Here is a 72,089-nt window from a genome sequence, read left to right as displayed (position 1 = left end):
ATGGATGGATTTAGCTATCTGGCGAGCTGCACGAGCAAAGCGTGGAGAAACGCAATGGAAAAAAAGCGTGGAAAAAAATATTCCTCCTTTTTATAGAGCAAAATGCAATCATGACGTCGATTGCATCAGCCCTATACGTGGCAATTCGTGAATGGATGATGATGTAAGCACTACCACATGGCATTCGATCCTAAATCATGTGCCATCAACCCTATTATTTGACCTATATAAAGATGTCTTTTGATAATTTCCATACTGTCTAGGACCACGGTGCGAGTCTTTTTTTTCTACTTTTCTCTGCGCTCAAAAATTTCTCGCTTTCCATACCGTCCGGGTGCGAGTCGATTTTTTCCACTATATGCCATGGCCCATACTGTCCACCGTGCGATAGCTGCATTCACACTCCGTTGTAGCGATGGAGGTTAAGAGTTCTGACTTGTAGTGATGGAGATTAAGAGTTCTGACTTGTACAATGCATTCACACTTCGTTGTAGCGATGGAGGTTAAGAGTTCTGACTTGTACAATGCTACAGATGAAGTGGATGATGTATTGCTGGAGGAGATTAAGGATGAGCCTAGCACCACACAGAGCATCTCTTTGATCTGCTGAGGAGGGATGACAAGAGAAATCCCTTTTGCATGCAGAGCCTATGTTCCTTTTAGTGTCTAGAGGATATTATCAAGGACATGGCAAAGACATCGCTGGAGAGAGTGGACAGAGTATTGTAGGTTGGTCGGTGGAGGGATCGTCTCAGATGGGTCCATTACGTTGGTCCACATGTCAAGCTTTGCAGTCACCTCGTCTCAGATTTCAAGCATGTCGAAGTGGTGAGACACTTACTTAGATGATCAACATATCAAGATTTGTGTTGACATGTGCCTAGTGCATGGCAATAAATGCAAGTAACTGCTAGAATATCATTTTGGGTTTGTTGCCTACCTCTTTCTTCATGCTGATAAGGAGGATTACACAAAAGAGGAGCTCAAAGGAAGGAATGATAAATCATAACAGTCCTTTATTTCAAGTGCTCAGTCTGCAAAAGAAGAGGTCATGGACCTTGTGTCCGAGAAGGAGGAGCAACTCCTCAGCATAAATTTTGATATGGTTTAAGGCCTCCACCATCATTGATGAAGGAACGCCATCCATCCATGGGGAGTGATGACGTCCAATTTTGTGCTACCTTCCTTCCTAATTAATGGGAAGTATTACCTCCTCCTCTCCCACATTCAAAAACTCTACAATTTTAGGGAGGATTATTGTCTTGCTATAATAGCAGATGATTGTGAAGCTGCATCTGGTGTTCTCAATGTAGAGAATGAGCATAAGGATGAATTTCTCACATTGGACATGGAAGTGTTAGAAGACTTCATAGAGACCCCAGAAGCAATGTCCTTGTGCTTTAAAAAAGCTAAGGAGAATGAAGCTTCTCTTCCTTCAGAGGAAGAATTTCAAGCCCTTCAACAGGATATGGGCATTTCTGAGTTTGGCAGGGAACCTCTTCCTGAACTTGACCAAGAAAACGAAGAGGGCTCCATCAACCTTTGGGATGCAGCCAAGTTGGAGGAGGATTAGAACCACAAGGTTAATTATTGCTTAAGTTTGCTTGAATTAATTATTTCTTTACTTTGTCTGGTTTAATTCTTAAAACTTTGGCGTGTTTGACAAAATTGGAGTGATGACATCCAATTTTGTCATCCCTGGGCTACTCTTGTATCGACAAAAATATCTTTATTATATATCATAGCAAGTACTCCAGGGATGCAGAGATTCCACTCCTTACACTAAAAGCCCTATCTAGGTATATAGGGTATGCATTTATACCTTATAATATACATAAAGTCATGCTTATAGAGAAGTGTGCTGCCATCCGTATCTTTGGATATGGCCCAGGTTTTTGACCTTCTCGAGCAGGTTATTTCCTGTGTTATTCAAGCTATGCCCTAGGCGCAGGAGTGGAGGATATAAAGTCACTCAAGGGCTATAGTCGTAAGAGGTTTTTGCGTTATATTTTCACTGTAAATCTTCAATATAATAAAATGGTACAATTATTTTTTATTTTCAACTCAAAAAGCTTTACAAATTTATTCTAAATGTTGTCTACGTCCTAAGTCAAAAATGTTTACTTTATTCAAAATACTTTCAATTTCAAAGTGCTGTTTCTACTTCCAAATTCTTCCTATGCAGGTCTTCGTGAAGATGTCCATGCAGCTGGTCCTGTGTGCCAGCTTTCCACTTTAGTGATCTTCTTTGTTTGGCATTATTTCGTGCTTCCCTTGCTAGATTACTCATACGTGCCCTTTCCATGGATAATTATCTCCCAAAAATGTATTTGTAAAACCAGTTGAACATTTCCTTGAGGTAATTTGTACGAGTCTTCCCTCCTCCATGTCGGGTGTTTTTAAAATATACTCCTCTAGCTCGATAGTGAGATTTCACCATTCCTTGTGTGCTCCACATGTCCAGAGAACCATGCTCATTCATGAAGTATGCACCATGACCATAAAGAATGTGCTGCACAAAAATTAAGACATAGTCAGTAGTTATTCATACTCGTTTCTTAATATCCAGTAGGAAGGAGCAAATGTGTTAACCATGTAGTGCGTAATGTTGGTTTCACCCCATGTATCAACCATGGACTTCGTAAAATTATAAAGCTTGTCTTGAAATTTTTGTCGCTTCTCTGTGGTTGTCCTACTTTTGGTCAAAAGTTTCACCATCTTATTGAAGTCTGACCAAACCTTCTCGTGTAGAATTACAAGGCTTGAATTAGTGCAGTCAAATGTTGTACATTTGCATAAATCCTTCCACAAGTTCCAAGGCTTGGTTGAGTCCTTTGCATTTTTTGGCTTCTCCAAAAAACGTCTTGCTTTATTTCCATTCATGGACACTTATTGTGCAACCTCATGATTCATGCCAGAGGTCTTTTTGTTAATAGTAATCTGCACATTGCCACCATGGCACTCAATTGAGTTGAGTAGTTGCTCTACTTTATGAAGAGCTTCTTCTTGTCGTTTATTGCCTTGCATGGTAAATGCATAATCTGTGTGACACAAGCAAACGGTCAAACACATGCATGAATGCATGCAGTGTACAGAAGTGGACATTCTTCAATTCAAATGGAATTATAGGATTCCATTCAGGGTATCTCAAATGCTTGTTAGCACAGCTAGCATGTTGGCAGACAAGACACCTCCAACCCAATTGCCAGCATCATCATCCATGGGGTTGTGCTCAATATCTTGATTCTCAAGCATCCTCTTCTTTCCCGACTTTTTTTTGTTTTCCCTCACCATTCTCATGCACCCCACGGATAAGGATTTGGGGTGTTAGCACCTTCTGGACACCCAAGCAAGCACTTTATTGTCTTTAGGTCACCCCCCAAATGCCAATCTACTACATAAGTACCCTTGCCCTCTACCTCAAGTTTTTCTCCCTGAATCTGTGCTTTGATGACAGTGGTAATCCAGGGTATCCTATCAAACATGCAAGCCAGAACTTCATGTCTCTTTTGGTACTTCTCTCTTTCTCAGATTGGACACTATATGAGGGTAAGTCTAGCTTGCAAATCCTCTCCCTATCAAGAGTTTGGTTGATCTCAGTATTCCCCCCTCAAATGTGTCTTCACTGAAAAGACAATAACTTTGAACTTTTTGCATATGCCATAGCCTCATTCATGAGCGTAATACTCATTCACTCTATCCTGTTTCCTTTCACAATCTGACACTCATCCATTTTCAACACAAAGCTAACTTTGTCATCTTGCATGACAAACAAAATTAAATAAGCTTTGATTTTTCATAGACTTTTTTAACTAGTTTGCAAGATATATAAAAGTTACTTACAATTATTAGGTAATCCATAGAATAAGATCATAACTTTTTAAAGACGTTGTAGATCAACAAATATATTGTTGAACTCATTGTAAGGAACCACAATATTACCATTGTTGCCTTGCTTTTTCCCCCAAGCTCTAATGGTCAGCACATCATTGACATAGTAGCACTCTCCAATCTTACAAACAAATGTGTACATTTATGAAATGATTGTGCAAGAATGCACATGAGACATTTGCTAATGCTTTGGCATGTCCTAGTGAGACCCACATGTCCAAACTCTTCAAATCGTGATGACTCACCTGTATACACATTGGGTATACTCATCCGAGTATTCAAACCCATGTCGATTTCATATGTAATATCAAAAACAGGGCTGCTATAAACTACATCCCCATGCCTCTATTGCCACCTAGACCATGGTTGTAGATGTATGCAGACACCTCGGTTTTGCCTAGGGTTTGTTGTGGTTAGAGTTGAATATATCTAATAGAATCTTGTGATGCCATCTTGCCGATAGCACTCCTATTTTGGTTGTGTGGACCTAGTGAAAGTGACAACTTTGTGTGATGTACACTACCTGTAGCTTACCCTGTTGCTCACTGTTTTGACCTATCCCAGTAGGACCCACACTCTTCAAGTCATGATGACTCACCTGTATACACAGTGGATGTACTCATACCATTATAAAAAACCATATGTGGATGTCATCTGTAATGTCAACAACATCAAAAATAGGGTTGTTGTAAACTGCAACCCCGATGTCTCTGCTATGCTACCAAACCATGGCTGTAGACGGGTCTAGACACCTTTGTTTTGCCTAGGGTTTGACCTAGTGTTGATAGCCCAATAGTGTACAACTTTGCATGTTGTACACTACTTGTAGCCTTCCCTGCTACTTAATATTTTGGCATGTCCTAGTGGGACCCACATGACCAAACTCTGCACAACTTTATGCCTCACATGTATACACATTGGGTATACTCATTTGAGTATCAAAACCCATGTTGATGTCATCCATCTATAACATCAAAAACATAAAAAACAAAGCTGATGTAAACTGCAGTCCCCATGCCTTTGCTTTGCCACGTAGGCCATGGCTGTAGATGGGTCTAGACACCTTGGTTTTGCCTAGGGTTTGTTGTTGAGAATCACGGATATCAAGTGCATGAGCAAGATGATTAGTACTAATCCTACACTAATCTAATGTGATTAGAGTGAATTAATCTACGGTGGGTGTAGTCTAAGCTTACTCTCATGAGATGATGAGTATGTGTAATAGACTCAAGCACAATCAAGTTTTAAGATTAAGACTTGTACTCGTAAAGAGGCTTGATATGTGTACAAGTGATATGCATGAGCAAGATAATTAGTATTAATCCTACACTAATCTAATATAATTAGAGTGAATTAATGTACGGTGGGTGTAGACTAAGCTTACTCTCATTATGATGAGTATGTGCAATAGACTCAAGCACAATTAGGTTTTAAGATTAAGACTTGTACTCGTAAAGAGGCTTGATATGTGTACAAGTGATATGATTTCATTGCTTGAAATGGCACCCTTTTATATGAGGAGGTACACCCTTGGGCGGCTTGTACATCAATGTGGGATATATCCCTTTGCTCATGTGGCTTCATGATATGCTTTGCACTTTTGTTTTTTGTGCCCTTTGGCACCATATTTCTCAACATCCCCCCTTTGTGCCAAATCTTTGGGCTACTCAAGGTGGTTGGGTGCAAGGTTTTACAACATATTTTCACCCTCCCTTGATGGTGACTTGACCTATCTTTGAGGCCTAGAGGTCATCTCTAAGAGTGAGGTCCCCCCCTTGATAGAGACTTGACATATCTTTAAGGTCTAGATGTCTCTTCTAATAAGAGTAGCCTAGTTACAACAATCGTTACCCCCCCCTTGGTGCTCAAATGGCTACTCTTAAGTGTTCAGGTAGATAAATATAACAAAGGATTTTTTGGCCTACTCATTTGGTGGCATTTACAATATATGATTTAGGTTAGGGTAGTGGTTGGTAGCTCGATGTTGCTTAGTGTTGCTGATCTCCTTGCTTTTGCTTGATGAAGACCCCTTGTTGCATCCTTTGATCTTCATGTCAATGACGTGGCCTTTTTCTTGTTTATGTTGTTGGATGCTTGTTGGCTCTTTCTCTTTGATCTTTGGCTTGACTCTTGGTTCTTTGAAAGCTTCTTTGGTGTGGAGTTCATTCTTCTTGGTTCCACTTTGATGCTTCCTTTGATGCTTATAGTGTGGATACCATGATGTGTGCCATGGCCACCTCATGCACTCGTGCTTTGATCATGCTTAGATTTGATGTAAATGTGTCTTTTATTTTCTTTTGATGTTTATGCACATGTATTTTTCCATGATGAATCTCCCAAGGATTTAACCCTTCTCCAAATGATGCCTCAAAGTGTTAAAAATTTACAATTTTGAGAAGGTCTTACCCCAATGAGCTTGTGCTTTTCTTCATTCGCCGTGTTTAATCTTGTACAAGGTTGGCAAAGTGCTATGAATTTTCTTGTAATGATGATGTCAAGCTAATGAAGATGATTTAGATGCAAACTATGCACTAAAAATGAACTGAATGTAGTAAAAAATGCTCAAATTGAGCCTTAGCTACTCAACTTACTCCCTACCTCTTCCTTGTGATCTTTGGTACCATGTTTTTCAACATTTGTCATGGTAATAGTCCAATATATCTACTAGACGCTTGTGATGTCATCCTAGCAATTGCACTCCTATTTTGGTTGTGCAGACCTGGTGTGAAAATAACAACTTTGCGGGCTATACACTACTTGTAACTTACTATGTTGCTCACTATTTTCACCTATCCCAATGGAACCCACATGTCCAAACTCTTTAGGTAATGATGGCTCACCTGTATACACATTCAATGTACTCACCCCAATATCTACTTTGGATGTCATTTGTAATATTAAAAACAAGGCAGTCGATCCATGTCGGTATCTACTGGCATAGGTTCGTAGCTATCGACATGCATTGGGAACACCCGACATGAATTGGGAGCTCCTGGTGCATGCCGATAGCTATCGGAATGCATCGGGAGCTCTCGATCATCTACCCGTGATTCCAAAGGACCAACCTTTCTTCCTAGATGTTGATTCTTCATATTACGATCTGGACCACACAAGGGATGGGACTTCTAACTAATTGTTGGAGAGATGACTTGTAGGAGTTGGGTGGCCTAGAGGGGCCCGCTTTTGGTGCTATAGCTGACCAGCTCATCCCGTCATGGGTTGGCTGACCAGGCCATGTGCTAGTGGCCGACTAGGATAGACCTAGTCATGGGCCCATTTTGGGGGCTGTCAGTGTCTTTCTACTCCTTGACCACTGCCCCTTGCCCATATATATACAGGGAACTTGTCCCCCCACACATTCTGTACCATCTAGCTTGTTCATATAGCACCACTTTTCCTCTCTTACACATGCATTTTTCTCCCCTCGTATTTTTGTCTCATTTCCACCTCACTCCACATTCCGACATGGTATTAGAGCCCAAATTGCTTTGAAGATTTGAAGACGGTGAGAGCTTGTGGGGATGTTGTATTTGGTGCTTATTAGAGTGTGTTTGGGCCGTACGAGACATGGAGAAGTGGGTAGAAGGCGGGCATCATTGTTGGATAGCCACCTTGCAAGAAATTGCAGCCTCTTCTTCAAATTTTTTTCCACCCAATCTCCCTTCACAAGGCCACGTGAACCCTCGAGATGGAAGATTTTCTCAAGATGGTAGAGAAACCTATGAAGATCCCTACCCTCCTAACGTTCCCTGTGCACTGATAGTTAGATGGGAACAACTATGTCCCAAGGTTGGAGATTTGCCACACAACAGCAAATGGCTCCACATTTTTTTTGGGTACCAAAGTGGTTATTGGATACCATTCCAGAGTCTCGTCGTGGGATGGAGTATCCTTCCAAGGGGGCCGTAGAGGATGGACCTTGAAGATCACATAGAGTTTGTTACAAAATTCAGCCACCCAGAGGAGCATTTATAGGTAAATTATTCCTTGATGTCTCTTATCATTTTGGAGAACAAGGAGCCTACTTCACTTAAGGAAGCTCTCTTTCCCAAGAGACTTGGAGTAGGAAAGCCATGCACTTGGAACTAGAGGCCATAGAGAAGGTTCATGGGAATTGGGAGTTGGTTCCAAGATCGTCGAAATGATCAGTCATTTTGGTGCCAAGCGGGTCTACAAAACCAAGTATAAGGACGATGGGTCCGTGGACAAGCCATTAGGAAAAAAGGGAGCTCATTTTGGGGCCCTGTAAGACATTCGCTATTTTCTCATTTATTTGTCTCCTAAAAGACATGATAAATAGTAAAATATGGAAACGTGGTTCAATACTGTCAGTAAGGACTACACATCTATCACTTTAAAAAAGAATAAGATAATATTTTACATAACTAACAAGATATTGCATTAAATACATTCTTAGATTTCTTTGTTTCCCGTAGATTCTGCATCTCTTTTGACGACGTGTTTAAGCCTCTCATAAAGAGTCCATCACTCAACTTGGTGATTGCTTGTTTTTTTGAATATTTGGATAGATACCACCACACTTCAACAATTTGAGTTACAAAAAGCATATGAGATTAACTGGCAAAGATGCAACCTCAGAAGCTCAAGGAATGGCCGACGCTAGTGAAGAACAATCTCACAAGAAGTGATTCCACCATCTTCATATTGACTTAAAGGAACAATATGCTCCAGCACAGAAACGAAAGGGTGCACTGTTGAATGCTCAGCAATGGGAAAACATGAGAAGAGAAGGCTTGCAACACATTGACTTATGGTGCGATGGTGGCATATACCCAAAATGTCAAGTGAAAGACTCTACACCTTCGTTTGTCAATCCAACTACACTACTAAGGTTCGTGGTGGGCGATGGACAAAATGGACTTCTTGGTTATATTTTGGCACAGTCTCTCTTGGCAGAAACGTATAAAACATTGTATGTACAAGAAAGGGTGGCCAAAATACAGGAGAGAGCCATTCATGTAAACTTAGAAAAGCAGTTGTTGCAGAATGAAATAGAAGAGCATTCGAAGACTAAGAAAGAGTTGACAAGAGCAAGAAGAAAGAGGACAGTACTAGGAGACAGAAATCAAGGTAGGAAAATAAAAAACATTGCAAATTTGAAGGCTGGCACTGGTGGATGCAAGCGAAGAAACCAGCAAAGCATGGTTAATTTGAATATTTTTCTTTTGTATTATCAAAAGCGCTTTCAAATGAATATGTCTATTTCTTCCATTCATGCAACACAAGAACTGAGGTATTCAATCATATAGCCATCATTGTGTTATTATTGTAGGAAACTATTGGAGCTTGCGAAAGAAAACATGGATCCCAATCTTCTTCTTGTAAAGCAAATGAAAGGATTACTTTCTACTGGTGTTGCAAAAGGTTTGATTGAGGGGAAAGGGTTCAAAACAATCAAACGCAATGTTGTAGAGAACTTTATATCCAATAATAAAGTTGATGCCAATACAATTCAAGAGGCTCTTGATGTTAGTGGAGTTAGCCGGAAAGGATATAGTTCTTTTTAATGCGATATCCTCAAATTTAAAAGATCAAAGGATTAAACGTGTTTTACTACCAAACCCAGCAACTGTGTGGAAGTTAAGAGGCCTTTTGAATGAAAATATAGATGATTATATTGGACAATATATCCATATAGAAGACATCTATCATGGTGGCAAGGGAAGCACTGTGTATAATCCTTGGAACAATATATTTGTTGACCTTCAACAACTTCAAAAACGATGCGTTTGACACTCGGTACCTTCAAAAAGCATTTGTATGCCTTCATTGTTAATGATGTTTGGTATTTATTGATTGTTAATAATGTTTTATATTAAAAAATTAATTGGCCGCCATATTAGTAAGCATGACCAAAGTTTTTGATGTCTTGAAAATATGGCCTTGTCCCTTTTATGGGACCCTTCAAAATCCATATTAGCAAGCCTCGATAAAGTTTCTGATGTCTGGTATTATTTGTATAAATATGCTATTGCTTTTCAAATTATTGCTCTCCCTTGTGAATTACTTGTTTCCATTTCAGTAAGTATTTATTTATCTTTAATGATGTCTTCTAGTAGCAAAGGACTAAATGGACATTGGAAATCATCAATACAGGCGAGTCTCTAAATTAAGTAGTATTGATTGAATCTATTGATGCTTGCTAATAGGGCCCTTGCCCCTAAAGGGGACCCCTCAATTGCCATATTAGCAAGCATCAATAGAACCATGAGCTTGCTGACCCATTGATAGATCACATGTAAACATAACACCAAAGCATTGATTGGGTCTCAAAACACACCAAGGTTTACAAACTGCTATAATTGTATACTTGTCCATTTATGATTTACAAATATCTTTGAATTCCTCCATTGCATATGTTTGACTGGCTGCGCTAGAATTATCTAAAATTTGTCTTCTTCTTTGCTTCTGGGCTAGAATGAAAGCAAGCTTGACTTTGGAGCTGGCAACTTTTCTTTTAACATGAAGCCTCTGTAGTATGCGGCCTCGGTAAAACCATTGGAAGACTTCTTTCATATACTGTTTGCCTTCTTTCATATACTGTTTGTCTTATGGCTCCCTCCGTAGTGTTGTGAATGTCTGAAAAACGCATTACGTGCCATATAGTATGATTTTTCCATGCCTTGGGTGGACCAAATTGCAGGGCATCCATACTTTTTGACAAAATAGGGAAGGTGGTTGTGGATAATATGCTGTTTTCACAAAGACATAACAATGCATAGTTAGTGAACAAAGAAAAGAGGAACAAGCATTTAAAAAAAAGAAAGAGAGAACCCTACCATGTAGTGAGTTATGCTGCAGGCTGTCCACGCGTCTTTCATGGACTTTCCGAAATGTTTAACTGCCTCTTCAAAGTTTTGGCAATCACTATTCTTCCATGCCACATTGTCACAGAACATGAATAGTTGATCAAGAGACCTCCACACCTCTGCTTTCACGTTTCGTGCTTCCCCATTTGCCTCATGATCTTTGATCGCATTATGGACTTGCTTCCATAATCCATAATTAATCCTTGAAACTCTTCTTGACATAATCCATAAAGACATATGGCAGGTGATCTGAAAACCTGAGCTGATTTTTTACAGTAAAGACAAAGGAGACTTTGAGTTGCCTCCTTTACTTATGTTATACATGCACTTAAGGGTTTTCAGATCACCTGCCATATGCCACTCCACTTGAAAGTCACCTTTGCCTGCAACATGGAGATGCTCTCCTTGCACTTTCCTTTTGAATATTGTTGGTATTTATGTGTGGTGAAACACCCAGTTTAGTGTTTCATGGTCTTATGTCTTTACCTGTGATTACAAAACCAAAATGTTAGCATACCTCAATGGAGCCTAACCACCATATGTGTTTTTCAGATTGCACACACTGAAATACTTTGAACTCACTTCAGTCAATGATGTATCAAGTGCTCGATTCATTAATGTAATAGTAACCCTTTTCATTTTTTTCTCCTTTACCAGCTCGCACTTGTCCAATTTGATAACAAATATCAAAATGCCTTTGCACTCTTCAAATGTTAAACCATAAAACTGGAGTATCTTCGACTTCAAGACAACTTAGTATTCAGCATCATGAAAGGTGTGCAAAGGGTCACATGACCACCTCACACCCAAATCCAGGTCAGGAAGGTGTCAATTTTGAGAAACTACTAATTAGGAAAAAAGGGAGCTCATTTTGGGGCCTTTTAGAAGAGAGAGAAAATAGGCTCTCAACCAATCAGGAGTGGGCCAATGTTACGTTGAAAATTCAACAAAAGAAGATGAAAATAAGAAAAAGAAATAGTACTGTAAAAAGAAATAGTACTGTATGTTCGTAGAAGCGTGTCACATTAATAAGGTGATCCAATTTGAATCTTTAAAAAAATTATTTTTTGTGCAAAATTTGATGATTTTGACACCGTAGACGCGTCCAGAACGGCCCAAAATCCCAAAAACGGCACTGGAAACGTTGGAATTGGACATCCGAAGGCCCGGAAACGGCCAAAAAAGGCCCCAAAAGTGGATTTGCAGATAAACGCGATTTTGGTACCGGGTACCAAAATCGCGTTTATCTGCAAATCCACTTTTGGGGCCTTTTTTGGCCATTTCCGAGCCTCCGGGCCTCCGGATGTCCGATTCCAGCGTTTCCAATGCCGTTTTTAGGGTTTTGGGCCGTTCCGGACGACGCATCTGCGATGTCAGAATCACCAAATTTTGCACAAAAAAGTGTTGCTCTTATATGAACATTGAATGTAAAGCATGTGAAAGAGTGGCATAAAAACTAAAATTAGCAAGAAAACGCGATACGGGCTCTTATTAGGGAAAAGGAAAACAGTCTCTACGCGTTTTCATGCTAATTCCTCTATTCAACATAAATGCAGCTCAATATATTATTTCTCAACAAAATTCATGACATTAAGGTGACAATTTTGACAAACTGCACTAAGACACAAAATTAGCACGAAAACGTGATATGGGGTCTTTAGGAAAACTAAAACTCTCTCTGCGCATTTTCATGCAAATTTTCCAAAGGAAGAAATAGGGACATCTGAATAACCCTCCAGACATTCTCTTGTGTCCTAGCAAACACCAAGTCATTGGATCATGCATCATGTAGGGAATTCATGTGTAGATGAGTGAGTCGATCTTTGCAAGAAGGGACTGTCAAGAAATTTAACTCGGTTAAGAGAACATAGATCTAGAACAGCATGCATAGATATAGAATAACATTGAAAAACCTACAACTCTGACACCTGTTTTCTTCTTCTCCATGCTTTCGGAGCTGTCTTGCTGACCCTCGTGCTTTACAGTGCTTCCTGACTTCTGGAGTGGGTGGAGCTCTGGAGTGGTGTTGGATGAGGATGGAAGGGTGTTAGTAGAGTAGGAGGAGAGGGGGACTATGGGCTCAGGAGGGAACAGTGATGCATAGTGGGAAGGATGAGGATGGATGAGGAGGAGGAGAAAGAAAGTATGCAGGGAAGTGTGGGCTGAGCAGGGAAGAGTGAGGCGCAGGAGGGAATCCAAGAAGCATTTATAAATGGCACAAATTCCAAGGCAGTAAGGGTCACATCCAGACATGTCAGAATTCAATTTCCTAGGGTGCGTGGGTCCCACCCATAGTGTGAGATACGACTTGTACCCCGCACGTGTGTGGTATTTATTAGAGTGTCTCCCTTCCTACTCTCTATCATCAGCATCCTCTTCATCACAGAGTACACTCAGATTACAGAGGCATCACTGAGACTACAGAGTCACCACTAAGACCACAGAGAAGCATTACTCAGACTACAGAGACAACACCTTCATCGTGTAGCACATCCAGAGACAGCCTGCAGGTTAGTACAACTCAAACTTTCTTGTCCTGCTGCATACTTTTATCTATTCAACTGTCTGAATGGGGAAAAGCCAAACATTTGCGTCATTGAAATGGCCTTGTTTTTCCATACACTTACAAACACAAACCATTAGGAAAGCCAAAAGTTCCTTTTTGTAGGCATGCAAGACACCCTTTACATATTTTTTACAACATGATCAAGTAGAAAATCTCAAGAATAGGGCTGAGGGATTGCCCTTTTGGTTATTTCCTGCTCATCATACAAATTTGCATGAAGACGCGAGGACTGGTGTTTGCTCTTCCTTGAGTGTCATAATCGCGTTTTCATGCAAATCTACATTTTGGCCTTTTTCTTTACACACTGAGGACTTCTAAAGCATTTCATGACCTGTTCTTCCAAGTTTCGATTTCTACAACTACAATTTTTTTGTCTTTTCATACAGTTACAAGAACAGACCAGTAGGAAAGCCAAGAGTTCTCATATTTCTTTCACACAATCTGAGACAGAATTTCCTTGATGTAGGCATGAAATAAACCCTCTTCATAATTTGCAACACCATCCTCAGGTATAAAATCTAAAGATTTGCATTAAAATGCGAGGGAGAGTGTTTGATGTTTTTGAAGTAGCATAATTGCGTTTTCAATCAAATGTCTGTATGAAATTTTTTTCACTTTGAGGACTTTTGATGCATTCCAAAGGGTGCAATTGGCCTGTGATGCCATGCCAATATATCCAGATTGCTACAAAGGTCCTAAATTTAGGGAAGTTTTAAATTTGCATGAAAATGCGAGGAGAGGCCGTTTAGATTTCCATACTGCCCATATCGCGTTTTCATGCAAATAACTGCTAGATTGCTAGATGCTCTTGACCATTGCCCCCCAAATGTGAATCTTTTAGATTCAATTGAACCAGCAGTTTTAGAGGTAGAAATCTTTTCCTTATAAGGATCCTTATTTCAGTTTTATTTTTGATTTGTTTCAATCTTTAATTTCTAACCTATCTTTTCAAATTTTCAGGCTCCACAACAAGTTGATCCAAATAGTTGTGGCTAGAGACTATTGATCCATGCTAAGTACGTGCTTGCAAGCTACTTTGAGCTTCATCAGCCATAGATTGTAAGAAGCTTATTCCTCTTTGAGCTTAAATATAATTTATAGTGGCACAAAGTAGTTAGAAGTATATGTAAATGCTCATGTCTTTTATTGTAGATGAGGAAAGATAGCTTTGGCTCTCACTATGTGTATAGTTTTAGAGTAGACAGAATTTTGAAGCTCTTGAACCATCCCTCCTCCAAACCAGCTATGCAAGATACATTTGAGGTTGGTGAGAGTTCTAAAGACCATGGTGGTGTCATTCATCTAAATGTAGATGATTTGGAGGAGAAGACACAAGGACATGGAGATGTAGGTATCCCACCAAATTTTGTAAAGGAAAAGGTGGAGGAGCAGAAAACAAAAGTTGAAGAGGTAGTTGCTGGTCAGGAACAGGACGAGGAGGACAAACAACCAAGTGGACTTGGAGTGGAGAGCTTCCAGATCCCAGGCCTTGAAGACCTTGAAGATGCAGTGGAGACTTCGGGGCTCCAAAATCTTAGTGGGGATATTGACCAAGGACAACCTGATGATCATTTGGGATGATTTGGAATGATTATTTGTATAACATTCTTTTAATCTAGTGATGCTTATATGATTTGGGATGACTATGTATAAAATTAAAATGGAAGATGCTTTGCAAATGAATCCCTCTATCTCCATAGACTTGTCATGATATTTATAAATAGATTTAAATGTATGAAAAGAGAGAGAGAGAGAGAGAGAGAGAGAGAGAGAGAGAGAGAGAGAGAGAGAGAGAGAGAGAGAGAGAGAGAAAGCATGTAGTAATTTGGTTTAAAATTGATCAATATATTAACAATGTCATTGTAAATCTTAACAAGTGGAGATCCTAACCAAGAGCACCTACAAGATCATTTGGGATGATTATATGTATTGACTTCTTTGAATCTAGTAATCTATTAATCAAATGAAAGATGTTTTGCAACTGATACCCTCTATCTCCATAGACTCACTACAAGAATGGTTTATACATAGCGACCCTCATATAAATATGAAGAAAATAGCGGGGGTCGCTTTTGTGGATGCTTATGCGACGTTTAAATTGCAGTTGTTTATGCCACCATTGTAGCGACCCTTGCAAACTGGAATTGAGTGGTTTATGCATCGGACTTGCGATGCATAAGCCACCTTTTGTTTTTGGGTCGTTTATGCCACCCAAAATTTTTAAAAAAATTAAATGTGAATACTCGACTGGGTACTCCGCGCGCATCGACTCCTTCCCCTCTGGGTATGAGGACCAGAAGCTGGTCGACACTGCTGCGAATGCATGGGACTCTGCAGCGGCATACCTCTCGAACCATTAGTAGGAGCTTCCTTCTAAATGATGTATTGAGTGGTTTATGCATCGGATTTGCGATGCATAAGCCACCTTTTTTTTTGGAGTCGTTTATGCATCGCAATTTTTAAAAAAAACTAAAAGTGTTCATTTTCTTCCCCGTTTCGCGCGATTTATAGCATCTGCAAATTTTTCCACGCTGCGCGCAGTTCGTCTCTCAATCCACGCTCACGGCGGCCAGGTTTGTCAGCACTTATTTCTATCAGCTCTTATTCAGACAGTTTCTCAATCAAACACAGCTCTCAACCTGTTAGCTTCGTTCCTTTTCTTTCTCCATTCAGTTGTGGTTTAGACAACACTGATTCAGTCAGCATCGTTTCAATTAGCAGCACAGATCAAGACACTTAAATCTTAACTAGCTCCCAAATTATATGTATTTGACTCAAACAGACTCAAATCTGTATTTGACTCAAACAGACTCAAATCTGTATCTGACTCAAGTAGACTCAAATCTGATAGCTCCTGACCAGCTTAAATTTGTCGACTCCTATCTGGACTCTTCTTCCTCCAATATGATCCGATTCAAACAGTACTGAGCCTAACTCTCCCTCCTTCTATCAACATTGCTTTAATAAGCACTGTATCAGTCTCAGCACTGCTTCAATAATAAGCATTGTATTAGTCAAGAATGAACCTGTCACACTTATTTATATGCGCTTACAACCCTATACAAAAGATCTGGCCTTTGATGGATCTTGCCTCATGTGATGAAGTCATATTCCCAAGATTCTAGGCTGTCAAAGATATTATCTTCAAGATGATGTACCACCACTGCCTTGCATCTGTGAAATATGTTAATGTAATCTATATTCTCTAGCAGCAACTACCTTTGAAGATCCTCAACATCCTTATTTATTTGCAAGTAAAATAATGAATGCAAAGTTTATGGTGGGACAGTCAGTGTGGTCAACACAATTTGTGCATCTATCATATCCCATTCTTTAGGCCACACATGATGTGACTTTCTAATTAGATAGGTCCTCCAATGAGTTCCTCTTCCACTATTATTTGTGGGTAGCTAACATGTCCCTCTCTATGAAGTGACCGTTAGAATTAGGATTCTGAGCTAGATAAAGTAGGTGACCACTGACAATGGAATGAAGCTTTAGGATTTCCAATGGCTTGTACATCTATGAATGAGATGAATCTAGCTGGTTATGCATTGATTAGGCTTCCTATAGGTCATCATCCATGCAACACTATATTTCAACATTCGCTTTAAGAGCCCATCATTTCATCCTCTATTGTATTGGGAACCCTAAGCTTAAGGAGTTCTTCATCTTCTTTAAATATCTCAAAGTGTTCTCCAGCCAACAGCCTTCTGAACTGGCCGACCAGCTCCCTTCCTCACATTCTGGCAGCCTTGCAAGTAGATCACGTGGCCTTGAGGCACACAATTGAAATCTCCAAGAAGATGATAGGTAATCTAGATATCAATATCTTTTGATTCCTTTTACCACTATATCTCCCTATAAAACTCTAATTTTATAAAGAGCACTTCCTGCAAGTTTTTGAGGATGGATTCATTGTCAGCCCTAGATACCCTCATCGGAAGATCACATGCCATATTATCATCGGCCAATAAAGAGTATCATCCCACCATGTGTAGATTGAATCAGATTGAATTTGGTAGAGCAAAGGGCATTACTTGAGAGGCATAGTTATGCAAGGTACACAGTTAGGGAGGTGCAGATTGAGAAGCATTATATGTTCAGATGCCCACCCTATTATTTGATTCAAGGGAGATTCCATTGTCTCAAGATGGATTCAACCCTCTCTCATAGGTTATACAATGTCGCACCATAAGAGGCTCAATATGTTTTTGATACTCTGAAAGAGGACTTCCATCAATCTTGCCAGGATTGGAGCAAGCCTATTCCTGAGGTTACTTATAAATTGCAGCTACCATCTTTGGTACAACCAGTCTATCCTTGGTGGCTCTTTTGTGGAGGGGGTGTACTTTGCCTCCCGTGGGTTTTATGAAGTTCACCTCACCGATGCCTTGCAGAAGCAGCGTGTGCTTGAATTTTCTCCTTTATTTTATGGCAGGAAAATGGTACATGCTATGCCATGGTTCCCCAATAAGGACTATCAAAGTCTCATACGACATCATTGTCCTGTCTGGGTGGAGGTGGTTAATTTCCCAGACTATATGCGAGAAGAATTACCAGGATTGGCCGCTGCACTGGGCCAAGTTATCTGCCCCCCTCGCCCTGCTGGGAATCGTAATAGATTTTGTTTTGTGGGACACAGATACCCCTACCCTCCCCTCCATTGCAGTCGAGGTTGAAGGTTTGCCAATGGGCCAAAAGTACTTTGAATTGAAATGGGAAATTTTTGCAGGTGCTTGTTTTTCATGCCATAAGTACGGGCATCTGGCCTCTGCATGCCCTACTGTCTTGCATCCCCCTCCAGCCACTGCTATACCTTCTCCCCTGGTTCAGCCCACTCATAAGCAAGAGACTACTGGGTCCAAGAATTTGGATAAAAATGCCTCCAAAGTTGGGAAAGTGGCTTCGCAAATGCTAGCCATAGATAAAGGCAAGGACAAAGGTAAAGAGAAAGAGAAAGCCCCTGATAATGATGGTTTTTTACAGCCCAAGAGGGTGTTGAGGCAAAGACCCCTTCAATCTCGCCACTAGGATGCATCTACTCCTACTCCAGGCCAAGCCTCTACCTCAGCCACTCCCCCGGTTGGGTTGGAGTTCTCAAAAAACACATTCCTGTTTGTGAGTCTGAGGAAGGGCTATCCTTTGACCCAGGGAAGGAAGGGCTGCAGCCCATGATGGCTGATGCTTAAGCACTCTTTGGTTGTATATTCTTGGTCTCCTCCTTTGTATATATCCTCATGCTTGACAAACTCCATTGTGTCACTCTTAATGTACAGGGCCTCTGCAATCCTTCTAAAGTGGAGGCTAGTGTGGAATTATGTTTTAACTAGGCAGCCGGACATTGTTTGTTTGCAAGAACATAACCAACATTCTATGGCTGGCCAAGCTGGCTATTTTGGGGGCTATGATATCCACTATGCAGGTACTAAGCATTTCTCGGGTCTTTGCATATTGGTCAGACATGAACTGCAGCCCCAGCTTGCCTTCAATGATTGTGATGGCAGATGGATGGTGATTCAATGTGATGTCAATGGTGATATTTGGGAGTTTGCCTCTATTTATGCCTTGCAAACTTCTGCTTCCAGAGCTTCCATGTGGCATGCCATTGCTTCTTACCCATGGCGATCTTGTGCTCTTCTTGGCGGAGACTTTAATAACTCTCCCATGCCATCAGACAACACTACTCATAGATCTCATATGATCCCTTCTGAAAAGCGATCATGGGAGGAGTTACTTACCACGACACATGCACAAGATTTATGGACAACCATGCACACTGGAATAGTGGGCTACACCTATCATCATAATGCCTTTACTAACTACTGGGCTCGCTTGGATAGATGGTATTTACTGTATGCTCAACAATATACAGATTTCAGTCTTCATATTGAGGTTGATCACTCTCTTGGTCTCTCTGACCATGCTCCTTTATGGCTGAATATTCAGTTTGGCAGCCCTGGGATGACATGCCTTTACATTCCATTCGGATGAAACATAACAATAAAGAATACCTGCAGCATGCACAATTTCAACAATTGATCTGATATGCCATAATTCCTCTTATAGCCCATGTCCATTATGACTGTAATTTTGCATGGCAACGCCTTGTGGACAGGCTTCAGCATGCTATTCATGAATATGGGAGTAATTTCATGCCTGACTGGAGAGCTAAAGTTCAGCATGCCAAAGCAGTAGTTCAGTCCTTGACTGCACATTCCCAATTGCAGCCCCTCTCCTCTCAACAAATGGACACTCTCTCTCAGTCACAACAGCTCTCTTGCAAGCTAATGACCGATGGAAATTGGTCAAGTGGTAGGTTCGGGCAAGGATGACTCAATTCATGGATAAAGGCTGCTCTTCAAAATCTTTCTTTCAAGGGTTACATGCTTCCAGGAGGAAGACCTCTTGCCTCAGAGTCCGTAAACTGGATGGTGAATGGACTCGGTCTTTCTCAGAGCTCCAACATGAATGCGTTTCTTATTTTCAGAAACTGTTTGCACCCCCTGCTACCACTTCTTTGCACGAATTACAAGCTCGGGATACTCTTTTACAGCATGTTCTTCCCATTCTCAACCCATAGGAAGCTCTCAAACTTGATATGCCTTTCACTGATGTGGAGCTTGATGATGCCTTGTCCCATCTCAGCACTGGTAAGGCACCAGGATATGATGGCCTCACGGTGGAATTTTTCTTACACTTTTGGGAAGACCTTAAAGGTGTTATCCTGCAAATGATTAATGAGGCTTGGCATATAGGAGTACTCCCCCAATCATGGAAGCATGGCATAGGTAAACTCATCCCCAAGCGGAATTTGTGTGAGCATCTCATGGATTGGAGGCCCATCACATTGATGCCTGTTGCAAGTGCTTTATGAGGGTCTGCATCCCTTGCAATATGGCTTTGTTCCTAGGCGGCAGATCCATGATAATATTGGCAATGCTCTCATGGCTATTGAATATGTAAAATATTCTGACCAAGATGTTTTTATTATGCAAGTGGACTTTGCTAAAGCTTTTGACACGGTCAACTGGGATTTTATCTCACAGACAATGGCTCAGATGGGATTCGGGCCAAAAATGGCTAATGTCATCTACTGCTTGTATGCTGACTCTACAGCCCAATGCATCCTTGGTAATCATCTTTCTCAATCTTGGTCCTTGGGTTGTTCGGTCAGACAAGGGTGTCCACTCAGTGCCCTCTTATATGCCATTGCCACTCACCCACTTCTCAGATACTTGGATCATCTTACCGCGCAGGACCTTCTCATTGGTCTTCAGATTCCTCGAGCCCCTCCCTTTATGGCTCAGGCATATGCAGATGACTCCTTCTTTATGCAGCATAATTCTCCACAGCAGTTGAAGACTCTTATGGACACTCTCTCTATATATGGCATGGCTGCTGGCCTGCATGTCAATTTTGACAAATCTAGCCTCATATCTCTGCATTTATATGATTGGCATGTTCTTTTATGGCCCGGACACATTATGCAACCCTATGATGTGGTCCGCCATCTTGGTTACCCTATTGGCTGGTACATCACTAGGAAACAACAGTTAAAGTGGATTTTTGAGAAACTTCATGCCAAGCTCCACTACTGGAAGCTCTCCACCTGGCCACTCCATGTTAGGCTCCGGATTGTCCAGTCGATTATCATGGCCTATGTTCAGTACTATTTGCCTTTGATACATTGGACCTCTCAGGATACTTCTGCTTTCATGTCTCAGGCTATGGAGCTGTTATGGAAAACAAAGTCTTCTGTGCTAAAGCTTTAAGACTTATGCGGATGGCAAAAGTTTGTTCCCCGAGGATGCATGGTGGATTGAATATGCTGAATATTGCGCATCATGTCTTGGCAAGGAAAATTCCTCTCCTACTCACCTTTTTTCGTCAGACGCAGCCATGGACTCATATGCTTGCAACCATGTGCACGGCCTTACGCACTTCTGGACATGGTGCATGGATCATTGATCACTGGGAGGTCATTTTGGGCAGATTTGTAGGTTCTATCCCGGGCTGCCCTTTTGCCACTTCACTTATTTTGCGATTGGAAACAGGTCCTTTCGCATGCTCATTGGGCACCCTTCCTTTTGTCTCATGCCAATTTCCTTCGGCAGGAAAGCATTTACTGGAGTGCTGTTTTTGATTCTCCATTGGCCTTGCAAGAGCCGATTCGGACATACAATCTCAGCAAATTGGGGATTAGGTGCATAAATGATGTTGTTGATGCTATTGGTCAAATGCTTTCCTTCCCAGGTTCATTTGGAGGAAAATTGCTGACTTGTTGCAGCCTTTTCTTCCCATCCCTCCTTTATCTAACAGGGACAGATTACAGGATTGGCAGTTACACCCGGTGGGCTCAAATTCTCGTCCTGTTATTCTTTCTGGACTAACGGTTAGGATGACATACTCTTTCCTCCAGCCATCACCATGGATTCATTCACATGCTAATTCTCTTTGGCTATTTTGGGGGCTATGATATCCACTATGCAGGTACTAAGCATTTCTCGGGTCTTTGCATATTGGTCAGACATGAACTGCAGCCCCAGCTTGCCTTCAATGATTGTGATGGCAGATGGATGGTGATTCAATGTGATGTCAATGGTGATATTTGGGAGTTTGCCTCTGTTTATGCCTCGCAAACTTCTACTTCCAGAGCTTCCATGTGGCATGCCATTGCTGTCACGTGCACACCATTCAGGTGTACAGTGACATGGCATTATTTTATGGCATGGCATCATCAGGCATTTAATCAGGATTTATCAGGCATTTTATGGACATTTAAATGAATGTTTTCAGCATGTACCACATGGTATGGGTTGGATTCAGCATTGTAGCATCATATTAACCATCTAGACAAAAGCATTGGGGCTTGTGGAGGCAGCCGACAGCATTCAAGTCAGTCGACCAGCCTTTAAAGCATTTATGGCATTTAAATGGTAGTTGTGAGCATATTCAGAGCTGGCCGACTGCAGCCAAGCTGGCCGACCAGCACCAATTTCCCATATATAAAGAAATGCATCATTTCAGCATAGACATCTGGATCTCTTCAGCGTTTTCCTTCCTAGGAGCAAAGGGGGATACAATTCAGCATCCATTAGTGTGTTCCTTCAGCGTTTCTACACCAAGAGGGCTGGGAACAACAGCGCATCCACGCATCAGCATATTCAGCCATTATTATTGATGAATGAACTGTTGTCCACTATCTTTCCCTTGTCTCCTGGGAAGGAAATGCTGAAGGGATGCTTTGGAACAGATGCTATGCTGACCTGATGATGAAACGCAGATGTGCTCCGGTTACCTAGGAAGGAAACGCTGAGGAGAATAGATGCGTTTGCTGAAGATGAAGTACTGAATGCTGATGATGATGCGTTACTGAATGTGCTGATGCGTTGGTTGGATATGCTGCTCCCAAAGCTTCCTGGAGGAGATGCGTTGGAGAACACCCTACTGAATGCTGCTATCTGAGATGCGTTGAGATGCGCTGATGACAGATGATGATGATGTGCTGAACTGAATGCTGAGGTCTCTATATATATGGGTGAGGGGGGCTGGTCGGCCAGCCTGGCTGCAATCGGCCAGATGCAAAAGCCCACGACTGAATATATTATGCCAAAAATAGCATAAATGCTGGTCGGCTGAAGTAGCATCCTGTCGGCTGATGTAAACAAGCTGTCGGCTGCCTCCACAAGCCCTAAATGCTGGTCTATATGGCTAATGTGATGCTACCATGCTGAATCCAACTCATACCATGTGGTACATGCTGAAAACATTCATTTAAATGCCTGAATAATGCCTGATAAATCCTGATGATACTTATGATGCTAAAATGATGCCATGTCACTGTACACCTGAATGGTGTGCACGTGACATTCCCCGCTGCTAAACTGTTGCTGGGTGATATACCTGGCAACCTTCAACTCCTCTGTGATCCTTCTCCTCCGAACCATTGCCCCCTTCTGTCTTCTGCTACCCGGACTGAGGTCGTCTGCAGGAGTGAAATCCTTCGAGCCAAGACTCTATGTACTGCGGGAACTGAATGGCAAATGCTGCTAAACTGCCTGGAAATACCTGAGTCACCGCTGACCTGTCTCTGGAAACCTTTCATCTACCATCTCTGTCGTTCCTGAAGCTCTGAACCTCCTAAGGCAATGTTGGAGCAAACTTCCGTCTTCTGTGGAAGAGAAACCCCCTGCATCAAGTTGAAGCCCAAAACTTATGTCCTCCTTTGATGATGGATGTCATTCTTCCCCAGAGAGTTCATGGGCAACATGTATGCCTTGCAAATGCAAGATGGACTGCTAAGATGACTGCTAAGATATCTGATATCTGATAAATCCTGATGATACTTATGATGCTAAAATGATGCCATGTCACTGTACACCTGAATGGTGTGCACGTGACACCTAAGCTATTTAGTGAGAGGTAGTCCTAAAGATATTGTAAGGCTCTGATATGAGCACAAGTACAGCGAGATGGTATGGCTACAAGTAGCTAGTGAAGGATAGATAAGTTTAATACCAGCCAGCTGTGGATTGCTGTGGATTAACTCCTCGCAGCTTGCTGTGGATTAACTCTTCTACAATTTCCTAAGTATGGAAACCTAAAGGCCACTAGGGCAGCCCATGTCCCTAAGGCATATGATAGAGAGAGAGAGAGAGAGAGAGAGAGAGAGAGAGAGAGAGAGCATAAGGGCTGGGGGTGCGTGTTAGAGCTAGATCTAGCCTACAAAGGAAATCGCACACCAAAACTGGCTAAGGTCATTTATATCAGCAGAAAGGCATATGCCAAAAGTGAATCGCAGCTCTAAAAGTGAGGAGAAAGGCTCCTTTTGCTCAGCACAAAAGGAAGGAGGCCAGCCAAGCTGAGAATCACCTTTAGACACCCCCCTGGCCAGAGTCGTGCCCTCACGCCCCCCCCGGCCGGCCCCCCGGGGAGCCGTGCCCGAACACCCCCCGGCCAGCCCCCCGGCCAAACACCCTCCCCGGTCGTTCCCCCGGAGCCGTGCCCGAACACCCCCCGGCCGGAGCCGTGCCCGAACACCCCCCGGCCGGAGCCGTGCCCTCACGCCCCCCGGCCCCCACGGTGCCGTGACCGAACACCCTCCCTTGGCCCCCGCGGTGCCATGCCCTGAACACCCTCCCCCGGCCCCCACGGAGCCGTGCCGTGCCGTCACCCCGGTGAGCCCGAACACCCTCCCCGGCCCCCGCGGTGCTGTGCCGGACCACCCTCCCCGGCCCCCGCGGTGCCGTGCCCGCCCGAACACCCCCCGGAGCCGTGCCCTCACGCCCCCCCTCGGCCGGCCCCCCCGGAGCCGTGCCCTCGCACCCCGGTGCCGTGCCCTCACGCCCCCCCGCGACCGGCCCCCCCCCGAGCCGTGCCCTCACGCCCCCGGCCCCCGCGGTGCCGTGCCCGAACACCCTCCCCGGCCCTCGCCGGAGCCATGCCCTCATGCCTCCGGCCCCAGCTTGCTGCAATGATTGTGATGGCAGATGGATGGTGATTCAATGTGATGTCAATGGTGATATTTGGGAGTTTGCCTCTGTTTATGCCTCGCAAACTTCTACTTCCAGAGCTTCCATGTGGCATGCCATTGCTGTCACGTGCACACCATTCAGGTGTACAGTGACATGGCATTATTTTATGGCATGGCATCATCAGGCATTTAATCAGGATTTATCAGGCATTTTATGGACATTTAAATGAATGTTTTCAGCATGTACCACATGGTATGGGTTGGATTCAGCATTGTAGCATCATATTAACCATCTAGACAAAAGCATTGGGGCTTGTGGAGGCAGCCGACAGCATTCAAGTCAGCCGACCAGCCTTTAAAGCATTTATGGCATTTAAATGGCAGTCGTGAGCATATTCAGAGCTGGCCGACTACAGCCAAGCTGGCCGACCAGCACCAATTCCCCATATATAAAGAAACGCATCATTTCAGCATAGACATCTGGATCTCTTCAGCGTTTTCCTTCCTAGGAGCAAAGGGGGATACAATTCAGCATCCATTAGTGTGTTCCTTCAGCGTTTCTACACCAAGAGGGCTGGGAACAACAGCGCATCCACGCATTAGCATATTCAGCCATCTTCCCAACTCCTACATAGAGGGATACCAGCATACAAGTGGTGGAACTTAGCATTGGAGTCAGGACAGCCATCTTTCAGCCATCCTTCATCATTATTTAGCATGTTTCCCTCTCTTCCAGGGGTAGACATCATCTAGGACAGCATACATCCCTTTGGATCTCATTGTAACCGCATTCATCATCTAATATAGCTGCATTGCATTGACACATATTTGTCTATCTCTTAAACATCATTAAGTGTAGTTTAGTTAGACTAAGGTTGTGATTACTACGGTCGAAGCCTCACATGCCACATTGGTATCAGAGCGTTACAGGGTAACCAGCCTTAGATCATGTTCATTCCATCAGTCATTCAGTCAGACATCATGTTAATTGCTTCCGCACAGTTAAACCTAGTTCTCAAAATCTTGCAGGCCACCCTTAGGGATTTTCCCTTAGGGATGCATTAGTAACCCATCCATCTGCATTCTTGCACAGCATATAGGGTGAAACATATCAATAAAGGATACCTACAGCATGCACAATTTCAACAATTGATCTGATATGCCATAATTCCTCTTACAGCCCATGTCCATTATGACTGTAATTTTGCATGGCAACGCCTTGTGGACAGGCTTCAGCATGCTATTCAGGAATATGGGAGTAATTTCATGCCTGACTGGAGAGCTAAAGTTCAGCATGCCAAAGTAGTAGTTCAGTCCTTGACTGCACATTCCCAATTGCAGCCCCTCTCCTCTCAACAAATGGACACTCTCTCTCAGTCAACAGCTCTCTTGCAAGCTATTGACCGATGGAAATTGGCCAAGTGGCAGGTTCGGGCAAGGATGACTCAATTCATGGATAAAGGCTGCTCTTCAAAATCTTTCTTTCAAGGGTTACATGCTTACAGGAGGAAGACCTCTTGCCTCAAAGTCCGTAAACTGGATGGTGAATGGACTCCATCTTTCTCAGAGCTCCAACATGAATGCTTTTCTTATTCTCAGAAACTGTTTGCACCCCCTGCTACCACTTGTCATGTGCATCATAGATGCCATGGACATTCTCAGGGCTAGATCCAGAAAAGGCAACCAGATAAAGAGTATGAACCAGTAGAAGATAGGTAGAACCAGAGTGTAGGAGCTTCAGGTGTAACATCTGCTGAGGTGGACATGGAGCAGGACTTGGAGCAAGAAGCAGTCGGCTGGTTCCAGAAAGGACTGTCGGTTGACATCAGCAGGACAAGAGATGAGTAGGCTGGTTGCAGAAGGGTTCGGCTGCCCATAGCCATGGTCGGCTGAACCAGTACATAGAGGCAGCAGAGCAGGTGCTAGGGTGTGTGTGGACTGGAAAGCAGTCGGGCAGCAGCATGCGCAGGAGTGATCCAGTCGACTGTGTTTAAAAGAGCATTAATAAATTTATGAACTGGCCGACCAGCAGTCGGCCAGTTCCCCATGCATTTAAAGGGCTTATAAATAGCCCAAGTGCTCCTTGTTTTTAATCATTCAGCCCACTAGGGGTTTGAGTCAGTAGGAGTCCTAGTTTGGGACTGAATTTTGGGGTGTTATCACCTTTTCAAGAAGGCAGCCAAGGGCTGCAGACATGTACCTTTTTGTACCATAGATTATACTGAATTTCCAGCACTTCTCTCGCTCTCTACTCTCTCTCTATATCTGCGTTTTTGCATCAGATGGTGCGTTTTTGCATCAGATGGTTTCCAAGAGTGTTTAGGGCTGAAAGAAGACTACCCAGAGCTTCCGCGTGTTACATTGGTATCAGAGCATCAGGCTCAGCAAAGCTAAAAACTGAATCAGTCCCAGATGATGGTGTACAGGTCCAAGGTACATGAAAGTACACGGATTCGAAGCCCAAGGCAAGAACACAGATCGGGAAGAACTCCCAGGAGGTTTGTTGGTGGTGTTCCACAGTGCCAGATGGGGATGGCAGTTCCGTGAGCCAGATAGGTTCTCAGGTAACGGTCCCAAGGGAGGTTGATCCTCCAAGGGTGATGTGAGAGTGCGAGACTCAGTTCCAGGAATGAAGACCAACAGAGTCAGGGCAGGAATGGATTGTGGACTAGAGGAAGACCAGATGCATAGATCTTCATCAGAGACAGAGGCGCCACCGTTCGAGGTATGCATTAATCTACTCCATGTCTAGGTGTAATTTTCATGAAACCATCCAAAATGAATCTTAAAAATTATGTGCTTTTTGTGCAGTAGTAGTAGTAGTCAGCCATCACCATCACCAGTCTCTTCACCATGTGTGCCTCCTTCTGCACCTCCACCTGCCACCTCGGAGCTTCTCATGCTATCGGGCACGATGCCCATTAGCATTCAGGTGGATCAGAGTGGGCGAGTGCAGTATGTAGACGGTGGGGCACTTTTCCGTCGCCGCTTGAGAGAGCTCGTGCACACATACATGCCCAAGATACACATCCACTAGCGGTAAGTCCAATTCTTTCATGTATTTTTTAAAATCTCTGTATACATCGATATCAAATGATAAATCTAACTAAAGTGACTTTTTTTTCCAAATTGTAGGGATCAAGATGATAATGACAAGAAATATGTGTTGGCAATCCTCGCGCAGGAGTTCGGCGTTGGTTGGGAGGAGACCGCTGTATTGCATTAGATGCAAACGCTTCTAAAGCATCGACGGAACAATGCACGGTACAATTATTTGCTTTGCTATGTTATTCAAGTCTACTTCTTTCTTTGAGTAATATGGTTGAATTATTGTTAAATTAAATAAAGAAAGTTTGGAACGTCAAACACCTGAAACGTTCTCTAGAAAGTTCACATACTCCCGCACTTACACACACACGCATAGTACATGGACTCATGACTATAGAACACGAGCCTAAGGGGAATCGAACCCCTAAGTAGCAGCATAAGGCCACTCTAAGACCAAGAGGCTCCCCCTACCACCCCACCCTATAGTTAGTATCATGTACAATCAAAACAAGTGATGAAAAAAAAGGATATCGAGGTAGAAACACATTACCATTTTCTTTTGAATTGATGAGCCAAGCTGTTTATGAACAATTGGAAACTATGCCTTGCCAAAGATATCAATCTCTAAGAACACCTCGTCGTTGTCAGCCATAGCCTCTTGAAGTTCCATCTCTGTTAGGCATATGCCGAGTCCATCAGGGAGTGGAGCATTGTTCGAGGTGGATTCTGAGATTTGCTCAATGTCAGCCTCTAGTAGATCTTCTCCTAGATCATCCGATAAATCTTTACCCAGATCATCCCCTTCATCATCCGTTGAGGGTGGTGTGACATTTGTTTGTGAAATCAAATTTGCTTCTCTAATGCGAAGAATTGTATCTCCTTGCCCATGTGATATAGAGGTCATTGTTGTGTCTGGTGTATTGTCGGGCTCTGTAGAGGTCATTGTTGTGTGTGGTGTATTTTCACGCTCAGTAGAAAAGGTGGTATCAAACAATCTTCGGCTTCTAGGGTTCACATGAACAATTTGCCACCATGGATTGCCATTTGGATTTTTGTAAAAGAAAGCTTGTTGCACATGCATCGGGAAGAGATAGGGCTCTTTGGTTGCTCGTAGGAGCTTCGATGAGTCAACGGACCAGAAGCCGCTTTGTTCGTGCCTCAAGGTGGCCCTTTTTCCTTTGTACTCCGCTCGAAACCAACGCACCTTCAAAATTACCTGCAATATTATAATGTATATAAACTTGTTACTCAAAGATGCTGAATATTTCAATCATTTGGTTTGCATAATATTTTGAAACGAATCATGCGTACCTGTTTCATAACACGATAGTTAATTTCGTATATGCCCTCCAGATCCCCTACGTAGCCGAGCTCATCCTCAATCAAATTTGTGTCACAAGCACTTGCACGAGAGAGTTGATGAAAGGACGCAACGATGCAAGAGTCCTGAGTAACACGAAGATCATCAATCCTCTTGACGCGGAGATGCTGACCACACACCCACATGTTACTGTGAGCTCAGACCTAAAACCACATGGGAACCATATGAACATGTATGGTTAGAATCCAGAAAAACATGTATTATTCAAATTAAAATATAACATTGGAGTAACTTACCATGGTGTCGCATCCTAGGCTAAGCTCAAACTCTTCTCGTGAGATTTCAAACCCCTGCCCTCGCATCTCTCTGATATGTGTATTCAACCATTCTAGGCTCATCGTTGGAGGTGCACTCCGACCCTTTTTGGATGCCCTACTTCTCCTGTTTCTCTCTTTGCATTCTTTGTCATGCTTGTCAATCCATTTTTGCATGCAATCTGAGTTATACACCACAAAAGTACTAAGCGCTTCCCTCTCCTCAGCACTTATCTTTAGTGGGACCCCTTGCCCACATAACATCTCTGTGGTTTCGTTGTCTGATTGTTCTTCTCTCCAACCAGGAGGAGCTTCGTTATCCACATGTTGCAAGTACTCAGATAGATAATACATGCACTCGTGAAGCAACCATCCCTCTGCCATGGATCCCTCGGGTCTTGCTCGCTGGCGCACAAATCCTTTCAATACCCCCATGTACCTTTCAACCCAGAACATCCATCGTGTACTCACGGTCCCAGCAATCTCTATCTCTTCAATGAGATGGATCATAACATGGACTTGAATGTCAAAAAAGGAGGTAGGTAACTCCTTCTCCATCAAACAAAGGAGCTCAATACACTCTAGCTTTCGTTGCGGGATATCACGTGAGTCGATCTCTTTGGATGTAATCCATCTATAAAGAGAAACAATGTGATTAGCATAAGATTTTTGTGACAAAGAAGTAAGAACAATATGATGTTCCACTGTCAATACCTTGTCAATGATCCCAATCGATATATAACATCCCTAATACCCTCAGTCAAACAACCGTCGATAACAAGTGGCAAGACGTGCTGCACACAGATTAGCTCTAGTGTTAACAAATGATAATGTAATGGCACCTTCATTAGAAATTGACGATACATGTTAGAGAGGCACAATACCTTAATGAAGTTATGCCAGTCGTGTGTCTTTAGACCCGAAAGAGAGTTATCATCCATGGTAAACATGTTTTGCAATGAAGCACCATAGCCCGTAGGAGTACGTATGCATCGTATCCGCTCATTGATGACGCTTATCTCTTGCTTTGTGAGTACCCATGGTGCCTGTGAATAAGTAATATTTCCTGTCTCCTCATTGATTATAGGCCATAGTGATCGTTTGCAGTTGCAAATCTTTAGGTCTGCCCTTGCAGCCTCTGTATCCTCTCTGTATCCTTGAAGCCCATAAGATGATTCCAAAGCGAGTGTGCAACATTTTTAAATATGTGCATGGGATCAAGCAAATGAGTTATTTTTAGATCTTTCCAATACTCCAACATATACCATATGGATGAATTTTGTGTCATTGATTTCTTGCCTCTCGACGACTACCGCAAATCATATTCGTCATCATTATCGCTTGCAAGTTCTGCCTCCGGATCTATTAGAGGTCCGTTTGTCCACTTGACGTACCAATCTCTTGGAGTCATTCGCGTTGGACAACGTCCATTCTCCACTTTGCCATTAAAATGTCTCGCATTCTCTTTGGAACGTAGCACATGATCTGGAGGCAGAAATCGTCGATGTCGAAGGTATATATTTTTACTCAAACTTCGACTATATTTGGAGCGTAGCCAATCACCGCATGGTGGACATGCTTTGTAACCCTTTGTTGATAGGCCTGAGAGAAACAAAAACTATTTTTATGTTTTCAACATCCAAATTTTTTGATTGTATAAACAAACAAACAACTAAAGAGCCCTGCTATACCTGATGCAAAGCCATAGGCAGGATAGTCATGTATTGTCCATGCTAAAATGCCACGAACCTTGAAACTTCTATTACCCACAGGTTTTGACATATCAATAACATTTACTCCTTTCCATATTTGTTGCAAGTCATCAATGAGCGGTGCAAGATATACGTTGATGTCTTTAACTTGCCGCTTCCCTACATTGATGCATCGTTTAAATTTGACATTTTTCAAATAGAAATGAGTGTGCTATTTAGAAATGAGAATATTTGTCACATACCAGGAATCAACAAAGACAATATTAAATGCTCTTTCTTAATTGACATGAATGGTGGGATGTTGTAGTTGATAAGAACTACGGGCCAAGTTGACCACTTGCTCGATCGAATGGAAAAGGGATTGATTCCATCCAAGCCAACTCCAAATTTTATATGGCAAGGCTCCCAATGAAACTCTGGCCATGTAGCATCGATATGCTTAAATGCTTTGCTATCGCTTGGAATCCTCATGACTCCGTCTATACTTGCATTTCCAGAACTCCAATCCATAAGCTTGGCTATTTCGGGGCTGCGGAAGATGTGTTCAACTCGTGGTGCCAAGGGAAAGTGTCGCAGAACTTTCATAGGGACATTCAAGGTTCCTGCCTTGAAACGAGCAATACCGCATTTGGGACAAGTGGTTGCATTTTCATACTCTCCACGATACAAAATGCAATCATTGACACATGCATGAATTGTGTTGTATTCGAGTCCAAGGGATGCGATCATTTTCTTTGCCTCGTCCCTCGACTTTGGGATCACATTGTTTGATGGTAGAATCTTGTTCGAAAGAAGCCTACCACTCAATTGTAAATATTTAATGAGCACAAAAGTGATTGAGAGCCATTATTTTTATGCAAACAAAATACAAATATAACTTACGATAGTAATGCAGAAACTGATGCATTACTCCATTGGTAGCGTGTTTGGAGATTCAAGATGAGTAAGGTCACACTCAATCTTGATATGGATGCACCATCGTAGATGGGCCTTGAAGCTTCTTCTCGTAGAAATTTTTCATGCGGACAAGTTTCTTCTTCACTACTTGCTTGGAACCAATCGTCGATAAACTCATTGATGTCATCATCAACATGTCCCTCATTGGTCGTTTTTTCTGTGCATTTTGCATTGTACTCATCTCTAAGTCGTTGATATGTACTTGGATCTTGTGTACGTAAAAGCCTCATGTACTCCTCTGGCAAGATATGGTGACTTCGTGAGAGCTAGATACACCCTCAACATCTGGACACTGCATGTATAAACATAGTCTACATGAAGAAATGATTTAAAGTAACAACAATCGAATTATTAAGTGATATAATCATAACATTAAAACCCTTTTTACAACACAATTCAAGCATATTAGCAGCAAAAATCTATACTCAAGATAACCTTAGACAAGACACTAAAATACCCTTAGTTGTATTACTGACGAGACAATGAAATATATCATCAAATATTTGTCAAAATTAAATGCTGATTGGGCTACAAAGCTGGATACATTATTTGAAACATACATAATTTAAGAGGCCGACACTTTATCTCAAATTTCATTCTCAAAGAGGGGCTGGTGATGGCCGACGCCATCCATAATTTACAAATAATTCCTCGCCAGCTTGTAATGATCTTGTAGCACACACTACTATATATATGGGTACATCTCTAATCATATAACATGGCTCGTGACTATTCTCACACTCCATAAAGTTACAATTTGTTCTCTCATTTCTCCCTCTACTACTATTGATTAGCCCTGCTATATTTCCTTGAGCATAGGGTCTTCCATCAATATAAAGCCGCGATCCACAATTATATCTAATGTTTCTTTCGGTGAGTGAGGCCGCATTAGCACAAAGCCCATATGTTGTCATACTTCTGATAAAGCGAACAAGTGCATACCATGCGCCCCAACCATAAATGGGCCCACAAAATGACATAAGAGTCACCTCTGAGTTTGCGGGCACGCGTAAATCCTGTGCAATAAAGAGACCTCGTCCACCATTGGGAATGATAGATGGTGCAATCACATATCGAGCACCCCAAAAGCTGAAAACCTCTCCGTCTGCTGGAAGGGCTGCTCCCAACCATCCTCCATAGCGTCTACGATCGTACGTTTGAATGAGAGATAGAAGACGATCAGGCAATGGATGATCACCCAATGTCTCTGATTGGGCACCGAGAGGGGCAAAGAAGTTGATGATGCCTCCATTTGCAACTGAAAAACGGCTTGACCATATCGTGTGCGTGGAAGGAATGAAGGATCAATTCCATGGTCTTCACAATCCTCATGAAATCGAGGATGTAGAACTGGTACGTGCTGAATAATGCATCATTGTTGATTATATGAAGGGTGAGACACACATGGAACACGATTAATAGTGCGGAGTAAACTTGGATATGAATTTATACATAGTTCTAAAATGACATCACTTACCATGGGATGCTCCCGTTCCTCTTGTGGTGGCATATCAGGACATGGACCATACTGCTCCATATGGGCAAAACATATGCGTCGCATTTGTCGATGAGTGCCATGGCATGCTGCACACCAACATGGGATTCTTTCAACGTAATATGTTTGTGAGTCACCTAGTGTCATAGATGATGTGGAAGAAGAGGAACCATCTCCTCTCGCAACTACAGATGGACGCACAGGAAGAGTGGGAGGAGGCGGTGTCCCAGAGGATGATCCGGAATCTGCATTCATAAAATATTAATGTCATATTAATATCATTAAAAATCAAAGAAAACTTGAACAAAAATAATACAGATACAAAATCATCCTAGAAGTGTTTGTAAATGCTATGGTAGCGCACAATGCATATTTGCTTATCCCCAGGTTAGGAATAATGTTCTTCCCTCAGCAGAAACTAGTTAATTTGTAATCATACCTTCTTACTGTACTTATGTCCATATTAGAGGCTTATAGTAACCTTGCACAAAATAGTTCTTCAAGGTGTAATTGACATGCACCCAAATGCGTTAGCATAGCATATACGGACTGTCAGCCGGTCCGTATGCACTATGGATGTGCAATTGGTCCATTCGGAGAGCTAGTACGCTCTCCAAATGCACCCAATTGAGCATCCATAGCGCATACTGACCGCTACATTTATCTATTTATCTATCCACCTACCTATGTATATGTGTTTATATATCCATCTATATGTTTATTGATCGTAAATTGTGAAACCTTGTAATAACACACTGTTGTTAAATGCTTAGGAAATTTGCGGTCGTCCCTGAGCATACACGCCCACCTGTGATGTGCAAAGATTCTTGGCGGCACTTCAGGAAAGAGATTCGCTTGAGAGTGACATGGCCTCAACAGAAGGTACACAAAGTTAATTCACTCAATGCATATGATAGGTACTTCTCGAATAGCATTAATTATATATTCATATAAAAGCGCATTTAATTTGCAGGAGGCAGCACAAGCTCGTGTCCAGTCAGGGCACACCTCTTGGCTTGGCCGGATGGGCTCTAATGGCTTTCGAGCACTCTTTGTAAGTGCACAAATTTTTTGTTCGACTATCTATAGGTATTTGTATATACATACATATATATATATATATGTATCCATGTATCTATGATCTCATATGCATTCAATTCACTTCTTACTTATATATATGCAATGTTTAAATGACAGAGAAAGGATTATGGTCGAGCACCATCTGCAGACGAGATACGGAGAGCCACAATTTACGGCTACAGAGCGCTATAGAAGGAGATGCCGACACCCGATGCTTTTGTAAGTAATTCTATCAAATATTATTTTATGCCAATCAAGATCTGCATGTGTTATATGTTATATGGTTTTTTTATACTCAAATAGCCAATAGACATTTTTAATTGCAGGAGTAACATGGTGAGAACGACATGGACGAGGTTGCTCGACAGGTAGCAGTAGGGTTATCATCGCAACCACCCAAGAATGTACAAGAGGAGGACTCTTCCTCCGATGACTCCGATTAATGATAGAGCCATTTAGTGCTGAGTTTGTAGACATAATTTTTTGATACATATAGTCGCTCATTCAGAATGATGGCGCTCTTTCATTAACATTTTCTTTATGTATGTGTGTTTTTGGCCATGATGCAAATGTGTTATATCTATCAAGAGTTTCTTGAAGTGTCTACCTCCCAAATCTACAGATTTAAATGTTAATTGATTGCAAAAATTAATTTATACTTACCGTAATCGATGTCGGCCATTGCTTTTTCAAAAGTCGATGTATGTCGATTCTTGGGTCTTTTGTCGTACACGAATGCGCGTGCGTATGTGTGTGTGTGTGAGTGAGAGAGAGAGAGAAAGAGAGATTTTTTATGATGTTTGTATACGTACGATGTGTGTGTGATAAAGAGGCAAGTGTGTATGAGAGAGAGAGAGAGAGAGAGAGAGAGAGAGAGAGAGACCAATGTTTATGTGAAGTGTGTGTGTGTGTGTGAGAGAGAGAGAGGGAGAAAGAGAGAGAGAGAGAGAGACTAATGTTTATGTGAAGTGTGTGTGTGTGTGAGAGAGAGAGAGAGAGAGGGAGAAAGAGAGAGAGAATGTGTGTGCAAGAGACACAAGTGGAGATAATGTGTATGAGAGAGAGAGCGAGAGAGAATGCGCATCGGCTAAAAAAAAACGTTCAGAACAAAGGTCTTTTAAGCGACCCCAACGGCTAAAAAAAATAATACAAATAGGGTCGCTTATGCCACCTTTGTAACGTCGTTTATGCCACCCAAACAGGGTCGTTTATGCCACCCAAAATAGGGTCGTTTATGCCACCTTTGTAGGGTCGTTTATGCCACCCAAACAAGGTCGTTTATGCCACCCAAAATAGGGTCGTTTATGCCACCTTCGTAGGGTCGTTTATGCCACTCAAAAAAGGTCGCTTATGCCACCCAAACTTAGGTGTTTATGCCACTCAATTTGCGTCGTTTATGCCACCAAACAACGTGGTTCATGCCACCCTCGAAACGTCGTTTATGCCACCCAAATGCGATGCATATGCCACCCTAAAAACGTGGTTTATGCCACCCAAATAGCGTCGTTTATGCATCGCAAAAACGTCGCTATAGAGGTCGTTTAAACGATGTTCAAAAGCGACCTTTGGAACGACTTCTGTAGCGACCCCCGTAAGGGTCGCTACAGGCTTCTACTCTTGTAGTGACTTGACAGGATATTTATAAATGTACAAAGAGAGAGAGACACTTTGAAAGCATGTAGACATTTGGAATAAAATTGATCACTTTATTAACAATGTCATTGTACAGATCCCAGCCGAGGACCAAAAGGTCATTGACTCTTTCCTATACTCGCTCTTCATTCGAGCTTACAAGGAATGTTGAGAGCAGTCCAATGTGTCTGACTGTCACAAAAAAAAAGCATTTTGCAAACTCAATGCAAGAGCTTTCCCTCGCAGGACCATCCACATCATCAATTGTTGTCTTCACAGCAACCTAGAGAGCAAGGGTTGATAAGGTTTGAGAATCAATATATTATTTGACTTTCATAGCAGTGTAGAAAAACTGAACAAAATATATGTTCTTTAGTACCTCCAATGATCAATTTAGCTGGATGTCAATAATCCCATCGGGGATATCTCCGCATTGAATTATACTTTCCCTCCTTTGAAGAACCTGTTAAGATGGTTGTTAAAAAATCACTAGAGTTGATTAATGAATTAAATAAACACAGTAAGTTTACCTTCTTGTTGTTGAGCACGAATGCAAATCCTGCTGAAATTGTTCTGTTTGCCTCCATATGAATGTCGTGCCGCAATTGAGCAAGTGTACATTTCTGTCTGACTGATATAAAACTCACCACGTTTCCATTCTCATTCACAGTAATTTCAATTGATACATTGTCAGGAGCAAACCCGTTTAGGTCTTGATCTAGCAGAACAAGTTTATTTTCAATCATGGCAACAGGGCTAAGGTAAAAGTTAAGAAAACACCTAGATATTTGTGGCTTTTTGGGTTGTCCTCACCGCTGCCTCCTTCCAAGCCTGTCGAGAACACAATCCAATCTAAATTCCAAGCATTAAAAAAATCAAAAGCAGGCTTCTTCCAAACTTGTCGAACACAATCCAATCTAAAACCAGAGCATCAGAAAAATCAAAAGTAGGTACCTTTTACAAAACAATACAATTTAAAATGGAAGCGCTTATAAAATGAAAGTGCTCATCTTGGTGAAGCAAAGTGCTCATTTCGTATAAGGATATGCAGCAGTTGCACTATCGTGTCGGCACTCAAAGTATACAGGCGAGTGGATCTGATTCAAAGATTGAACATTGAAAATAATTAAAAACCGTATAGATAAAAATAAAAAAATACAAGCATGAGAATCATTTTGGCAAAGAACGCAAACTTTTGTCCTTGAATGTTTCAGATTGGAGGGCTAGCCATGCCTCTAAGGTTGGAAGAGAGCAGGTGAGAGAGAGAAGGAAGGGCTCCGGAAGACTAGTTTGGGAGGGGAGAGTAGTTTGGGAGGGAAACCTAGTTTCAGTAAGTAGTTTTTTTTGAAAAAGACATCAATGTCAGACTCAAAATCGTGATAGTATCTTTAGTTTTTTTTTTAAAGACCTTGTCAGACTCAAAATCGTTATAGTATCTTGAACATTAACTATGGCACGCTTCTACGAACATAAAGTACAATTTGTTTTTCTTATTTTCACTTGTTTTTGGTGAAATTTCAACGTTACGTTGGCCCTCTCTTCATTGGTTGAGAGACTATTTTTCCAAATCCTAAAAGGCCCCAAAATGAGCTCCCTTTTTTCCTAATGACAACGACAGACTTGTGGGCTAAGGGCTATGCTTAGTGGCCAATCATTTACTATGAGGACAATTCTACACTGATAGCCTAGGATGGCCACGATTTAGACAGTTCTTGCCCTTGCCCTTGCCTCTCATCAGCAATGGCTGGTGTATTAGATGGATGTTAAATTTGCATTCGTGAATGGTGAATTGCAGGAGGAGGTGTATGTTGAGCAACCTCTAGGCTTTGAGGTTCCATTTAATTTCTTTTGGAGATTGGAGATTTGGCAAACCCAGAGGGGGTTGTTTGCTTCTCATCACAAGCATATGTTCATGAGTTGTTGGAGGCCTTTAGGATGGAGAAATGCAAGCCTATTTCATCTTTGATGGACCTGAATACCAAACTTAGTATACATGATATTTGTGAGTAGGTTGATGCTTTTTATATTGAAAACTTGTTGGTTCATTGATTTGGTTTGCTGAACACCATATTGGACTTGAGTTTTCCAATGGGGCTATTGAGCTCATTTATGTAGACACCTCTGAAGACTCATTGGGATGCAAGATTTCAAACCTTGCGATATGTTTTAGGCTACCAAGGATCTTCGACTCTTTTATGACACTGGAGGGTGGTCGAAGGACCGATTCAATCTCCAAGGTTGGAGTGACTTTGATTGGGGAGGAAATCTAGACACGAGCAGATCTACTTTAGGATATGGCTTTACCCTTGGCTCGCAAGCGATTTCTTGGAGAAGAAAGAATCAGTCAATTGTTGCATTGTCTTCCACTAAGGCAGAGTATCTGGCTATTTGTGGTGCTGCTTTGCGAGGTGGTGTGGCTTAGGAGGTCTCTTGGTGAGTTTGGGTTTCCGCAAAGAGAATTCACAGTCATCTAGTGCAACAACAAGAGCTGTATAGCTATTTCTCAGAACACGGTCTTCCATGCCCGGACCAAGCAACTAAAGATATAATATCACTTTGTTTGAGAGAAGATTTTGCATGGTGACATCTTGATAGCCTTTTGTTCGATGCAGACAATGTAGCAAACCTCTTCATGAAGCCTTTTCCTAAACAAATGCTTCATCAGCACTCTTGCTCACTCGGATTGGTTCCACATCTAGGAGATGAGAGGGGGTGTTATCATTCATCTATTGTTTGTACCATGTTATATTGTAGAGAGTGGGGGCATGTGATATGTTAGCTCAGCCCGCAGGAGGAGTCCCCAATGATGTCCATTTATTGCCATTTCTTTCTCCAATTTTGGTAGGCATGGGGGACAATTTTTTCCCTCTCTATGGTCAGCCTCCTGTAGGAGTCAGCTGGCTAGGAGGGCCCCAACTAGGAGCTGGTTAGTAGGACCATGCTGGCCGACCAGGTTATGCTAGTTGTGGGGGGCCAGCCCGACCAGATATTGCTAGTTGTGGGGCCCTATAGGGGGATGTTGGCTTGTTTTGGCCGACTGCTAGTCGTCCATCTCATGGACAAAATGCATTAAATAATGTAGGCGATGATACTATGTAGAGTGAGATATGATGCTCATGATGATACCCACCTCGGCTAGAACCAATCTGATGGTGGAGTGAATGTCAAACCTCTACAATGAAGAACCTCACGAATCTATCTCTATGTGGTGGAGGGACCTTATGCTTTGGGTCGAGGACATCTGGCTCATAGAATGGAGCGAGCTCTCTTGCTAAGAACTCCTCTAGGGTGTGGAGATAAAGTGTGGGTATGGGTGGTATTTTTCCTAGCCCTAAAAGGGGTTTTTCTATTTGATTTTATTTGGTATTTTTGTCTCTTTCTTTGCCGATAGGTGTCCCTAGACCCGACAAGAAGCACAACAACATATATATATAATTTGCTTCATTGATGAGCATTACACCACATCATATTTGACATCTGGATCTTCAATTGTTTCCGGCCTACCTAGATCCTCATCGCTTCAGCGTTTTTCTTATGCAGATCATCTAGGGAAAGTGCCCTCGCAGCCCTCTACACCACCAGATCTAACCTACTCTGGTAGATCTCTACAACACTAGATCTTCCCTGTTCTAGTAGCCCTCTTGACCACTAGATTTACCTTATTTTGGAAGCTCTTTTCACCCTCAGATCTACCCTATTCTGGTAGCCCCTCTCCACCCCTAAACCCTTCTCTACATTGGCATTGTCAGGTTTACATTTTTGTGATTTTTGCAATCCTATTTAGCCCTTCACTGCAGATCTGTGTTTATTACCACTACCTCTTCACTGACCGTACCATCACCTCCGACATTGTCTGTGCTTCACCAACGGTATATCATAACTGGGTTGCTCTATCAGAGTCTCATACCAAGATCTTGTAATGGATCACACATTATAGTTATCTCTTCATTCATTTGCCTGCACTGTGCTATGTTTACTCTAATATCTCTTTGTCAGTAGCCCTCTCTACTCATCATCTTCACATTGATGGGATAATAGCCATCTATGCTCATCATCTTCACATCGTTTTGGGACAACATCCCTCTCTGCTCATCATCTTCACATTGTTAGGAAAATATCCCTCTCTAACATCGGGACAGCAAACCCCTTTGCTCATTTGACATCGACTAGGGAGGAAGACAACCCTCTCTACTCTTCACCACCCCTTAGGTGTTGCAACAGGCTTGTCACACGACAAGAGTCTTCACTCCTTGGGTACTGCAGCACCCTAGTCTCAATAGAGCTTGTATCACTTCACCTTTGGCTGCCCCACCTTAGAGCTAATGTCCAACAAAGGGGCTCCCAGAGGGACCGTACCACACCAGGGACTATCTTGGGCAAGGAAATATTTGAACTCTTCAAATCCATCTTCGAGAGTGGGATAATTCCTGATAGGGCTGATCTTGATCCCTAAAAAGGGACCCAACTATAACCGATAATTACAGGGGTATCTCTCTTATCTCAGTTGCACTTAACATTCTGACCTCAATGGTTATTAATCAGATCCCTCTCTTACATCATGTCACACACCTCTCTCTTTTTCATAATGGTTAGTTGATTAGATTATGAAAATGAAATACAAAGCAAAGGTCACATGACAAACTATACAAACATGTACATACAGGCCGTCAGACTGCACACACTAAAAGACCACATGAGGCATGCCCACTGTACAAAGAGCATGTAACCAGGGGTCAGCTTACACCATGGTGATAACATGTGCATTGATGAAAGAACAAACTTGCCAAAGAAATAGACCATGAACATGATGGACATGACCTTTCACCCCTAATTGTGAATCAAAAGTGAAAGCATTTCACACATGAGATAATTATGCCAGAGACCCAACCATCTTATCCCCAATACAACACGAGATCTATTCTAAAAGTTGTTTATTGGTGGCATCCACCCCGATAGGATAGCCCAAGTGACGTACAATGGTCCCACGTGACACAACATGACCCTGCCAACCAAGCTCTTGTAAAACTCTCTCTGTGAAACTAAGAAGGACCTACTTCTTTGTATTTATATGCAACCTAGAAGCTTTTGCAAACAAATACCATGCTTCCATTTCCTTCTCAACATTGGCTTTAAGAAACATAAATGAATCATCAACTAGTGTTTGACCCACCAATTGTTGTTGACCCGAAGGTAAAGTTAGCCCAACCACCTCCCCGCCTTCTCCCTTTGATTTAAAAGATTGGTATAGCTTGCCTCCTGACATTCACACACCTCTCTCTCTCTCACTCTCTCTCTCTCTCTCTCTCTCTCTCTCTCTCTCTCTCTCACACACACACACACACACATGCACACAAACATTCCTCTCTCACATCACATCACCTCTCTCTCTCTCTCTCTCTCTCTCTCTCTCTCTCTCTCACCCATTGACCTGGTAGGACAAGCTGAGTTGAGGGCGGAGGGTGCACACCGGCAAAGAAGTGGCGGTAGCGACGACGTTGGGGATTGTGCATCAATGGAGGGTGGAAGCCATTATTTTTGGATTTTTTCTTAACTTTCCCGAGTGTCATGAAAGAGACGCCTCTATTAGTGACATAGCTTAAGCAATGCTTTGCAATTTGCAAGCATCACTTCATTTATACGATACGTAGTAAGGCATTGCTTCTGTGACCATGACTATGATGGGGTTTGCAACACATGACATTCTCACCTTTAAAATTCATTTCTTATGGGACGTTCATCATCGTTTGAATGATGCTTTTGGAAAAACCCATCATTTTGAGACTACACTAAGGGAGGAGGTTTGTTGTAGTGATGCATGAGGTGAAGGTATCCATTTTCCACATGGATGCTGATATATGTCTTTAAATATATTGACATATGACACAAGAACATTGGGGTCATATGAATATACCACGGTTAAAGTATATGTAGACCCAAAATATTAGTATAGGTTTGTCAAAGTTTAAGGTTGATGGTATGCATAAAGTATGTGAAGCATGCTAGCTTGGTAAGTAGGCCAAACATGCTTTCTTACATAAACAACATGCCAGTGTAAGGCCATTAGATATTAAACTTTCTCATGTATGGGAACCAACTAGTCTTGCAAAAATTGTAGGTTACAAGTACTATGATAAATTCTGTAGTTATATGCTATCACAATAGGAAAGTGTGGGTTTACTTTATGAAGAAAAAAACTGAGGTGTTTTGCTATAAGTTCTTATCCGTTTCCTAATGGTCTTTTTCAAGAAAAGATATTTTTATTTTCTCTAAGCTTCCATCTCGTCTTGCGGTATAGATGCCAATATATGCATAGATATAAGCATTGATATAAACATCGGTATATGTCAATCAATAACAGTGATGATTATATAATAGGTGCTCGGTGGGTTCACTATATGTAAACCCTCTGTATCATGTGAGTTCAAGGCCTACTTTAAAAATCCCTTATTTGTGAATTTTTCATGAATAAAACACTCCCTTTTTTTATACAACATGTCAATACCCCCTTTAAATGCTACCCTTTTGTATATTTAAAAAAATGTGTAAAAAGGGGATTTTATAAACCCTTTCTGTTGAACCCATGTGTTACACTAAACCCCTTCTATTAAACCTACCTGTTACACTTACATATTTATGAGTGACCCCCTTAAGTATAGGTGTTGGTAATAACTAAAAAAAAGTTCTAATTTTTTGAGAAAAGATCATTAACAATTGATTTATGTAAACTTCATGACTGTTCATCTTCCACAAGATCCATTACTCCAAAGAGAACAATTTTTCAAAGCTATCTCTGTAGTATATCTTACAACTTTGGTAGTAATCATATGATTAAAAGCTAATTCATTAGCATCCATGGAAGGATCTTAGGAGTTACTATCATTGGATTTGATGGAAGTTGATAAGGCATCATTATCATCATCATAGTATTCAATATCATGATTTTAGATGTCATCATGAATTTCTTCACTATTTGATCATGAGTGTGATCTCGAATAATCCATAAATTTTAGGTTTTATGATCTAATAATTTGTTTATGTACAAGATATGATCTACTTCCTCCTTTGGAGATTTTATAGTAATAATTTTCTCTAGGTCTCTATCTTCAAAAATTTATTGCTATGACGAGAAACTTGAATTATCATTTCAATTTGAAAAGTCTGGTTAAAAAACCACTTGTTATTCTTTTGCTAAGTGTTATTCTCTCACTAACTACACATTACAAATGATAAAGTAATAATAGGTAAGAGAAAATGATACATGCTCCCATTGTTGTGATAGTACAAATGTATCTCAAAGATTTGTCCACAACTTAGTGGAGTCAACCACGATAATTCCACTATTGTCTCTTCTCACTGTTCCGGTTGAAACATTGGTGAGACCACTTTAATCCATTTTATATCAATAATGAACATGTCAAACTATTTAAATCACTACAACACATCGGCGGCATAGTAGCAATTTTAGCATCATTCCAGTAATGTTTAGGCCGTCGAGATGTTGGGGCCTTCTGTGCTCCTCACAACAGTGATAATAGCAACAAAATTTGGTGGTACTTTGTTTCCAGCAGCAGCAGAGCAAAATTTGACTATTGGAGCAATAAATATAAACAATGAAATATTTCTACTACACTATAATTTAGCTGCTTTTAGGAGCTAAATTTCACTATTGGAGCAATAAATATAAACAACAAATATTTCTACTATATTATAATTTAGCTGCTTTTAGGAGCGAGCATAGCAGCATACGTTTTTTACTATACTGAGATTTAAATTTTGAGAGAGTTTTTGAAGATTAAAATTACATTTTACATGTGACATACATACAAAAAATGATGATAGTTTTAAAAAACATCCATTAGAACCCTTGAAGCCATATTTGAAAACCAAATTAAAGATAGTTAAAAACTTTTGAAGGGAAATAGTTATAGAAAATCATGAATCTATCCCATATTGTAATAGATCCATTTGTGTTGCCTCATTGTGAAGAAAACTTATGGGTGGACTTGACAATTGTACACTAAGCACCCAACCAAAGGCATCTATAACAATTTATCATCTAGTGATGTCCTTGGGTAGCCTAAGAAGTGAGGCAAACATAATTTTTTTTGATCCATTTAATTAATAACTAACCCTAGGTATTTCTCTGGACTTTTAAAACACTTTCTCCTATGATCCATAGCTTTGTTTCTTTCATAAGCTTGCTCTTGTCTATAAGTTTTTAGAGCAACTTTAATCATATTCTCCTCTTTAGGACTTGATGTTGTCTTTCTTGTTGTCTTCAACCTTGCACATATAGCACACATGCCCATTCTGACCTTGCATGAGATAGTGAAATTAGAGAAGAAGCCTTTACAAAGCCTTGTAAAATAAGAATAGCTTGTGAACCTCTCATTCTTTTGAATCATTTCATCTATATACAATGTGAAGACCTCCGTTTGTGTGAAATTATCAGATAAATGAAATCTACTTGTATTTGAAATGCACTCTACATTGTATCTGAAATAACATTGCATCCAAATCAACACATTCTAACCTATTGGACTGATTGATAAAGATGTATCCAATGGTGTTGACCTGCCCCACTTTTCAAATTTGCACTTCACTATTTCTAGCAGCATATTTCCCAAGCTTAAGGAAAGTTTGAAAGTAGCCCTACAAACCAAATCACTGCTGAAACTATACTCAAACTTTCCCTTATATCAAAGAACCAATAAAGCATCCCTGTCTTTACTGCTCATATCAAAGTAGCATATACGTTTTCCTTAAGCATTTGCAATCCAATCTTTTCTAAACACTTTTTTTTTACAACACTCCTCTTTGATTGATGCTCTCAACTGCTTATCTGCAGATAAGTAATCTCTACGTTTCTTTCCATGGTAAGTTATGCCATGATACAATGTTGAGACGATGTTAGTTGCTCCATTAAATTCACATCATCACCCATGGTACTTTCATTCCCATTTGAATGAGGTGGAGTGGTAGGATTATTTGAAGTTCCAATGTCAAATGATGATTAAGATAGACTTGGCGAGTATTGTCTTCTTGTGCCTGCATTTTTAGATAAACTTTTCTCATTTCTCTTTGCCCCATCTGACAAAGAATAAGAGGAGAATGATAGGCCATGTGAATGGAATGGTGAAGAATTTGTGGAACCACTAAATTGGCTAGTAAATGGGGCAACCAACAAAAATTGTCTACTCATGGTGCTCCTATACACATGGACTTAGACTTGAAGGAAGGGAACTTCCATTAAAGAAGAAGTAGGGCAATAATACTATGTAATACAATTCTAGCAATCTTTAAGAAATAATTATTTGTGGATAATGTTAGAGATAATGTTACCTACTATTTTTAGAAGAGTAGGTCTCTTCAAGAGGTAGTAGAGGCTCATTTTCTCATTTCCATTCTATAAGGAGAGAATAGGAGACTAGCAAGAGGAGAAGCACAACCAAAACTGTCAATTCAAGCCACCATGGATTTTTTTAAAAGATGGCGAGGTAGCTCAAAGCACTCTCCCAAAAAAGATTCCATAAAGATTATATTTGAAAACTTTTATGTGTACAATAAAATTTTTATAAGAGTTTTTTTTCATGCAAACAAAATGTTTAAGGTAAATATTCATATGCATTTGCCTTATGTATTAAGCTTTAAGCATATGGCTTATGGATAAGTTAAAAGTCCTTATGCTTAAGCCTCTATGCATAAGGCTTCAACATTATGCTTAAGCCTTATACATAGAGGCTTAATGCTTAAGCCGTCTCAAAGCTTTATACATAGAGGATTTACTCACAAAGCCTCTATGCATAAGGCTTAAACATTATGCTTAAGCCTTGATCATGGAAGCTTAATGCCCAAGACTCAAATCTTTATGCATAGAGGCTTTATGCATAAGGCTTCATGCAATAATACCTTATGCATAAAGGCTTCATGCATGAATTCATAATGCATTTTTCTAAGGCTTCATGCATTAAGCCCTTATTCATATGGCTTAAGCTTTATGCATAAGGCTTAAACAATATGCTTAAGCCTTATGCATAGAGGCTTAATACTGCTTAAGCCTCAAAGCTTTGTGCATAGATCCTCTATGCATAGAGGCTTTATGCATAAAGGCTTTATAGATAGATCCATAATGCATAGATGCTTCATTCATAAATCCGTAATGCATTAAGCCCTTATGCATAAGAATAAGGGCTTTATGTATAAGGCTTAAGCCTTATGCATAAGGTTTTAATCCATGAAACTTTCTGCAACATGCCCTATGTATGAAGCCTTTATGCATAAAGCCTATATGCATATGCTTATGTATAAGGCATCATGCAATAAGGTCTTACTCATAAAGGCTTCATGCACGAAGCCATAATTCATAATACATAATACTTCATGCGTTAAGCCCTTATGCATAAGGCTTAAGCCTCAAAGCTTAAAGCCCCTGGGTTTAAGAATAATGACTTTATACATAAAGACTTATTCTTAAGCCTCTATGCATAAAGGCTTAAGCATAAAGGCTTCGTACCTAGATCCATAATGCATAAAGGCTTCATACATGAAGCCATGATGGATAAAGGCTTCATGAGCTTTATGCAAAGAGGTTTTATGGATACACTTTAAAAAGTGATTACATGCATGATAAAAAAAATGCTCCCAAGCAACCAGGGGTGCATCACAAACAAGTAAAGAAAGGGTTTATGAAAGACCAGTTCTCTTACCTTAACTTAGAGGATTTTAGAAGTAGATTTTTCATTTAAGTTTCCATTTATGCTTAATTTTAATGGTTTTTAAGCATTTCTCTCTCTCCCCCCAAAGAAAGGTCATTCCTATGACCTATTCTCAATCCAAATGAAGCTTCTCATGAAGCATTTCTCTAATCCAAAAGTAATTTTTATGCTTGTTTAATTGGAGGCCAAAATAATGGCGTTTTAATGCTTTTATGATATTTATTTCATAGAGAAATTATGAATCAATCCATAATTGGATAATGATCTAATTAGTGGTCATTCTAATCATACTAATAATATTAAACTTCATTCTCTCAATTAAATTGAGAATTATCAGTAATAGTAGCGGAGCTATGTTAAAATTTTTGTAAAATAAACACATAAAATATTTTCATTCAAAATATGAAAAGAGGACTTCCTACCATATTCTAGGAATTATCATCCTAGATGAATTGAATGATTCTCATTGTAATCATGAAGAAATTTATTTTTATGATTATGCATAATTAATAAATTAGAAAAAAAAAGAAATTTTTGGTAATTTCTTTTTATGTTAAAAGAGTAATCCCCAAGACATTGGAAATCCATGTATTCCAATGATTTAGAGAATAAAAATTGGAATGCTAAAATAATGTATAATTTATGAAAGATTTTAGTTAAATTTATCTTTTTGTATAGATAAACTTTTATGATGAAAGAGGAATTCCCACCCTGTTGAAATTCAAATAGTTAAATAAGGAAAGTGTAATTCCTAGTGCAAAGGAATTAATGAAGATTTTTATTTAATTTCTAAGAGAAAATATAGTTAAATTTATCTTTTTGTATAGATAAATTTTTATGATGAAAGAGGAATTCCCACCATATTGGAATCCAATTAATTAAATGAAGAAAGTGTAATTCCTAGTGTAAAATAGATAATGGAGATTTTTATTTAAATATTAAGAGAAAATTTTAATTAAATTTATCTTTTTGCATAGATAAGTTTAATCGATAAAAGAAGAATTCCTACTATATTGGAATTCAAATGTTTAGATGAGAAAAGTGAAATTTTTTAGCTTAAAGGAATTAATGGTTATTTTTATGTAATTTTTACGAAGAATTTTAATAGATTTAATTTAGGGAAAAGAGGAATTCCCATGATAATTGGATTGCAGTCATTGAAATGAGAAAAACAATGATTTCAAGTTTATTCAAAAAATTAGGTATTGATATTTTAGTTAAAAGATGAATTTCCATGATAATTGAGAAAAGATGGATTTGAATTAAATTCCAGTGAAAGAAACATACTCTCAACACACCATATACAAAGATAAGAGTACGCACATATGAAAAGGTACTCAACCAAATACATACTAGGGTTCTCTATAGTGTGAACCCAACTAAATGAGCTGGCGCTGTAACTATTCCAGTCTAGAATGGCTGTCACCACACAACCTGTCATCCCACTAGCCGCATATCACCCATGATCTCACCAACCATGCCAGTGGTGTAAGTGTGGGGCCTATCCCCCAGGTGGGTCATCAGTGTCCACCGCCTCACTAGATGAGCTTGATATCTCAACATGGGTGCGGTGGACTCTTTGGGGTAGGTGCACGGTCACCTTCACCTATGAAAATAGACAACATACCCAGGGAGGGTGGTATGTTTTTCTATACCCTTGATGAGGAGAGAAAGCCTTTTATGGACGAGATGAGGTAGAGATTTTAGTATACCTTGTGTCAATTAGTGAGAGCGAAACCTATGAAGATGCCTTCAAACCATGGAGAGAGAAAAAGAATAGAAATTTCATGTATGTGGTAAAGTGCATGCACAAGCGCGTCGCAAACCCACCACACACACGTTGTTTCGATGAGTGATGAAAGAATCATATCATAAACATACTTAATAATAGGAGGTCTCATGTAAGGAGTTGCATGAAAGATGGTTCACAAATGCCCTCAAATTGCACAATTAAGGAGTGAAAGAAGACAAAGAAAGAAGGTAGGGAGGGTACTCAACACCCTTAGCAAAAGGTAGCACATGGCAAGTCAGCTCTGCTCTGCTGCTACAGAAGTACGATGCGATAAATTATGGATCTAGAGGAAAGGCAGCTTAGCTCGCACGATCGGCAAATTTTTTTTTTCGTGCATCACTACTCTTAGTTCATTTGTCCTCATGAATTTTATATCTCATGTATGTTGTAATTTGTTGTAGGAAAGGGTAGTAGGTTTCCCCCTAATGACTCAAAAGAATAGGTACCATAAGCATCACAATGAAGCCGAGACTCGGGAGTGGCTCAAATGAGTGTGGGAGTGTGGTCACCGATGCGGATATCTAATGAGCTCAGGGAAACTTAGTGAGTAGTTGAACTTGAATTTTAATTATCACACCCAAGTGCGTGAACTCTTATATTTTTTTGCTTGTGGCTAACTTTTTCACTATTTAATGCAAGAAGAGGATGCTAAAAGTGGCAATGATGAAGGTGGTGGTGCATGTGGTGAAGATGCGGGAAAGGAGAATCTTAATCAAGATTAAGATGAAGATAATGAATTAATTTAATTAATTTTCTTAGTCATCTTCATTTTTTTAAATCATTTTTGGATATGATCAACTTATGTAGTTTGGAATAAGTGGATCATCCTTCGGGTTGGGGAAGACCGCATTGGCTTCCTCAACTTCTATGCCCCTAATGGGGCGACCGAGTGATTAAGTGTTTTAAAAAATATGATGAATCAATGTTTAAATAATGTGATTAATAAAAAAGGGAACAGAAAGGGGAGAGATCATCTCTCTCCCTTTCTGTCCTTGTTTTTCTTTGCAATCCATGGCTATAGCCGTGCATGACTATACACATTGTGGTTATATGTGTGTCTATAGCCGTAAACCCCTAGACATGCGTATAGCCACGTCAAGTTCTTGTCTATAAATGGATTCTTTTAAATTTACCCGGCTATGGATGTGGTTGTTCTCTTCATGTTTTGTAGTGCATGAGGAAATGTGTGCATAGCTAGTGCATGAGGATATGTGTGCATAGCTATGCACGAGACTATACATGTGGCACTACATGGTTATAGCCAGACACCCATATAGCCACACCATGTTTGCACTTAAAATTTTCCTTTATTCTTGCATGTCTCTACGTGCAGCTATGCTGGCCTTCTCTTGTAGTGGAAGGGGTACAAATTTTCCAACAAATAGGAACATTATAGTTCCATATGGATAAAGCACCCCCTCTCCGCAGATGGGGTGTGGCCTTCTCTTGTAGTGGAAGGGGTTGCGAAGTTCCAACAAAGAGAAAGATTGTAGTTCCACATGGATAAAGCACCCCCTCTCTGCATAGGATGTGGGCTCAAATTAATGCAAACTAATAATTTTGCATGTATATGCACACTAAAATGATTTCCTATAGGCTTCCATTGGTCCTAGTAGCTTTCACTCCAGAAAGGGCGTGTGATGAAGGTAGAAACCCTTGTAGATATCCATGACTGACAAGCGTGGTCTGGTGGAGAAGTATTAAAGTTTGAGATTTTTTGCTGGAGCCATCAATCTCCCACTCAAAGGTGACAGTGTGCTCCATAGGGAAGGCAATACGAAGATGCAGAAAGGATAGGAGAGACAAAAATGTGAAATGAAAATATAAAAACAAAGGAACAGGTGGACTTTATAAAACAAAAATAGAAGATCAGGTATCTAGGCCGAATCAATCATTGTCAGGTAAGGTGGCTGAAATGATAAAACAAGGTTGAGCAATCATGATTGAGAATGAAGGCGGTTGAAATGATAAAACAAGGTGGAGCAGTCACGATTAAGAATGGTCACGATAAATTTTTTTAATAAAAAATATAGAAATATATATGTATCTACAAATATATAAAAAAATATACAAATATATACATTTATTGGTTCTAAGTATTATATGTATCTTTTTATATTAGTTTCAAGTCAAAGACCCAACCATCTCAACCACAAATAGAACTAGTGCTAAGCCTCATGAACTAGTGCTTGCTAAGCCTCTCGATAAAGAAGAAACACAAAACAATACCTTCCAAGTCAAAGACCCAACCATCTTGAATGAAATGGGTAAAGAAACATCTTTTGTTACAATCTCAAGATTACTGTGAAGAAAAAGAGGTGGTGTGGATACTCTCAACTCAGCTCGCAAATGCATCTGTGAACTTTGAACAAGTAAGGTAATGTTCTCTTGCTGAAAATTTGAGAGCCCGTGTGGCGGCAGTGGAGAAGATGGGCCGGGCGCTTAGAGACAGGGGCGGGTGGTGGCGATGGTGAGGGAGAGGGCGATGTGGATAGAGATGGAGGTGGAGGGCGGCGCTGATGGTGAGGGAGAGGGCGAGGTGGAGGTGGAGGTGGAAGCGGTCATGATCTTCGCGCAGACCATCCCCTGGCTCTGTCGGGTGCCTGGAGTGGCCGAAGCAACGGAGGCAAGGGGGGAGATGTGCAGTGGAGATGAGGCATGGAGGTGGCGATTTGAGGGTCCAGGAGTGACGACGCTGGAGGCGGAGGAGGCGGTGGCACTGGAGAAGGAGATGGAGGTGGAGGGCGAGGTGGATGGAGATGGAGGTGGAGGTGGAGATGGCGGTGGAGGTGGAGGCGGTCCAGGTGGTCACGATCTCCCCCCTTGCCCCCGTTGCTCTAGCCACTCCAGGCACCCGACAGTGCGGGGGGATGGTCTGCGTCACCCGGCTCTGCCAGGTGCCTTGACTGGCAGAGCAACGGTGATAAGGGGGGAGATGTGCAGTGGAAATGAGGGATGGAGGTGGCGATTTGAGGGCCTGCGGGGCGGGCGGCGACGCTGGAGGTAGAGGAGGCGGTGGCACTGGTGGAGGCGGAGATGGAGGTGGAGGGCGAGGTGGATGGAGATGGAGGTGGAGGTGGAGATGGAGGTAGAGGTGGAGGTAGAGGTGGAGGCGGTCCAGGCAGTCATGATCTCCCCCCTTGCCCCCTGTTGCTCCGGCCACTCCAGGAACCCGGCAGAGCCGGGGGATGGTCTGCGCTAGACCATCCCCCGGCTGTGTCGGGTGCCTGGAGTGGCTAGAGCAATGAGGGCAAGGGGGGAGATCAAGGATGGAGATGAGGCATGGAGGTGGCGATTTGAGGGCCCCACCCGCGACGACGGCGCTGGAGGTGGAGGAGGCGGTGGCACTGGGGAGGCGGAGATGGAGGTGGAGGGCGAGGTGGATGGAGATGGAGGTGGAGGTGGAGATGGTAGTGGAGGTGGAGGCGGTCCAGGCGGTCATGATCTCCCCCCTTGCCCCCGTTGCTCCGCCACTCCAGGCACCCGGCAGAGCCGGGGGATGGTCTGTGCTAGACCATCCCCCCCCGGCTCTACCGGTTGCCTGGAGTGGCACAGCAACGGGGGCTAGCGCAGACCATCCCCCCGACTCTGTTGGGTGTGCCTGGAATGGCAGAGCAATGGGGGCAAGGGGGGAGATGTACAGTGGAGATGAGGCATGGAGGTGGTGATTTGAGGGCCCACGGCGGTGCTGGAGGGGGCGGTGGCACTGGAGGTGGAGATGGAGGTGAAGGGCGAGGTGGATGGAGATGGAGGTGGAGGTGGAGATGGAGGCGGTCCAGGCAGTGGTCATGATCTCCCCCCTTGCCCCCCGTTGCTCTGGCCACTCCAGGCACCCGGCAGAGCCAGGGGATGGTCTAGCGCGCAGAGCAACGGGGGGCAAGGGGGGAGATCGAGGATGGAGATGAGGCGATGGTGAGGGGGAGGAGGCCTCTTGTCCTAGCCCTTTCTTGGCCTCTTGGATCTCTGTTAGCTGTCTTTGTAGGTTTTTCACTTGATTGGCTTATGCTCTCCTCAAGATTGTGCAGTTCTTCCTATAGTGGTTCTTGCTAGCTCCTCAATTCTTCTGTGACTTTGTGCTCTAAGAACATGCCACATCTTTTTTCCTTATGATTGTTTGTAGTTTGGACATTGATTTAGGGACATTTGTCATGCATTTATTCAAGTAATCTAATACTCCCTACATCTAGTCCAATTCTATGGTTTCCAAAAAACTAGATGGGCCTGGCACTATTGGGGCTGGTTTTGGCATGGTGGATCCAGCACAGTGGGGCCCATTAGTTGATGATGGGTGAATGTTTCTTTCCTACAGGTTTCTTTGAATAGGGCCTCGAGATACGACCCGATCTTAGTTTTGGTATCCGGCCTTGTGAGCTTATTGGTCTACTCTTTGAAGTTGTATGCTAGCCTCTAGAGCTTTCACCATCCTGAATGTTTTCTTAGACATGTAGTAGGGTTTGTGTGTGAGGTTGATGTTTTCCACATTTCCATGAGGGAAATTGCCAAATTTGGATCCCCAAATCATGAAAGTACCAACTCCCAAGTCTTGTCACTTTTTGCAATCACCTACCCTTCAATGAAAACCCAAAGTGGCCTCTACCACAATGACTACCATTAGGAACTAAATGGAGTCTTTTTGGGCCCTTTAATTTGCCATGAGGTTATGGAAACGTTTAAATTTTTGACAAATAGGAGCCCGCCATGTAAGCAAAAACCATGGGTTTGTAAGAGAGGTGTAAGAGTGGTCAAAGGGTGCACTTTTCCCCCCAAAAAGGGGGGGGACAGTTTTACAGTTTTCGGACCTCCATAACTTCTACATACAAGCTCCAATTTGAGCAGAGATTACAGATCCGTGATCTACGCATCAAGAGCTTTCCATAGATATGTTACATGATATGGTTTTATTCGTTAGATTTTAAATTCCATTTTCCCCCCAAAATTCAAATTTAAATAAAGTAGCTGTTTTGAAGCTTCAAATTAGAAAACGTTTCTTCTTAAGAGAAAAGGTTTGGCTCCCTTAAACTGCCAAATAAAAGGGCCCAAGAAGACTCCATTGAGTTCCTAATGCATAGGAGAAAAACACAGGTGCGGGGAAAATAGATAACTGACAAGGGTTACCTAAAAATATTCCCTCAAAAAAATGCATGAAAGCTTTATAATAGCTTAAAAACACATTTTTTTAAAAAGCACATCTAGAATTCCATGTGTAAATTAAAAACTACATGAATTTTGACACTTTTTTCAAGAGAGAACACGTGATGACCTCCATAGATTTATAAACTTATAATGCTTGACATAAAAACAACTTGGCTTTTAAATGGGATAGAAGAAGTCCCCACAACTTAAAGAAATGCCAAAAAATTAAAATTAAAATTTATTTTATAAATTTCATGAATGAAATAGACTTTTTTTAATGAACTTTCTTGGAACAAAGTTTACCACTGTACATAAATATACACATTTTTTGACAAGTGATAGAAAAAGATTAGAATAGGAACATCATAAGCTCATAGTTTATAAAAAACCCTACAATCAGGCTTGAATGTATTTGTAAACCCAAATAGCAAAGCCAATACAAATAATATGAAATAAAAGTTATTCATACAAAGATGAGATGAAACTTCTTGAAGGTTTCTAGACAAATAAACTAAAGTATGTAAAGTAGGAGAGTCATGATAAACTAAATTATGTAAAGTAGTAGACTCAAAAATCTAAACATCTAAGACTTGATTTGGATATTCCTCTACTTCTTTATTGGATTGGTGATCATTTTCTTCTCCTTAGGGACCAGGGAAGTAAGATTTTCATTTTCTATTAGAGATGCTAATTCCCTAGACTCATCCGAGAGGGGAGGCATAGGTTCTTTTCATGCTGATTGGAACTTCTCATTAGCATCAATGGAGACTACTTCCACCTCTTGATCTTCATCTGGTAGTTCCATAGCACCCTTTACACGAATTAGAATAAAGGCTCCGTGGATCTCATCCTTTTTTTTCAACTGCAATGTAGTTTCTCTTTCTCTTAACTGCACATGTCACAGTTGTACCTGCAATTTTAAAAATATAAATATAAGAACTAGCATACAATCAATAATAAGAAATTATATATTTAAATATGATTTTTTAAATAAAAATAAGTGTATACCATCTCTAGAAAACAAGTCAAGTAAACGATTAATCAAGGCTTCTGGTAGGGATTCACCAAGGCTTTGAACTCAGTCACATGCCTTAGTTTTCTAGTTACTATGGGAAAAGAAAGCACATTGGAGCATCCAGACTCATTGACATGTGCTTTAACATGTCTTTGCTCAATGTCATCCCAATAGCTAACCGTGATCATTTCAAAGGAACTTTTGAAACGAAAACCAAGAACATGATCTTTCAAAACTGGCTGAGAGCTAGACTGAGCATACTCTGCTGCACACGTACGACGTCCCAAGTGGTGTAGTTTAACTTTTTTATCATGACCTCTTGCATCTTCATATAAACTTTATGGTTGTAAGACACTCGTAAAGAAATACGATATAAATATTTCATTTACATCAAGAAAATAAAAAATGAATAACTAAAAACTTTACTTACTTTTGTAGCTCCAAAGATATTTCATGAAGTGATAGCTCCTTTGAAATGATACACGATAAGATAGAAACTAGCAGTGTTTGATCCTTCACTCCTTGAAGTGCTCGCCATGGATTAAGCTTCATATCTTCTTCAAGGTCTTCAATTGATCCACATTCTTAGCACAACTTTTAGCCAAGCCACTTGATTCATTTAACCCTTTAGAGGTCTTTTACCCTTTCAAAGCTTTATTCTCCCACATTGAAAAGATTCTATTTTGAAGATCCCAAATCTGTCCTGTATGAAAAGCAAGCTGAAATATAGGATAATACTTTTTGAGTCCATATGAGATCTCCTCTTTCTCCACAAGAATCCCAACCTCCAAAAGACACTGTCTTTCTAATATGCCATCAACCTTTTGGTGTCGTCCCACATATTCCTCAAACTCATGTGGTGTTTTTAAAACCTGATTTTCTCAACCTGGGACATCTTTGCATGGTAGTCATTATTATTATTACGATCCCATGTAAGAAGTTTTGCCTCTTCAACTATGAGAGTAGCATAGATTGCAATCTACAGTGCTGTAGTAATGACTATTTGGATTTTCCTTTAATAGTTCCCTCCTAGATTCAGCAGAGTGTGAGCCCCCAATGACGTAATAGTTATAATTATGACATTCTACCATTTTGAAGCTATCTTTATTGGGACAATCTTGGGGATCTACCAAAACAATAAATGGAACCACTGTGGCATGGGGATTTACCTTCATTTTCTTCTTAAGATTATTAACATGTACTATGTGAGGTTCTCTAATCTCCATTGATCTTGTACAGATGGTGTATCAACAGGTGGTCGATGTATCTTTTCCATTGGCAAGTTTAAAATCCTACCGTTGAGCACAAGTTTCTACTGTTTAATTATCTCCCTTATTTTATTTTAGTTGGGAGTGCACCTATGCCAATCTCACCACCAGGAGTGATGATGTCAAGCTCCTCGTTGTCATCCTGAAGATACAAAATCCTCCTCGCTTGACAAATTAATGTCTTTATGAGATGTCCTCTCATCTCGAGAGCTTTTAGAAATAGAAGTTGAAGAGCGGTTCTCTCTGCCGTGCAATATCATTAGGGCCAAAAACGTCTCAAAATGGGCTGTGTAAGGAATTTCGCTAACTTGCTAATTAGTAGAATGTTGACGGTCAAAACGGCTCCAAATTTAGCCGTTTTGGATATTTAAAGCGTATCTATCTGATTGAATACGTATCTAAGTACATATTTTAAAATCTAAAAAAATATATCGTTTTCATGCTACTCTTTAATGGCTCGTCTCGAAATTTGTCCTCTTTTAGTGACTACGCGGCAAAATGACCATTCCCTCCAAACGCGCTCTTATCCATTCTCCAAAAAAATTTCACTCCTCTGCTTCTCTAAAAATTTCACAAGCTACATCTCATTCTCATTCTTCTGTGTCTCTCATGTTCTAATAGCTCTGCTTATATTTTTAGCTCTGTTAGTAATGAGTGATACATCTAATCGTAAGTTTCATTTGAATATCAAGCTCAACCAAGAGTATGCAACTACACGGAGTGTCTACCAAAGATCCCTTTCATGTGCAAATGAAGCTCAACATCTTCGCAACGAAGGAAAGAAGCATATTGTATGGACAGATGGAAGTCTATATCCACCGGAACCCAAAACAGGAAGGTATTCTTCTTTTCACACACCACATGATTTGATGGGGTGGATGGCTTACTTGGTTGTAGTTCAAGACTATCTCAATCACATATTAATTATGCAGAATATACTACATATCTTCAAAATACTTCATCTTTGAATGCAACAAAAATTACAGAACTTGAAAACAAAATAGTGTCTTTGAAACAAGAAAATGATCAATTGAAAACCTTAAAAGAAACTCCAATAGGGTTAAGAGCACGAGTAAAACGAATGCGGGATGTAGTTAACTTAACAGAGAGATCTGGACAAAGAAAAAAAAGGTTAAAACTTGTAAGAGATCATGTTACTAACCTTCTAGGATTTGACATGTCTAATGCTCAGGAAAGGGTAAGATTTTTGAATGAGCTTATGAATAGGTCGGATATCTTGAAACTTTTGGAACTTCCTGAAAATCAAACTAAAAAAAAACTGGTCTTTCAACATCTATTAAAAGATATGGACTTATTAGTCCAGCCTTCCTAAATGCAAGAAGTTTGTGACACAGTGGGAGTGAGTAGAAAGGGATACAAAGCCATCTCTAAAACCTGGTTCAGGGTCCTGAAGTATTACAAAATCAAAGCTTTTGGGTGGCCTAGACCTCACAATGTTGGAAAATATAGAACTCTGTTAAATGAGGAAATTTCTAAACATTTCGGAGAGTATTTCCATATTGAGGGAACAATGCCATATGAGAGACAAAAAAAAAATCATCTTTTGAATACAACGTTTATAATAATATTTGGATGAACATTAGAAAAGTCCAATCTTTTATGGTGAGATATTACAACATAAGAGAAATAGATTGTGAAGGAAAACTTGTATTTGTTTTAAAATTAGATGAAGCTCAAATCCAAAAATGTCAAAAAATAGAAAGAATATCTATATCCCTAATGAATAAAGCATTGGACTATAGTCAAGGTAAGCTTGATTCTCCATACCACAAAACTCAATCAGAAATGGAGCTATGGTGGATTGGATCAGCTCAGGTACCAGTAGAGAGTCATGAAACATTAAAGTGGCTCTTCTCACAAACAGACATTCCTTCAGTTATTCAGAGCCAAAATACAGGTGAACACCTTCATGTAGACGACATAGGTGATTTCATTGTGGAATGGCATTTGAGTGCCGACCTCAAGGCGTTGAAGTGTATGTTTGGTGTATGTGGAGGAGCAAATACCAAATATCCATGTCTTTATTGCATGGCAAGCACAGGGACAAGAGAATGGCTTACATAAAATGAGATTGGAAAACCACCATCCAGAAATAATGTGAATGTTGTCGATTATCCAACTTCTATTAAAATATGGGATCCAATTCTACCAATACATTTAAAAAAGTGCATATATGTACATTGCATGCAGAGATAAGAATCTTGGACAAATTGCTCAGACTTCATCTGGACTATGCATATTCTATTAAGCCGACTAAACTTGCAGATGAGTGCATAGAAAAATGCGAAGCCTTGCTCTCTCAAATGGGTTTTCATGGTGGGGAAGTGCATCTTAAAAAAGATCCTGTTCTTTCTGGAGGTACAGGTGATGTTTTGCAAGATGTTTCAATGGGAGGAGCAAAAGCGAGAAGATTTTTGAGCAACCATGACACCAAACAAGTCAACGCAATGTGGAACTGTTGGAAACAGCTATGTGTCATCACCACAAATGTCAAAAGTAGACCAGATGTAGCCAACAAACGTATGGAAGATTGGAAAAAACTCGACAATTTTTTCAAAGTCCTTAGACAACAAGTTGGTTCAAATACTTATACAGATGATTTCAAAAAAGCAATAAAGCTTTTGATCAAAGCTATCATAGATGCCTGGGGAGAAAAAGACATAACTTATTACTTGGTGAGTGTTCAGACTTATCAAAACAGTTAAAAATTGGTGTGTTCAGAATTATTACTTGGTGAGTGTAATTTCTTAAATGTACTAACAAAAATTGTCTTTGTAGCATATTCTTTACTTGCATGGACCATATTTTGCTACAGAAGGACCTCTTGCAACATGGAATACACAAGGAATGGAAAAGTCTCATTATCAAGCGAGAACTTCCTTTTTTAGATGTACCAGAAGAGGAGGAGGTGGTCAAAGAAGAAGCAATGCACTTAAAGAATTATTCAATTGGTTCTACACGAGGCAATTACAAAGGATGAGATCAAAGACCCAGCAATCTGAAACTACACCAACACCTCAAGACAGAGACTAATGATTACTAACACCTTTGTACCTCTAACAAAATATTTGCTGAAATATAATCGGTCCTTGCAAAATATTGTGTACATTAGTTTTTGATTCTCTTGGGACTACTTGGCATGTCACCTCTGTATCTCAAAAATTTTCTCCTTCTATAACCTCCAAGAAGATTGATATCTGACACCTCAGCTGCAGCTGCATAGCTAGAGTAGCAAAGAAAGTATCCTGCTCTTGAGGCATTGAAACCTGCAGCATATCCAAAGATTCTAAGAGCAGCAGCTCTCTCCAGAAGCAAAACCTTGTTAGCATTTATTTGAAGGGGAGTGTATCCCATGAACCTTGACAACACCTTCAAGGCAAATATTGGCAACTCAGCATCTTCAGAGAAGTTCATGTGGAATGCACAGAACACAGCCTTATCCAATGTAGGCAAGTAGTGCATGAGAGAAGATGAAGGCCTTCTTGACCTAGTGTCTGTAGATTTCACTCTGCTGCCTCTAGCTCTTCCTAAAAAAACATCCTTATCAAGCAATTCAATTTGCAAGACAAAAACCTCAATTTAAAAAAATTACAATCACAATAACATTTTACAAAAGATTAAATGGAAGCTACCTTCTGCAACTCATCCTCAATTACTACTTTGTCTTTCATCAAGTTGCATGAGCCAACCCTTTCCACTTTATCAGAATCTGCCTGAAGCTTGAAATCTCTGCCAAAAGACTCAATACCTAACTCAATAAGCCTGTTCTCAAAATCCTCATCTCTCAAGGAAGGTTTCCCCTCATCCAATTTTTTAAGGCACAAGGCAAGTGCATCAGTAGAGCAGGGATAAATGAGTGCTAAAAACTCTTCCTTTGACTCTACTTCTGTATCAATAAAGTCTTTGGCCACTTCACAAGCTTCTGAAATTGCTGCAATACAGTAGTCTTCTCTGATATTGAAGAGACATTGAAGATAGGACAGAGAAATAAAATCTTTCTCATTGATATAGAAGAAAGGAAGGTTTGGAAGAGTAACAGAGGATTCAGATATGCTTGCTTCCTCTGAGGGCTCTTCAGTAATAGTGAAAGCCCTAAATTCTGCAACATCAAGATTGGCACTTTCTCTCTCCTCAGCTTGAACATCAATTTCTTCCTCTTCTAAAATCTCACTTTTCTCTAACTTTGAGACTGTGGTGACATTTAAGTTTTCTTCCTCATTCTCTGCATCAATTTCTGGTTGTTGCTCTTTATCCTGTATTTCTGCTTTCAAAAATAGGAAGAAAAGAAAGGAAACATCCTTGGGGACAAAGTTGCAATGCTTTTTATGGATTGGACAAGAAATGGATGAAGGGCATGTGAAAGAGGTTCTATTTGAAAATCTACTGAACCTCTTTGTAACTTTGGCTTTCTCCACAGACAGCTGTGTAAAATCTGTAAGGTGACAAAAATCATGGTCTCCGATACGAAAACAATGAGCTTGAATTGACATTTCAAATTGTTTGTACTCATCTTCAAGAATGTCCTTAAGCTTCAACAAAACATCTGAAAGAGAAAACCTTGGATTGAATATCTCCACTGCATCAACGTATATCTTTATATCATGACCATCTTGCAAAATAGCATTCAAGAGTTTTTCACTTGGGCTTTCTTCAACAAGTTCATGTCGACCTGCAACACTTTTACTCATTGAGATATTTGAGAAAAGTGCTTGAATAATTCTGATGAGCCCGAACGAAGCGAAAATGATAGGTCCAAAAAAATTGGAATTCCTCTATCGCTTAGTGCGGGCTTTGGCAATTCCAAGGTCCCAAAAAAATATTGAGTTTTGCAAAAAAGGGCTAGAAAGACAATACGGTGCACAGCTTGATTTGACGCAAATAAGTGGTCCAAAAGCGGGGAAAAAAATTGAAAGAGAGTTTTGAAAAATATTTGTAGCGTGATTAAAACACCTTAAATAGTGACCGTTTATGCCACGTGTCAAAAATGATTATATGACACGTGTATCCAACGGTCCTTTGTACGACAAATTCGAGGTATAAAAAGTTAATTTTGTTGAAAATATTCATATTTTTCACCGACACTATATCAAGCGAGAACAGGCTACCTTATTTCCCCAAACCTAGTTTTTCATTTCTTTCCCGTATCAAGCGATTGCACCTTTCCAGGACATTCGGAATCCTTCAATCGCTTCGTGCCGTCCTTTTCTTGATTGCCCGAATCAAGCGATTAAGGTTATCCGAGAGTTTTGGATTTGCCTCATCGCTTCGTTCGGGACTCCTTCCTTTTTAATTTCCAGAATCAAGCGATTATCACTTTCCATCATCTTTGGATTCGCTCTATCGCTTCGTTCGGGCCACCTTATTTTTTTGTCCTGTTATACAAATCTCTTCATCGGGTCTCTTTTTCTAAGCTTCAATGGCAAGGAAAAATCAGACTGCAAGGAAAGTCTACCCACCTTTGGAGACTGAAAAAGCTGAGGACAAACCAGGAACTTCCAAACAAGAAAAGCCTCTTCCAAAGCCTCGTGCGAGGGCGACAGCAAGAAAGAGATTAAATTATCAGGTGAAGTCCTTAAGAGAGATAAGAGCAGCACAGAAATCTACTAGTCTTCTCATCCCTCGCGACTGCCATTTACTCGGGTTGTCAGGGACATATCAGAAAGGTTAGTTGGCAAAATGAGAAACACAAATCTTCAGAAAGTGCGATGGGAGACCCAGGCCCTCATGTGTCTTCAAGAGGCTGCTGAAGATTTTTTAATAGACTTAAAGAATGATGGCTACATTGCTGCTGCATTTGCTCATAGGATCACTCTTATGAGCAAAGATTTTGTGCTTGTGTCCAGACTTAGATATAAGTTTGACAAAGCTTTGGAGCCCATTCCAAGTCAAGATATGAGAGCTTTTGAAATTCTTAATATCCCTCCAGCAAGGCAACCCAAACAATCAGTTGTTATTGAAGATATTTCTCATACTTATGATACAAGAAAAGCTCTGGATATCAAAGAAGAAGTTGAAAAAGAGAGAGCAGGAGAAGATTACAGAGGATGCCATTCTATCTCAGCAAGCTGAAATTCTCCATGCATTCAATTCAGAGCTTTATCAGAATGTGACAGGTCAAATGATAGTAGATGTGTCCATGCATGGAGAGGATGAGGTTTATTGTGACATTGCCCCTGAAGACACAAGAATGCTTGTGAATCACAATATTGAGATATCTGACACAGTCCTCTTCATCTGTCTGAGGTTTGTGTGGATTTGCTTTTGTTTTCTTGATGAATTTCTCAGACTCCATATTTTGTTGACATGTTTTGTTTGTGTCTCCAGATGTCTTATGAGGGATCTTCATGAATCAATGGCTATGCAAGTGACTATTCTTGATCCCCTTGTTACACAATGCCTTTTCAATAGGCAAGGGGATCTTGCAAGTTTTCTCAAAAACTTTGATATGCTTACCTGCAATTACATTGTATACCCTTATGTTGAAGTGTAAGACTCATACTCAATTATCTTTTGCCTATAATAGACATTACAATATTCATAACTAATTGCAGTATTCATATTATCACAGAGGCCATTGGAGTCTTATTATCTTCAATCTATTGGATAGAGATGTGATCTTTATGAACTCTTTAGCATCCATTCATGGGAGAAGTAAAATGTAAGAATCATCTTTTCCATGGTTTATGTTCTAGAACAATTTCTTGTATGTTTTCAATTATTTGGTTGACCCTCAATATTTTATGCTTGCAGTGCTGCCAAACTTATCTTGAGTTTTCTAGGTTCTACCTATGTAGACTACAAACTTGAAGATTTTAAGTACTACAATCAGGAAGTTCCTTTGCAGAAAGACTCAACATCTTGTGGATGGATGGTGCTTGCTAATGCTTGGAGATATCTTGAGTCAAGATTTAGAATGACAACACTTACTGTAAGTTCATGAATGAAAACCATTGATTGATTTAGTGAATAAATTTAGTGACCTATTTTCTTACTTTCTTATTTTCTTTTGTCTTAGTTGCATGAGTATCCAGCGTCTTGGGTAAGTTGGGTAAGGGAGAAGGCAGTGTCCATGGTTTTGAGCAGATCCATCAATCCATATGATCCTGATTCTCCCTTTCCACCTAATAAAGGAGCCAAGGATACAACTTCAAAGAAAAGGAAAAGGAAGAAGAAGGAAAGCAATGTCAAGGATGACTCATCCAAAAAGGAAAAGACCTCTGCCAAAGAGAAGAAGAAGAGAAAGAAGAGCCCTACTAAGAGCAGATCTTCCAAGGGGAAAAAGAGTCATTCTAAAGAGAAGACCCATTCTAAAGGAAAGATCCCTCAGGCTACAGAGAAGAGCCCTACCCCTCCTGCTAAAGAGAAGAGCCCTAGCCCTCTTGCTAAAGAGAAGACCCCTAGCCCTCCTGCCAAAGAGATGAGCTCTTCACCAGCTCAAGGAAAGACTCCTGTCAAAGAGAAGATCCCTAGTCCTCCTGCCAAAGAGAAGAGCTCTTCTCCAGCTCAAGAGAAGACACCTATCAAAGAGAAGACCCCTGTCAAAGAGAGGAGTGCTACTAAAGGTCTTCCGTTTCACTCACCAGTGAAATTTAAAATTCAGAAGCGTCGTTTATCCAACAAAGGTAGTAAGAGGGAAAATGTTGGCTCTCCATTAAATTTCTTTTTCATGTTCCCCAAGAAGACTGCCAAGTCTCCAAGGCCAACCTCCAAAGAACCTTCTCCAAAACCAGACCCCACTGCCAAATCTCCCTCGCCAACACCTGAAGGTCTCAGAGAGGAGCCCAACTTACCACCATTAGAGGAATTCACTCTAAAGTCTTCCTCTCCAACACCTCAAGAGCTGAAAACTCCAAAATTTGATCGAAGCAAACAGAAGAGAGAAAGATTCTCTAAAGATGCAGGGTCATCTCATGCCAAAAGTAAAGTTGATTTTGTTGAGTGATTCCACATATTGGCTTTTGTTTTGTTCATTTTGTCCATATGAACACACCCTTTTTGGGACAATATTTTTTACTTAAATTCAGTATCAATAATTTGATATTCAACTGTTAAACCTTGTTCTGTGTTGCGAACAATATGTTAACCATTTTTGTGAAGAAGTCAAGACGAAATCTAGCAGAATATATTGATTACATTATTGGAGAAATCCTTTTCAACTATACAAACTTGCCCTTGCAAGTGGCTCAAATACAACTTTTTTTGGGGGGAGACATGTGATGCATGAGGTTACACTCTCCATCCTTGTACTGACAACAATATCATCTACTTTGAATCTATATTCAGGTGATATTTCATCCAGAAACTCAAGCGACTCTCTAACATGTTGTAGTCACCAGTTTGATGTTACTATGAGTTTCCTAGGATCTATGAATGGATGGACTATGATGTTAAATTCAAACTCTGGACAATTCTCTTCAGAATCCAAAGGGACCCAACTACCAAGCTTGCTTTTCCACCTCCTATAGTCATAGCCCAAAACTAGGGATTGGCGACACAGTTGGTATGAGATAGACAAAGAATTTGGGCTTACTCTACAACTGATATTGTCCCCCATATGAAAAGTTTCCTTGGTACTCCATCCTTCTCCAAGTACAGTGTCCAGATCAGTCAGAGATAGTCTTCTATTAAGCCACATCGTTCTTGTCCTCTCCAATTCCATTGTTTTGAAACATGCCACAAAGACATGTATAGGCAAGAACCATTGAATTTTTATCCTTCTTGAAATCCTTCCAGGAGACATAGCTTTAAGAATATCATCTTTGATTTTGGATTTGAAGCTTGTTATGGTATTTGGATTAGGAACTTCCCATTCTAGTGACATTAATGTGGGAATAGGTATGTCATATAATTCTCCATGAACACCTTCTCTTGATGGAACCCTGTATTCTGCAAAATACACAAATAAATCCACTGATTTATAAAATGAAGGTGGTTTGTCTGCGTACATGACATCTGCAATCCCCTTGTGAATTGCTTTGAATGTGCCACTTAAGCTCTCAACAGGCTGCCACTCCACAGCTGTTGACGGAAAGATAACTGAAATTAAACAAACAACAAATATATCAGAAAGAGAAATATTGTGTTGTATCAAATAGATAAAGTTTTGTTGAATTACAGTAAGAATGGAGAATTGTTCAACACCATGTCTTTGGCCATGTAGACATGTTGAACTTTTGCAAGCCAGCCATTGTCGGTCACTTTGAATGCAAGAACACGACCTTTCCAATGGGATTTCACTTCATTTCGCTTGGTTCTTTTCACCCTGTGGGCACCTTTGCAAGAGGGAAGCATTGTTACCCAATCATTCACACGAAAAGACATGGGTTTTCAAACACCATCTTCTCTCGTGTTATGAAAATCACAAGAAGTTATATTATGAGAAGGACGACGTGAGGATGCCATAGAAGCTCACAGATGAGAGAAAAATAGTGAATCTTTTGAATAGTGAATCTTTTGAAAGTGCAAAGAAAGGAGAATAAACCATATGCCAAAATGAAGGGAAGGTGGAAAGTAGACGTTTGAAAAAATTTGGTGTTTTGTCATTAATAGCGTTGTTTTCAAGGCCTGAAAAGAGGATTTCGTATCTTCATGCTTGATTTTTTGAAATAAAAAATGGAACAAGATGTCACTATTTTGGACCCAAACTTTAATGTTAGCCATTGTAAACGTCCAAATTTAGCCGTTTTAGCCGTTCGCCACTAAGATAGGACCGTTAAGAAGACATTTAGAGGAGACAAGAATGCCATACTTTTGTATACGTGTCAATTCATAATTGGATAATTTCTTAATCCTTAGATTAACAAACAGCCCTTTTCTAGCCGTTTTTGGCCCTAATGAGTGCTCATACAGTATTACCGATCAACAAATGTGTTGAGAAACACAATGTCAATCCGAGGACTCAACCCGATTAGTGCATGAAGGCTTATCCCTTGTGGGAGAGCTCACATACATGAACCACCACTTGATGATTCAACCATTCAACACCTCAATCAATCTCTCAATCCCTCAAACCCACTACACTAATCAAGAGAACAAGCAATGCATGGCAATCTCTTAATCCCATTCAAACATTGATTAAATCTTAGCTTTCCCTAATGCAAGTAAACCCATAAGCGTGCATTTACTAACCCACAAGCTTAAGCAAGCATAGAATGTAACATTCACAAACCCACAAGCTCATAGAGAGAGTCTATCCATGAATAACTCATTGCCAATGAAGTGGGCAAGAGCTTGCATCAATGGAGACTACACACACATACACTACAAGCATGCATACACAAGAGAAAGAAAGAAGCATTCAACTAATCATAGATTAATCTACTTCAATGATGCTAAAATAGATTAAGAGAAAGAAGTGGAGCTATACTCATCGGAGCTTGATGCTCATTAGAGTACAATAAAGAGAGTTAGAGAGTTGCCATAGCTTGAGAGCTCAAGAGCTTCACACAATAGCTTATGAGAATGGCCAAAACATCCTCTTTCTTTAGCTAACATCTTTTTTATAGAGATGTCACTAACCCTAGGCCTCTTTCACACATGGGCGGACAACCCCATAAGTGAGCCTTGCTTAATACACTTAGAACTCTCATTTAGAATCCACATTGGCCTAAAACGATTTACATTGCACTTCGGCACAAAAATATGGAAATATTATGTGCGTCTTTATGTTCCCATGGCTACAATCCCGCTCTCTCACATTAATTACTTCCGGCCTCCTTCCGTAATCCATGTTCCCATGAGTATTCCCGTGGAACATTCCCCCCTTCCTAAATTGCGCACGTCCTCGGACGTGGTAGAAACAAAAGTTGCAAAAAACAATGGAAGACAAGTAAAGCCTTTTATTGAAAAAAAACTAGCAATTACAATCTCACACATGAGTATGCAAGTGAAAGGCCGATTAGAGTTCTAAAGAGTGCTAAAAGAAGCAAGTAAAGACTAGTCAAAGTGAGACTAAGTGGTAGAAGTTATCCCTAAGTGGCAACCCTACTTCTAAATATAAGCCATGGTGATTGGACCTTTCTTGTTTTTTTTTTGGTGTAAAGAGCAGAAGATTAAAGAGAATTATTATTTTTAGCTTGATAAAGAGGAAGGTTCCATCCCAGTGAGACCCAAGCAATGGCCAAGAGACCTCCGCCAAGAGAATCTAAAGGCCGCTAAGTATCTCAAGGGCGATAGACCCTTTTCTTTCTTTTTGACATAAGGAGTACCCCATGAAGATGAGGGCATCGGTCTCGAGGGCCCATAATGTACCCAAGAGTCCTACCAGCATCTATCAAGGCAATAGAGTCCTTGTAGGTCTTCTTCTTAATCTTTTAGATGTCAGTGTTCACCCCATGGAAACCAAGGAATCGGCCCCAAGGTGCTAAAACAACCCAAGGTCCTACCAAGCATTCCACATGGCCGTAGACATGTCATGTCTCAAGTCACTTCTATATATTTTTTAGGGCATGTGTTTCATAAAATTTTGTTTATCGTAGCACCTAGCCCATACCTAAGAGGTAGCTACCACTAGGGATAACTAATATACTTCTAGAGCATAGGAACTTAGCATACTCCATTGGTATATGTCTTACACCATCTTCAAATAGAAATACCTTCTACTAAGTCCTCTAAGAATCTAGAAATCACTCACCAAATAGTAACAACAACTAATTAAAAACTTAAACCAGCCAATTGTTTGTGAGCATGCAAACAATATATTCAAAAGTGAAAAGCACATAAAGAACAAAAGATTATGATTTGAATACACCTATTGTAGTGCTCGTTTGATGTGGCGCGTTTGTCTTGATGCATTGCTGATGTGCAGATTGCTTCTCTTTGTTCTTTGTAGGCATTGCATGTCTCCCCCCTTCCTAGTTTGTGTTCATGGTAGGTCGACTATTGGAGCATGTTTATATGCTCTTGTTTAGCTGAGATCTTTGCAAAATGTCTTATTAATGACAAACAAGAAAAGAAAAGAATAAAATTTGTTATTGGTACGTAATCACCAAATATAGCCGAGGAAAAAAACCCAGTGGGAGAAAAGTACCTTGGCTTGTTGATCTTATTGTGGAGTTGATGAGCTTATCCTTGCACTGGCGGTGGATCCGTGTCCACTTCTACGGAAAGATTGTATCAATCACTTCAAGATGATGCAAGGACAACTCTATACAAAAGCCAGCCTCTGGAGAAGGTGGTAGATGAAGGAGTGCTTCCTCGTCGCTAAAATATGACATTGGTTCTATGGGAAGGTTAAGTAGACAATGCCGATTTTGGAATTTCTCAATGTAGGTGCTCATTAGTGATCCAAAATTGACATGTTGAGGCTGGTGGAAGAAGGGCTTGCAAGATAGGTGGTTTCAAGTCATTTATGCATATATCCCTCCATTGTTGTGCTTGAACCTCCTCAGGTAATCTACGTTGATTTGGTCCTCAGTGTGGTACTCTCACATCAAGAAGGTTATGGCATTGGGGTGTAATTCCCACAATTTGTTTCATTAAGCTCGTGCCATATTGTCAAAAGTAAGAGGGGCATAGCCAACAAATGTGTGAAGCTTCCCCTAATACGAGTCGTGCACACTCTTGTGACAATACTCTTGTGACAATGTGGAAATGGATGATGCTGTTGATAGAATAAAGTGACAAAAGTGATGCCCACAACAAATTTCACCTAAGGGAGCAAAAAGTACCTAGAATGAGTTTGAAAAGGAGGAGCACTATAACCCCAGTGATGTTCAGGTTGAGTACTATCAGGGTCAATGCATGGTGGACATGTATCTCGCCAAGTATCCATCAAGAGGTATCTGGGCATAGAACAGTGAAATTGAGAAACTTCAAACTTTATACACTCATATCCATCATTACAATCCCTATCAAAAACAATCTAGATAAGATCATCTTTAAAAGAACACAATCCTGTAAAGGCAGAAGAAACCACATTAGTAAAAGTGAGACTATTCAAACACTGATCTACCAAAGAGCTTCAATTGTAGTGTTAATGCCTTACCTTTGGTTTTGGGTATGTCCTTCTTAAGAGGTGGGAAGGATAGCACTTGTCGAGGAATTTGAGCAAGATAAGAGGATTTAGGCAGTGAAGTGCTAGAATCTATGCTCAAAGGAGACTCATGTAAAGTTGGATTCATCTTAGGTACACAAGTTGATGGTGGAAGTGTGTAACAAGGAGAAGTTGGGACAACTGGTGATTCAATACATGTTTTGGGAAGGTCAACACAAGGAGATTTGTAGGTTCTATCACAACCACCTATCCTATCTTGAAGAGGTTGTGTTGATTTCCTTTGCACCCACTGATATGAAAAACCAAGAGTGGCTTTTGATACACTCTTCTAGCTCTAGCAAACCATGGCATTTGGGAAGCCAAAGTGCTGTTGCACCCTCATAATAGCTTTGTGCTTTAAGAACATGCTTTGGGACCTAATGAGTAACAATCTGAAGCTTAGGCTTGGAAAAGATATGCTTTTTAGGAGGTTTGGCAACTAGGCTAGATGGTACAAGTTTGTACACATCTTTGGGTAGCCAAATTGACAATTCCTTCTTGCCTAGCCTTCTTTGAGTAGTGAGACTAGAGTAGTTGGAACATGCCAGCCATGGCCCTCACTTGAGGACTCATCGATTATCCACATCATTTGTCTTGGAGCTTGAAGAGTAGATGTTGAAAGTGGGTTGTGTAAGGTAGAACTACCACCCTTTTGACATGATAAAACTCGTGGAGCAGCAAATCCCAAGATGCAATCAGATATAAATTTGCAATTTGTATTATCTATTCTTCCAATCTAATGAACAATTGGTAGCACTTAACCATGATCGACCAAGAACAACCTCTACCACTGCCTTGGACTTACTAGCCACATAAAAGGGAACTAACATCTAGTGATCCTGAATGGACATCATAATGACACATTTTTCCTCTATAGGGTTATCTTCACCCGAGAAGCTTCATAAGTCAATAGGAATGTGCACAAGTGTTGGTTGTCCCAAGGCTATGTCCCAAGGCTACCCATGTGTCAAATGAGAGAACATTATAATCTGCCCCAGAGTCAATTAAGGAAGAGACAAAGTAGGTAGTCTCATGAAGATGAAGACACACCTGAATATTGAAAGGATTGATATATTGTTCATCAGTAGCCAACTGTAAGGTCAACACAGAAGCCTTGCGACGCTCCTTAGATTTTGCAACTCTAGCATTAGCTTCTTCTTGAGCCTGACGTTTAAGTAGGTCATGTGCTTCTTTCCATGTGTGGGTAGCATGCATTTGTTGAAGCATGGCTTCAGTTAATGGTTCATTGTATTTCTTCAGACGGCTTCCATTAATGAAGTTAGGCATTTGCTCACTTTCTAGTGTCTCTAAATGCACTGCACCACTAGGAGTAAGCTCATTAATCACAAATGGTCCTAGGCCACGTTTCTTGAGCTTTCGCTTATGCTTCTTAAGTGTGTACAAGAGCACAAGGTTCCCTTTTTTTAATCGGCCAGTTGTTACATTTCGATCATACCATTGCTTTTGTCTCCTCTTCTTGGCATACATCCCCATTACCGCCAATAAGCAGGTCTCATCAAGCTTTTCCAATTCATCAATGCGTTGAGAAAGCTCATGACTAGTCCAGTCCAATTGTTTAGCAACTCGTAGAGTAGGTACAAGAAATTCAATGGGAAGAATTGCATCTAGCCCAAAAGTAAGCTCAAATGGGGTTGTGCCCACAGATGTTTTATAGGCTGTTCTATATGCCCAAAGAAATGAATGCAACTTTTGCTCCCATGCTCCTCATACACTTCTTGGGATGCAAAAGCTTGATCCTTCATGTTTTGTTTAGAGACTTCTTGAGAACTAGTGGATGCACTCTTAGTTTGCTTGCTGCAGTTCTTTTTCCTCCTAGTGGTCCTTTTTCTATTGGAATGTAGGGTCTTGTCCACTAGATTTGCCTTTGCATCCCTAGTTCGAGGTGTCTCATCAGTCTCTGTATTTTGGCATTTCGTGTCTGTGATCTAGTCATGACTCTAAGTGGCATGACATCCTCATTCTCTGATGAAGGTGGCAATGGAACTGCCTCTACAAAGTTGAGTGAGACCTTTGGTCGAGAGGTGCCTTCCTCATGTGGTTTCAACAAACAATCCTTTGGAAAGTGTTCTACACAACACCCTAGACAATATCTTTCAATTGGTGGAAACTGTGGTACTGTTGTATTGGATCGAGCTGCTTGCCTTTGGCAATGTGGATAATCACGAGCCCAATGGGCTTCTTCACACTCATAACAGGGGCCCATTAGTTTGGCTTCTACTTTCCTTTGCTGCCATTGACCAGAGGGGCCTGGAGTCCTAGGTGGGTAGCCGCCTCAAAGAATTTTGTTCCCCCTGTTGAGGCTCTAGTGCTTGGCTTAGATATGCGGGACTTTCAAAGAGATTTTCCTTGGATATGATGCATATTCCTCCTCCACATAGCTTGAGTTTACCAAGTCTCTACACATATTTGAATTGGCATAGTCAACAAACCTCATAGGAGCAGTCCCAGGAGTAGGAGGTTGAGCTCCAAGTAAAGGTCATGCTTGCTCTTGTGCCATCGGTGGCTTACGTTCAAAATTAGTTTACTGTTAATGCATTTGTGGAGCCACTGCACCCCTTTGCTGCTCACGCTCTTGTCTCATTCTTGCAATGCGAGTACATTCCTGTGTGGTGTGGGTATAATTCCAAGCACAGTCCTGGCACCACTTCTTTGTGGGTTGGTTTATGACTAGAGGAGAAAAGGTATTGCATTCTTTGATTTTATGGTTACTGCCACATGCTCCACAAAGATGAGGACCTGTAGGTAGTACACTCCTCATTCGCCTGCTGC

The sequence above is a fragment of the Cibotium barometz genome, chromosome 53 (assembly GCF_041138505.1).
Source record: "Cibotium barometz isolate CiBa-2024 chromosome 53, ASM4113850v1, whole genome shotgun sequence".
NCBI classification, from domain to species: Eukaryota; Viridiplantae; Streptophyta; class Polypodiopsida; order Cyatheales; family Cibotiaceae; genus Cibotium; species Cibotium barometz.
The sequence above is the reverse complement of the archived record's forward strand: the minus strand, read 5'-3'. Positions refer to the sequence as shown.